This window comes from Pongo abelii, chromosome 15, assembly GCF_028885655.2.
Source record: "Pongo abelii isolate AG06213 chromosome 15, NHGRI_mPonAbe1-v2.0_pri, whole genome shotgun sequence".
Lineage (NCBI taxonomy): Eukaryota > Metazoa > Chordata > Mammalia > Primates > Hominidae > Pongo > Pongo abelii.
Genome location: NC_072000.2, coordinates 108,899,396 through 108,970,877, shown reverse-complemented (window position 1 = coordinate 108,970,877; position 71,482 = coordinate 108,899,396). Strand labels below are relative to the sequence as shown.

At 51.3% G+C, this 71,482-nt stretch overlaps 1 pseudogene; it reads right to left on the bottom strand.

Moving 5' to 3' along the window:
- Positions 1-40,338: 40,338 nt before the first annotated feature.
- LOC129049878 (skin secretory protein xP2-like) lies at positions 40,339-50,088 on the bottom strand (annotated as a pseudogene).
- Between the last annotated feature and the right edge of the window lie 21,394 nt (positions 50,089-71,482).

Genomic DNA, 71,482 nt, shown 5'->3' with positions numbered 1-71,482 from the left:
TCTTTCAACACTGACTATTTCATTCCACTTTCATCTGGCTTCTGTTATTTCTAATGAATATAGTTGTTAATCTTATTGGCATCCCTTTTCATGAATTGCTTTTTTTTTTTCTCTTGCTGTGAGGACTAAATAGGGATCTTTTTTCTCTTGCCCAAATACCTATCTAAGGGGACTGGGGAGTCATGCTCTACAAACCATAAAAATCTCATCAGACAGGTTTTTATTAAATGTGGCTTGCTTTCCACTTGACTTTGGTATAATATCACATGACAGACAGCAGACTCTAAAGGAAATATTAATAAAAATATTTTACCACAAAATATATTTCTTTAACGTACTTTGCAATGGCTGCCACAGTGCCAACAGATTAAAATGGCCCTGCAAAGCCATCTTTTATGGGGACAATTTGCAGCTATAGAGAATCTCCATGAATATAACCAGGTATTTTCCCTTCCAGGAGGTTTTCTCAGATCTAGGAGAGATTAACGGAGAGCCTGACACCTTTAAAGTCTGAAAAGAGTCACTCACCAGCTATTATATCTCTGAGAGCTGCCACCCATGAGGCTTCATCTACATAATAAGAAAGTGGCCTCCAAAACTCCCTAATCTTAACTCAGGCATTCCTTTCTACTGATTTCAAGTCGTTAGACAATAGCTTAACTCTCTCAACCAACTGGCAACTGAAGAATCCCCTAAACCCACCTATGACTTGTAAGCCCCCACTTTGAGATGTCCTGCCTGTTCCAGCCAAACCAATGTACACCCTTCTCATATCGATTTATTATTTTACCTGCAATTCCTGTCTCCTTGAAATGTGTAAAACCAAACTATAACCCAACCACCTCAGGCACACTTTCTCAGGACCTCTTGAGATTGTGTAACCTGGCCATAGTCTCACATATCGGCCCAGAGTAAACCTCTTTAAATATATTTTGACAACATTTGGATTTTTCTGTCATCAACCGCTTTCAAAATTTTCTGTTTGTGTTTGTCTCTAGCATTTTGATTATGATGTGTCTGGGTGTGTTTCTCTTTGTTTTTATCCCACTTGCTGTATTGAGCTTCCTGGATGTGAGGTTAGTACTTTTCATGAGATTTGGAAAGATTTTAGCCATTATTTCTTTGAGTACTTTTCCTGTATCCTTCTATTTCTCCTCTCTTCTGGCACTCCCAATACGTGCAGGTCAGGGTGCTTAGTGGTGTTCCACATTTCACGAAGCTCTGTTAGTTTTTTTCTATCTATTCTCCAAATTGAATACTTTGTATTGATTTGTCATTAAATTAGTTCATTATCTCTTCTGCCAATTCAAATCTACCATCAAACCTCTCTAGTAAATTTTCCACTTTAATCATTACACTTTTAATCTCCAGAATTTCCATTGACACTCCAATCACAATAAGCACACCCAATGCCCACATCTTGGTTTCTAATGTCTGTCTCCAATAAAAGGAATCAGAAATCCTTAGATAAATGGCTGATTCCAGGGCTAAGTAGGGATTATACAAGAGGAGCCTAGAGCATCATGTAGTGCCAGGAGGTAAAGAAGTGTTTAAAAACCCCACAAGAATGAGATTATGCCAGAGGGACACAGGAACCAACTGAAAGAGCTCCCAATAGCCAAAGCTAGAATAATCTGAGCAACAAAATAAAGCACATGCAATGCACAATAGGAGATTGAGACCATCCTGGCCAACATAGTGAAACCTAGTCTCTACTAAAATACAAAAAAAAAAAAAAAAAAAAAAAAATTAGCTGTGTGTGGTGGTGTGCGCCTGTAGTCCCAGCTAATCGGTCAGCTCAGGCAGGAGAATCGCTTGAATCCAGGAGGTGGAGGTTGCAGTGGGCCAAGATCGTGCCACTGCACTCCAACCTGGGCGACAGAGTGAGACTCTGTCTCAAAAATAAATAAATAAATAAAAATAAATGTTCACGAATCCTTACTGATATATATGTGTGTATATATGTACATATATGTATATATATAAAGTGGTATATATACATATGCATATGTATTTCTAATGTAGATTGCCTAGTGATAATGTAGATAAAGTATCACTAGGCAATCTACATATTTATGAGTAAGCCTTGTAAGTCTTCCAAGTTGTTGCCGCTCTCAACCTCTTTCTACTGCCCCCTGTCTGGAGCAGGGAGGACTCAGTCCACCCAGGAGCCAGCATCCATTTCAGAAGAGGTGGGTAGGTTGATCTGAGAAGGGAGGGACACAGCCATGCTTCCAGCATTCCTCTTCCACGATTTAAAGTGGAAAGTCATATCAGACGCCCCAAGTCTCTGCCCTTGACTTGAAAGAAAGAGACCAGTGCCACTAGGAGGGCCAGGTGGCCAAAGCCACCTGCCTCTGAAGCTTTTCAAGGGAAGTTGTGCCTCCAGTTCTGCCAAGGACGATGTGTCTGTAAACATCAGTCAGTTAATATTTTGCGAGTCACAAATTCTGCAACGAAGTGACATAAAGGGATAGCTTTTCTCTCCCACAGCAGTGACCGGTCAGAGACCACTGGAGCAGAGTAATGAGAATGGCTGAAGGAGACACCTGGGGATGCTTGAAGCTGCCCCCTGGAACACGGTCCAGACACCTCCACGGTGAGTCCCAGTGTCAGGAGCAGGCGAGGGGAGGCCCAGGGAATAACCAATGAATCACAACATTGTAAGTCATTTTAAAACCAATTTATCTGCCAGCTCCTCCTTCCTTTCTTCCTTCATCAGCTCACCCTCAGCCCCATGGCAGGCGTGTGAGTGAGTCAGACATGCTCCTGTGGCTTCGGATGCCATCCTCAGCCTCATGACTCCCAAATCGTTTTTATGCGCTGCTGACCCACGGCTGTGTCTGACCACTGCCCCTGTCAATGGTAGCCCTAACTTCGATGTGTGAATTCAACTCGCATCCTCTGCCCTGGAACACACCTTTTCCTTTTGGGGTGGGGGGCATTGAGCAGAGGAAAGAAGTCTAACACAAGAGATGCCAGGAGCCCAGTCACGGCCCTGCCCACCCCACTGCTAGGCTGCACCCATCGTCTGCGACACCCAAGCCATCGGAGGGCAGCAAAGAACGCAGTGGGTGCTGTGCTGGGCTGATGGTGCTGTGGGTGCATTGTCCTAGAGACAGAGCGGATGACAGCCACTCAGAGGAGGCAGGCCCTGTATCCCGGCATTGGGAGAGAATGCACTTGGAGAACCCAAAGAGGCCCTCAGATCCCTAGCCCAACAGTCACCAGATTGCTTATTTGGTGGAACAGATGTGTATGCATCAAAGGTTTTGCTCTGGAGAGAAATATATCCATCTATTCCCTGGGTCGGTTACTACTTTTGATGAAACTACCCCGCTATGGGAGGCTCTTTGGTAATAGATACCTGGATAACGGCTCCAGTCTCTTCCTAGAATTTTTTGTCCATTGAGCTATGTATATATGTGGGGGTGGGGGTCATCAACAAGAGCCAGTGGTCAGCAGAGGGTGGGCACACCGCCAGCCTGGCTGGCCACACCAGGGGTGAGGATGGAGAACTGGCTGCAGAATCAGTTATGACCAAGCAGGCTTTGTCCTGGGAACATAAGCATAAAGTATCGCTAGGCAATCCACTTTTATCATCAGCCTCATCAGCAGGTCTCAGGAGAGAAGCTTATGGTCATCTCAGAGGATGTAACCCGCGTTCATTTCACCCTCCTTCCCAGCAGAGGCTCGTAGATAACAAGAGCTACAAGGACGACCTTCGCCTGATAAAAGGCCACCACAGCCAGCCTGTAGCAAAGTTCAAGCTTCCCGCGAAACTCCAGATGCAGTCCCATTAAAGTGGAAAACAGGGAGTTGACTCTCTCATAGCCATCACTCAGCATGGTCTGATGATCCAGCCAACGTTACAAGACAAGATGGAAAAAGAGGAGTGAGGATTAGAAAGGATGAGACATACATTTTCACATTTTTGGGGTAAGCAATATAACTTTCTGCATAAAATTTTTTTAAGACTTTACAATGAGAGCTAATGAGGTTTAATATAAGAAGATATAAAACTCCACAGCATGGCTATGCAATAGCCAACACTAATTGGAGACTGTAATAGAAAAAACACACCATTCACAGTAGCAATAAAACACTAAGGTATTTAGAAATAAGTATAATAAAGATGTGGGACATCTTAAACGAGAAACTAATACAATTTTATTAAGGGCTATAGACAAAGATTTAACTAATTGGAAGGCTACATCATGAATGCAAAAACTCAGTTTTAAATGTTCAGTTCTTCTGTAAAATAATCAACAAATTAAATGCAATTTCATTAAAATCCTAGCAGCATTTTCTCATGGCACTTGATAAGGTGGATTATTCCTTCACATGGAATAGCAAAGGACCAAAGATGGTGAAGACAGGTTTGAAGAAGAAGCAGAGGGTAGAGATGTTTTCTCTAACAAATAGCCAGCGATTTCCTCTAGAGTTTTGATAAAGACTATTCAAGAATAAACAGATCAGCAGAACAGAACAGAAAGGCAAAAGCAGACCTGCACAGAGTGGGAACCCGGTATGCACCACAGGGATCCACACGTCAACAGGAACGGGGGTTTGTTGGTCAAATGCCACTGATAGAAAGGTAAAATATTCATATTATTATCTAACACTGCACTTGTAATAAAGCTCAGATGGGTTAAAGTCCTACATACGAAATGCAAAACTTTAAAACATTTAGAATGAACTACAGTGAAATAGCTTTATGATGTCAAAATACAGAAAAGTTCCTTTTTTTTTTTTTTTGAGATGGAGTCTTGCTCTGTTGCCCAGGCTGGAGTGCAGTGGCTCACTGCAACCTCCACTTCCCAGGTTCAAGTGATTCTCCTGCCTCAGACTCCTGAGTAGCTGGGATTACAGGCACACGCCACCACACCGGGCTAATTTTTGTATTTTTAGTAGAGACAGGATTTCACCATATTGGCCAGGCTTGTCTTGAACTCCTGACTTCAAGTGATCTATCTGCCTCAGCATCCCAAAGAGCTGGAATTACAGGTGTGAGCCACTGCGCCTGGCCCAGAAAAGTTTCTTAAGTAAGACATACAAACATAAACCCCATAAAACTGAAGTTTCATAAAGTTGACTATGTTATGATTAATAGCTTCTATACAACAAAAGATGCCACAAACAAAGCTGAAAGTCAAAAGACTGGCCACACTCAGGAGGAAATATTTGCTATAAACATAACAGGCAGATGATGATTATCCATCTCATATAAAGAGCTCACACAAATCAATAAGACAAAGAGAAGTGAAACATTTACGAATAAAGTGGAGCCGTGGTATGTCATCTACCAATCCCATTTTCTTCTCTCCTTGACAGTCTTATCAGTCATGTTTGAAATCTTTACTACAATGTATCCTGTTGTTTCAGTAAAGATATATATGTTTACATATGCACGTTTACTGTATAATGAACTAAGTGAAAACCAGGCGAATGATACAAACTCACAATTAACAGAAAAGGAAACGAGACACGCAATGACCATGAAAAGATGCAGCCTCTCCCCAGTTACCAGGAAAATGCAAATTAAAGTAACCTTTTGTTTTATAGTCATCAGATTAACAAAGACTAGGGATCTAAGAGTAACAAAGCTGGCAGTGGGCAAGGGAGTGCTTAGCCCATGCTAAAGGGAAGGTTCACTGGCTCCACCCTTCAAAGAGCCATTTGGCTACTCCTAGTGAAGCTGGAACCAAGCATGTCCCTCCACCTGGCAAAGTCCCTCTCTCCTAGACTAGGGACCTTGTTGCATGTTTGCACCAGAAAGGTTCCCCAGGAATGTGCGCTGCTGCCCTCCTTATGACAGTGATGCATCAAAACAATGACGGCTGGCGAGTGAACACGGGCTCTACATCCATGGCGTATGTGTACAAAGTACTATCCAGTAGTTGGTCTGTTATACACATGACAGACCAGTGTTCATCATCCAGGTGTATAAAGAACTCACAGAAATTAGTAAGACAGAGGCATCTGCAACAGTTGGTCCTGCACAGACGCAGCCCAACATGAAAATGCAACGTTGAGTTAAAAAAGAAACAAGTGACACACATTATAAGCACCACGGGGTACGATTTGTGTAAAGTATTAAAACATATCTTTACTAAAAAACAGGATAGATTGTGGTAAAGATATCAAACATGATTGAGAAGGCTGGGAGGAGAGAGGAAAATGGGATTGCTGAATGATATACCAGGGCTCTATTCATAATGCTTTACTTCTAAAAATGATTACCTAAAGCAAATATGGCAGAATGCTAATATTTGTCATGCCCAGGTGGTGGGCTCAGTTCATGTTATCCTATGTAATTTGTTCTCAATGTTGGAACTATCCCATAATAAAACACTGGAGCAAAGAACACAGATCATGAAGAAAAACAAAACCTAAGAAGAAATACAAGAAAACGAAAGATGCTAGGTAGCAGAATAGGGTGGGAAAGCGAGCCGGTGGAGTCAGGACAGGCGTGAAAGAGAGAAACCGTCTCAGAAGCAAGCAGGGGAGACTGCTGGAGGTGGTGTCAAGGACATTTATTCATTCAACAAATAATCACTGAGCACTGTGAGAGTCAGGCCCTGGGGACTCAAAGAGGTGCATCTGTTGTGGAAAGTCAGGGACCCTGAATGGAGGGACCGGCTGGAGCTGTGGCAAAGGAATATAAATTGTGCAGATTTCATTTTAATATGGACATATATCAGTTCCCAAAATTAATACTTTTATAATTTCTTACGCCTGTCTTTACTGCAATCTCTGAACATAAATTGTAAAGATTTCATTTTAATATGGACATTTATCAGTTCTCAAAATTAATACTTTTATAATTTCTTGTGCCTGTCTTTACTTTAATCTCTTAATCCTGTTATCATAAACTGAGAATGTACGTCACCTCAGGACCACTATTGTGTTAAACTATACAAATTGACTGTAAAACATGTGTGTTTGAACAATATGAAATCAGTGCACCTTGAAAAAGAACAGAATGCCTGCGATTTTAGGGAACAAGGGAAGACAACCATAAAGTCTGACTGCCTGTGGGGTCGGGCAGAATAGAACCATATTTTTCTTCTTGCAGAAAGCCTATAAGAGCCTACAAATGGACGTGCAAGTAGGGAAGATATCACTGAATTCTTTTCCTAGCAAGGAATATTAATAATTAAGACCCTGGGAAAGGAATGCATTCCTGGGGGGAGGTCTATAAACGGCCGCTCTGGGAGTGTCTGTCTTATGCAGTTGAGATAAGGACTGAAATATGCCCTGGTCTCCTGCAGTACCCTCAGGCTTAGTAGGGTGGGGAAAAACCCCCACCCTGGTGAATTTGAGGTCAGACTGGTTCTCTGCTCTCGAACCCTGTTTTCTGTTGTTTAAGATGTTTATCAAGACAATCTGTGCACAGCTGAACAGCGACCCTTATCAGAAGTTTTTGATTTCGCTCTTTGCCTTGTGATCTTTGCTTTGTCCTTTGCCTTGTAATCTTTATTGGCCTCAGAAGCATGTGATCTTTGTTCTCCTTTTTGCCCTTTGATGCATGTGATCTTTGTTACCTACTCCCTGTTCGTACATCCCCTCCCCTTTTAAAATCCTTAATAAAAACCTTTGCAGCTCAGGTGGGCATCATGGTCCTACCGATATGTGATGTCACCCCCAGAGGCCCAGCTGTAAAATTCCTCTCTTTGTACTCTTTCTCTTTATTTCTCAGCCAGCCAAAACTTAGGGAAAATAGAAAGAACCTATGCTGAAATATTGGGGGCAGGTTCCCCCGACAGCCTCCCTGTGGGGAGAGAGGCAAACAGCCAGGAAGAACAAGTCCAGAAGCTTTCAGATTGTGCTGCTGAGGGCTGTGGAGGGCTGTGCCTGGTGGTGTGGTGGGGACTGGATGGGTGGGCTTGCTCTGTAGGGGTGGACCCAGGACCCAGGGCAGCAGGGGTGGTGCTCAGAGCCTGCCCAGCTTGGTGCTGGCAGTGGGAGTGGCCGATGCAGCACTGGCTGCAGGGGGCTTGGCGGGCCTGGAAAGAGAAAGGTGCCCACTTGGCTGGGGGATGAGGGGAGGCTCTGGTCCTCTCCAGCAAGGTGTGGACCTGGAGCTGTCGCTAGAGCTAGAAAAGGTGATCTCCATGGGTGTTGGAGTGAGGACATCAGGGCCACCCAGACATGCGGGGGAGCTGTGGGTAGAGAGTGAGCTTCCTGGGGAGTGGGAAGCCCAGCCAGAAAAGGGAGCCTCAAGCTTTGGGAAACACCGGAATGGCAACCTTATGCCGTGGTGTGGCCTCGGAGCTACAGAGAAAGCAGAGGAGCGTAGAGATACAGGCACTTAGGGAGAAGAGGGATCTTTTTGTTTCTGCCTCCAAAGAAAAGAAAAAGAAAAATGAAAGAAGACCAACAAGAAATAGAACAGAAAAGAATTCAAGCATGGATGGGTTTGAGTGGGGCTGGGAAATGGAGGGCTCCAAGCAGTAGAGCAGAGGGTACAGCACAGGGAGGTGAGGTAGGAAGGGCTGGAAAGAAAGCCAGGATGGTCCCAGCCTGAATCACTGTGGCAGGGGTCCTCAGGGGTTACCCAGGAAACTGCCACAAATCTTGAGTCGCCATCAGTAGTGGTGATGGGGGAGTGGGTGGAAAAGCTGGAGAAGCCTCCAGCTGGTGAAAAGGGCCTGGGTTCCCCCAACCTTCCAATTTTCACCTTGCTCCTCCTGTTGCCAACCTCACTGGAGCCATCCAGGGGACAGGGCCTGGGGGTCTTTCCTGGCTTCTTCCCCTCAATGCAGGAAAGAACTTGAAATTGGGGAAATGTGGAGTGGACATTGGACCGCCCATCCAGCCCAAAAGACACAGGAGAATGAAGACAGTCCCTGAAGCAGAGAAAGCCACCTGCCTGGGGGCCAGCGGGGCACGCTTTGCTCCGGAAACACCTTGACCAACGTCACACCCTGAGAGATGCCAGAATGGGGTCGTGTAAGTCTCCCGAACATGCTGATGGTGCAGTGCTGATTAAAACAATGTTCTCATGTGCAGGAGAAGCAGGCCAAAGGGTGCTGGGTGAAAGGCATGGACCTGGTAACATTTTCATAGACCATGTTTATTTCCTGTAAAAATAAGACCAGATCCCACTGGTGACAAGGGCTGTGACCAGGACTGAGTTCTTTAAGGTTGCAGGACTGAGGTCTCTGTGTTCTTGCTGCTGTCGGCTTAGGGCCATTCCCACTTCTAGAGGCTGTTGTGTTATTTGGTGAGTGGCCTCGCAGCTCCACGTCTCGGCCAGCGCTGGAAGGCTGAGTCCTCTTGCTCTCCAGGGAGCCCTCCCTTTGCTCTTGGCAGGTGTCTGCTCACCCCCTAGAGCAGTGTTTGATGTCAGGCCCTTGAAGTCTTCAGTGTTCTCAGTGCTCTCGGGACCCTGAACAGACGGAGTGACCCTGTGGTGGAAAATCCTTGCTGCCCTGCGTCAGGTGGGTTCCTCAGACTGCAGGCCTGCATGCACCCTGCCCGTGTGCAGTGCCTCCTCATTCCTGTCTGCTGGAGGCGGCTTCTGGGGGCCTCTTCTGTGGCTCAGGCGCTATAAATGGTCAGACAAGAGGAGCTTGCTGAAGGTGGACAGCATTTCAAATTTAAACTGCATGACTCAAGTGCTGTTCCTGGGAGCATCTCGGGGCCTGGTCCAGGTGCCTTGTGACCTCTGCAGGCTCCGTTACTGCTTTTCCAGAAACACTCTCTTTGAGCTGCATCTGTGCATATTAAAGAAAATCCATCAGCACCATTTTCTTTAATTTTCTGTTCCTATTAGCAGTATTGACCAGAGGGTTCCCCAGGGCAGGGGGCAGGTGGGGTGAGGGCAGCTCCCCTGGCTCAGCCCGTCCATCTCTCCTGCCTGACTGGTGTTTAGATTATAGTTCAATTCCATTTTAATCCACTTCCAATTCAATTCCATTCAGTTCAAATCCGAATTCCATTCCATTCCAATCCATTTTCATTCAGTCTAACTCAATTTCATTTCAGTCCAGTTCAAGTCCACCTTTAGTTTCTATTTTGCTTAATACAGGTTCATAGACCTTCCACTGAGGAAGGTGGGAGCTGGCGGGAGCCAGGGCAGAGGGACCCAGTGTGGAGATGTGGGGGAACAGGCCTCACCCAGAAATGGCCACTGGAAGAAGCAGGAGTGTGTGGGGGCCACAGGACAGGAAGTCCATCCCTGTTCCTTAATTGAGCCACCCATGTTGGCATGACCCGTGCTCAGGCTGGTGCTCTTGCCTGGACCTGTCATGGTGGTTTTCCCAAGCACATCCATGGCTGCTGTCCTGTGGGTCAAAGGCATGGCTGGGCCAGTGGGAATCATGGATTAAACACATTGAGAATTTCACTGCAGTCCTTCCCAGAGTCTCCTGGGTACGTGTGGGCATTGGCAACTTCGAAGAAGGGACAAGTGTAGTTTCGGGGCCGCAGAGGGCAGAACCTGGCTGGGAGGCAGCAGGGCCGACGGGCAGAGCAGAATTGCTGTCTCCCGGTGTGGAAGGAGAGTGAGTGTGTCAGGATTGCTTGGCTCTGGGGCACTTCCTGGGTTGGAGTCTCAGCTTTCAGGAGCCCTAAATGAGCCCCTCATTTCAAGGCCGCCAGGGGCATGCTTTCTGCCTCTCAGGACAGAACTGACAAGGAATTCACCAAGTCCTGCCTGTTCAACCATGTGTGAGTGACGAGGGCTTGTGCAGACACACATCTGTTCCCTGGACTGCCGTGATGGAGGCAGAGGAGCGTCTGCATCTGCAGGAGCTCTGCAAGTGGCCCCCAGCACCCCTCGAGCTAGGGGGAAATGGTGTCCAGCTCCACGGCTGCTATCCTGGGATGCGGTGGCCAGGCCTGCCGGGATCCCATGAAGAGGCAAGTGGAGAAGCCAGATCCCCCTGTGTTCTGTCCCCGTGGGGGCTAATGGCCACACTGCCCCAAAGTTGCATCTGGGACTCTTCGGAACAGGAGTGGTTTGCATGAGAAATTTGAGGATGCAAACTCAATTCATCATTATTTATGAGCCAGCACAGAGGAGTTTATTACTCTGATCACTCACTAATCATTCCTTATAAATGTGGGAACTGACAAAATCCCACAGAATCAATAAAGTGGTAAGTTCCCGGTCTAAATCACGGCACCTAGGATTCTTGAGTAAACCTTTTGGTAATTTACAAAGGCTGTTGAATTTTATAGTAAGTGTTTTTCAAACCAAGCTGGATTCTAAACAATAATGACTTTTTAATGTGGCTCTGTGATTACATTGTCATCGTGAAATACGGGGGTCTTTGACTGCATCCGAAACGAGCCTGGTGTGAATTACTTGCAGGCACAGACCAGCGTGGCCCCAGGTAAAGCAATCTTCATAAATTACCCTCCAATCCGGGTGGCCTGGCAGGTGAGGCCTGATGCCAATGTTTGCAACTCAATTTTCAATGGACAATTTGTAAACAAGCTCTTCCTTTTGTTGGGGCAGTGGCCACGGCTGCTGCCTCTGAGTGGAGGGGCTGAGCTCCCCCCAGCCTTTCACACACCGGCTGAGACTTTGTGTGAGTCCAGGACGGTGGCTGCTCGTCCACGGAGCTGCTTAAAGGGAAGTGAATGAAAGGAACTGACGCTGGGTGCACATGGTCCACGTGGTGCCATATGGGGAGGCAAGAAGGAAACTGTTTCCTCCTCCTGGAAAGTCCTGCTGGGTGGCTGCCCTCCAACAACCACACAATCCCCACCCTCCTTCACTCTAATGATTCCAACACCCCTTCCTGGAGGGCTCAGAATCCCCACTGCCCCTGCACCTGGGGGTCCTGCCCACCCTGTTTCTGAACCTCTGAGTGACTCTGTTTGGGTGTCTCAGTGGGCCAGGGCCTGTGCTCCATACAGTGAGAGCAGGTTTCCCTCAGAGAGCTTCAGCCCACCTCAGGGGACTATGAGACATGGCTTGGGGGTAGGGGGAGCCATGGATGCTCTCAAATCCAAAGCCACTGGGCAGATGGGTGAGCTTGGCTCAAATCCATGAACCCAGGTGTGGGCAACAGGGCCTGCAAGGCTGGGTGAAGGCCTGGGGACTCTGAGGTGGCTGGGCTGGGGCTGCAGCCGTGGGTGCTGGTGCTTGCCCATCCCTGCCCTGCAGCTCTCGCTCCACAGGCTGGGGAGCCCGGGACCCTGGCCCAGGGACAGAGTGAGGCTCCTCAGCCCCAGGGGCAGCTTCAGGTCTGGGACGGGGGGGCGATTAGGGCGGTTCCCACCTGGACTTTCACACCAGGGCCCCTCGGCCTGGCCCTCCCTACTGCCCAGCCTGGGAGCTCCAGGACAGGCCCTGCCTCGCCCTGTGCCTGGTCTTGAGGAGAGTTTGCTGAGGGCATCCATGCCGAGTGCCCTTGGGGGCAGGACCGGGATTTGCACCCCCACCCCAGGTGCCTCAGTCCTAAGGGCCCTCCCTGCACATGAGCTCACCCGTCCCTGGGCAGAGGGCCCCACTTCCTGGGGTGCAAAGTCACCTCCTCCTCGTTGCTCCAGATGCTTCCACGGCAATAGATTCTTCCGCAGCAGAGTGGCAGGGGACCCCTTCCCCGACCGTCTGCCTCCCAGCATGCTGGTGGAGGGGCTCGCTCCCGTCCATATGGCTGCCATGGGCTCCCACCTTCCTCTGGGCACCCTGGGTGCACCAAGGCGTTTTAGAAGGAGCTGCACCGGCTCAGAGGCGAGAAGGACAGGAAGAGACTGCACAGGTGCTCAGCAGGAGAGGCTTGTGTCTCAGGCCTTGGGTATTTAGAAATCTGCTTTACACAGGCTCTATTTCTGATTTTATGTAAAGTGGGGTTTCACAGCTACACACATTTATTCCAATTTTCCACTGGGGAGAGCTTCTCCAGGACCGCGGGGCTCCAAGCCCCATGGCTCTTGAGGTGGCTGCAGTGTGCAGTGGATGCTTCCAGGGTGCCCCAGGGTCCCTTGGGGGGCTCTGTGGAGGATTCTGTTTCTGAGAGTGGAGACCTGTGTTTGTTCTCCCTAAAGGCCTTCCTTCTGGTGCCCTCCCCTGCCATTCGTGGCTGTTTCCAGAGGCAAGTTGGAAGTGGGGGTGCAGCTGGGGCTGTGGAAAGCTCTCCCTGCAATGCCCTGGGGGGTCTCTGTGGGACACAGAGGCTGGAGCTGGAGGAGTTGGGAGTCCAGGGGTACCCAAGGTAAAGGCTGCGGGCACCAGGGCCTTCCCCAGCACCTGCCGCTGAGGCTGCTGCAGGAATTGGGCAGGGACGGCCTCCAGACCTGGGGTCCTGATGACTTAGCTTTCACCCTGATCCTGCCATCTGGGGGCTGAGGTTCTGCCTGGACGGCTGCCCCGAGAGGAGACCAGGCAAACCCCTGGCTCCTGGGTTGGTCTCCTGCAGCCTGTCAGCAAGATCCCCTCTGCCCTCGACAGGGACCCTGGGTGCCCTAGGGAGGCCTCAGCAGCCTGTTTCACAGCTGAGGACGCTGAGGCCTGGAGCACAGGGACGCCCACCTGAGGCCCCACAGCTGGTGAGAGGCAGATGTGAGGGTGGGGCCCTCTCGGTCAGATGCTGTCTGCCTTGTGGTACGGCTGTTGGGGTGGGGGGAGCTGGTTTGGGGAGGGGTCCGGGAGCCACTCCACTGGGTTGTTGCAGTGCCCACAATTAAGCTCTTGGTACTGGCTCTGTTCCGTGCCCTGGGCAGGCATCACCTCCTTCCATCCTAAAACCCCCTCTGAGGTACTCAGTATCTTATCCCTGTTCTGTTGATAGGGAAACTGAGTCCCAGAGTCTCCATCAATGGGCTGGCCAGATGAGCTTGGGTCCAGGCCCAGGCGGCTCTGCCTCGCGGGTATGAAAAGCCTGGTCCCCACTGCCAGGCCGGCGCCCACCTACAGGTGGGGACCAGGCCCCGGGCCTTGAAGTGCACACGCAGGAGCTGGGTTCCTAGTGGCCGCTTGACTTCATAGGATTGCTGAGAAAATCAAATGGTTAAGGAATGGCAGATGGCTGGACCCAAGTAAGGAGCTGTTAGTAAGTTCCTTTCCGGTATTTAAGCAAAGAATTTGTTTGCAGCCCTGGGACTGTTTTCAAGAGGAAAAAGGCCCTGCAAAGAAGCAAGCAGAGTCTCTTTAATGTCCCTTCTTTAATTAAAAAAAAAAAAAAAGGTAGAAGTCAGGAGCCAAATTGCCTCCCATCAAGACACCAGAGAGAACCGATTTAATTTCCATAATGTAGGACAACAATGAGCGCGCAGCCTCACGGGAGAATAAATCCAGCCACTTTAAGGGGAGAAGGGAGGCGCTAAGTATATCACGTCAAATATTAACATATGAACTTCAAATCTATGCACCAATTCAAAATCTGATTTAACAAACTGCTCTTATTAAAGTCAATTGGCGAGCATGCCATTATAAAAACAAATGAAATCTTCCCCGTCTATGAGATAAATAATTTTCTCCCCACACCTAAGCGGGAGGCATTAGCTTAACGGGTAATGATCTAAATTATGTATTAAACTCAATTATTTTTTATTACTGCTTTCCAATTAGGGTTCCCTGATTGACTCACACGGCGTGGAGACTCCTCCCGGGCAGTGCCCGATCCTCCTGGCCCCTGGATCTGGCTGTGCAGACGCCATTCGCCCCCAGCTTAATTGAGCATGTCTCTCCCTCGCTCTAAGGAGAGAGTGAGGTGTGGCTTCTGCTGGAGAATGAACACGGACGGCGGCAGGATTACCGACTAAATCACCGTCTAAATCTGCCAGAGCCACTCCTGGCAGCCACTTCTGAGGCTGCAGTATCTCCCCGCTCTCTAGAGAGAGCTCCCGAAATCACCAGTATCGCGAGGGCAGCTCTGCTGAGCCTGCGGCCTCTACAGGTGCAAGCAGCGTGCTGCTGCTCTGATGAGTGTCTCCCTGTCCTCAGAGGCCCCAGTCCCCCAGCTCCTGCCCTGCACTGGCCATGCCTCAGCCGACATTGCACCACCGTGGATTCCCCTGTGTAACCAAGAGTGTTCCTTGTAAGAATCCAGACTCTCTGAGAAGGGCTGTGTTCTTGGGCATATTTCTCAAACATCAGGGTCAAACTCCTTTTAAAATGAAAAAGCGTGTAGACTGCCACGTGCAAAAATGCTACTTGTGAGGGGACACTGTGCAGCGATTGCAGAGGCCAGCTTGCCCTGCAGAGCCGGCCGTGGCCGTCATGGAAGCCGGGGAGCCGTGGGAATGCCCATTCCTCAGAGTCGCTGCTTGCCCACCATGAGCTGCTCTCAGCAACATGGCGGGATCTGGAGGATGGGGCCAGAAGGGGCTCAAGGATGAAAGCACGCCAGGAGGGAGACGTGACCGGGTGGCCTGCTGCAGGTGGCAGATGCCTGGGAACATGGAGCACAGGTGTGTGGGGGGGAACTAGGAGCGCCAGGTCGGGGGTCTGGGTGAGAATGTAGCTCTGAAATGGCGCAGTGAGGGAGGCGAGGGGTCGGTCATTCTGAGAGTAGAGGAAGGGGTCCCAGCAGGGCAAGTCACCAAGACAAAGGCACTAAGCCCCCATCTCAGGGTGGGGATGGCAGCGGGTGGGGTCAGCCACCTTCAGGCTGCTTCAAGAGAGGCCTCAGAGCTGGCACCAGAGGCCCCCTCTGCCCCTTCCTCTGACTGCAGGAAGAATAAAAAGGCTGGAAAGAGGACCTGGCCGAGTTACACAGAGGAGCCTCCTCAGCCAAAAAGAGCCAGGGGAGTGAGAAGCTGGAGAGCTGCTCATGAGTTGGGGGCACTACAGGCAGGGTCCCTGCTTGTTCCTGAGTCTTGGCTTGGATGCGGCTTAGACTCGAACTTCCGTGTCCACCTGGGCCTCTCTGAGTGGCCCTGGCAGGGACCGGCAGCCCACACATTACCCTTGATTGCCACGAGTTGGTGGTGGGAACTCCCAGGGCACCAGGAAAGGGGGCTGGGCTTGAGCTGCCAGGTAGGGGCCCCTTGTGAGGCTCGGGGTGGGTGGGGCCGGGGTGGAGCTGGCTGGGCCTCACAGGCCCGGGAGCCAAGAAGAGAGCTTCGGTGCCTTCACTGGGGATCCCCAGACCGGGCACTCCGGGAAGCTGGTGCTGCACTGTGACAGCCACTGCTACCACCCCACCTGGGTCCCAGAACGAGCCCGGCCAGCCCACCCCAGAGGCCGAGGGACAGGTAGGCAAGTCACGGAGGGATGGAAGGGACCCGAGGGCGCTGAGACAGAGGCTTAAAAGGCCAAGTCTAGCTCTAAGTCCTGGAGTCAAGCAGCCGACCGTCCCAGCACCCGGCCACAGTGGCATCCAGAGAGCAGCCCCCTAGCAGTGTCACTTGGGTGGTAATGCAAGAAAGCCCTGTCCTGTTTGTGTTCAGGGCCTGGAGGCCTCCGTGAGCTGGCTGCACAAGCCTGGGACTGCGGCACTCGCAGAGGACCTGCCTGGCCTCTTCATGAGGACGAGGGTCTCACTTAACCCTCAACATACCCCACAGGGCCAGATAGACCTTCTCACCTCATGGAGAGGAAGAAGAACCAGGGGAGTCTCAGGACTAAGGCACCCCTCCGGGCATCAGGTGTGCAGGGGCCGAGCTGGGATTCCAATTCTGCATCACAGCCGGCCCCAGGTTCCGCAGCAGTTTTAGGGGCGACATTACCGAGGTCCTTGTGGGCGGGAGAGGGAAGTGTGATGGGGTGCAGAGTAGGCCACGGTGGGGTGCGGGGGCGTCAAGAACGATGAGGTGTCAGCTGGGCACTGAAGGATGGTGGGGCTCCATCCAGCAGAGGTGGGGGGTGTGAGTGTGACGGGGGGATGGGTGTGATGAGTGTGTGTGTGGTGCATGGTGCCTGTGTGATGGGCCAGTGTGTGTGGCTGTGTGCAGGTGTATGTGTGATGAGTTTTTGCGTGTGTGTGGTATGTGTGATGAGTGTGTAATGAGCATGTGTGATGAGCATATGTGTGGTGTGTGTGTGTAATGAGTGTGATGAGTGTGTATGATAACTGTGTGTGGTGTGTGATTAGTGTGTGTGATGAGTGTGATGAGAATGTGTGGTGTGTGATGGGTGTGTATAATGAACATGTGTGTGATGAGAATGTGTGGTGTGTGTGATGAGTGTGTGTGATGAACATGTGTGTGATGAGTGTGTGTGTGGTGTGTGTGCGATGGGTGTGTGTGTGATGTGTGTGGGGAGTGCTGATGGGTGCAGGTGGAGGTGTGTGTGATGAGAATGTGTGTGATTCGTGTGTGTGGTGTGTGTGCAATGGGTGTGTGTGATGAGAGTGTGTGTGTGTGTGTGGCATGTGTGGGGAGTGGGGATGGGTGCAGGTGGAGGTGTGGGTGTGATGAGCATGTGTGTGTGTGTGTGGCATGTGTGGGGAGTGGGGATAGGTACAGGTGGAGGTGGATGTGCTCACCAGCCAGGTTCTCAGGCCCCAGTGCTAGTGCTGTACCTGGCACAGGAGGTCGGAAGGACCATTGCTCCTCCCACTAGCCAGAGCGGTGTCTGGCTTCGTCTCTCCCTTTGCCACTGAGTACCCCCAGCCAGGTGATGTCATCTCCGCAGGCCTCACCCGCTTTTCTGCTCCTCCCTGTGGACTGTGGGGTCAGCACAAAGACTCCATCTGGCTACCCCGTGGCCCCTCTGGCCACGCCTGCCTGCTGGAGACTCTTCCTCGCCTCCTCCGAGCCAGGCCAGGCGTGGCCTTGCTGGGCAGCCCTCCTCTTCCTGCATCCACCCACCGCGTTTCAGTAGCTCCATCCTTTATGCCACCAACGATCCCTGGACATCCCTCAGTCCCTCCAGGGACAGTGTGGTTCACAGGGCTGGTGTGCTGAACAAAGGCTGAGCTTGGGCAAGTACTGCAGGGGCTGGGACATAGGGTAGTGGCCAGGAGGCCCAAGGAGTCCTGTCCAAGAGGAGACAGGCCAGGATCTCGGGCTCAAGCCCTTGAGTCCTCTAGAGTGCCTAGCCCTGTGCTGGACTCCAGGGGCCACAGGCAGAGAGAGAACCTGGTCTCAGCCTCTGAGACTGAGGAGCCCTAGTTCAAGTGTGTGGGCCAGGCAGAAGAGAGCCCTGAAGTTGGAGCAGTCAAGGAAAGCTGCCTGGAGGAGGCAGCCTTGGAGTCACAGTTCATTGGCACCTGAGAAGGACAGCCAGGGCCTCTGCCCCGGGGCTTGCATCCCTCTCCATCAGCATACCTTGGGGGAATGGCCTGGAGCTGCAACGCCAATGACAGACAGCAGGAAAGTGCTGTCCCCACAGCAGGCACAGAAAACCACTGGCCCTCACCCCCTCTCGCACAGTCCCTGAAGTTTGCTTTTTGTTTGTTTGATTAATTCCTTCGATATTCAAGAAAGAAATTAATTTTACTTATTCCTCAAGCGCTCATTAGAAAAGCTTTTAATGAACACAGTAAAAACCAACTAATTATCGCAATGGCATTTTACTCTAAATAAAATTGACAGGAACCGAGAAGATGGTGCCTATAATTCTCCTCAGTTTATTTAAACCCATTTATCAAGTTTTATCCTAGAGGAAACTGATCATACCAGTCTGTGATAATTCAAGTAATATTTCCTCCCTGCATCTAACATGTAAGGGGAGTTTACTGATATTAAAGTCATAATGCATTATATGGAGATGAACTCGCATTCTAATTACTGTTCGTGGTGAGGAATGGGGAAGACAATCGTCCTGTACTGCACACTCCAGATAAAGCCAATGCATGCTTAATGTGAAGCCTCTAATTAGAAAAAATTCCCTTCTCAGTTTCAGCAGAGTTGATGGTCATTTTTCCTCGTGAAGTGTGTGCTGGGGGCCTTGGTGTTGGAGCCCTCCCTCTACCCCAAAGGTCGTGTCCGTGCTCCAGAAACTCACCATTGTCCATCCATTCCCTGAATGACCACTGTGAACCCACACAGCCCAGGTGCCTCCAGAAGCCTGGCAGACAATTCTTAAGTGTGAAAGAAAGTGTTTGTTTCTGCTTTTTGTTAAAATTCAGAAGTCATGTTCTTCCAAAAACCATACTTGAAAATTTAGCTTTTTAATATACATCTTGCTCTGAGAGTCGTTTATTGTTCCAGATCATGAAATGTCATGGGGCTCAGAGGATGGGACACTTGATTCACTTCCTAAATACGAGTTGCTTCTGTTGAGTTTTGCCACCAACAGCTCCCACATGCTTGCACACGTATCTACATGTTCATGCGGAGACCCACCCAGCTTCTGCTCACAGACACACATCTCACCTCCCACACCATCTTCCCTGCTTGTGATGGTTAATTTTAGGTGTCAACTTGACTGCACTAAGGGATGCCTAGATAGTTGATAAAACATTTCTGGATGTGTCTTTGAAGGTGTCTCTGGAAGAGATTAACATTTGAGTCAGTGGACTGAGTACAGACCTGCCCTCATCAAAGTGAGCAAGCATCACTTAATCCAAGGAGGGCCTGAGTAGAACAAAAAGCCTGAGGAAGGGTGAACTCACTTTCTTCTTTAGCTGGGACATCCATCTTCTCCTGCCCTCGACCATTGGGGCCTCTGGTTCTCTGGTCTTTGGACTCAGATTGAATAACACCACTGACTTTCCTGGTTCTCCAGCTTGCAGATGGCAGATTGTGGGACTTCTTGGCCTCCGTAACTATATAAGTTGATTCCTATAATATGTATATATGTACATATATAATATGTAATATGTATATATGTATATATATACATATATATGAGTATATATATATATTCATATTCTATTAATTCTGTTTTTTGTAGAACTCTGACTAATATAGATTTTGGTACCAAGAGTGGATCTAGAGGACCAGAATTTTGAGGACGAGTTTTCTGAATTCTTTCTGGAGTTTCTGGAATTGGCTCTTTAATCTGACTATATGTAAAGACACCAATGACTCTATTTCCAGTAGTAAAGAGAGCACTGATCATCCATGGCATAAACTATAGAGATATGCAAAATATCTGCATTGTATCCTTCTAATAAACCACTTATAAGAAGCGAGGAGCTACATGACTCTGTATATGATACTTCTGAACATTTTAGGAAAACTGAGGAATATAATGACATTGGTTGCTTCTAATGTCATTGGACAAAGTGGTAAAAGAAAAAGATGAGCTCAGGGATTCAAATTCCCAGCTCAAGGGTCACATAAATGACCTAAGAGCTTCTATGTGTGCCCCAAGAGCCTTATCTCATACAACCACAGGGCTGAAGTTTCTGAAAATCAAACTCAGGACCTCGTCCTGCAATTGGCCAAATTATTAATACAATGCAAGTTGAGCTCCCAGCCTCCTAGAGTGTCTACTCTTAAGTAGGGAAATTGATTGGGAAAGAATGGGATACTGTAAGTTGCAATGGGGCCATGTGGGAAGACCCTGATGAAGCTGGGGGTATCAAGCCCCTAAATTCTGATGTTTACTATTTGCCAGTGGAAGAGGTCCCCCCATGCTCAACAAAAGTGGCCTTCACATCCCTCATGGCAGCAGCATCCCTGCCAACAGTGGTGTAGCCTTTCCACCTGATTGGAAGGAGTCCTCTGCATTCTGAGTAATATCTTCCTCTGAGGTGGTGGCCAAGCAGGACAATGCTGACTATTTTCAGGACCCCCCCTCACCACCCCTCTTTGCCTCAAGCCCTATAACTAGACCCAAACCCCAGTAGGCCCTGAAGGTGAGGGACAAACTGTGACCCATGAGAAGGTATGCTGCACTCCAAAAGAACAACATGGGTTTTCTAATTTATACGAGCAGAAATCCAGGGAACATGGATGAGAATGAATATTAAGGGTGTGGGATGGTGGTGGAAGGAACATAAAGTTGGATCAGGCCAAATTTATTGATATGGGCTCAGTAAGCAATGATTCTGGATTTAATGTTGTAGGTCAGAGAGTTAGAAAGGGCTCAGTTTGGTTGGATGGCTGAACAGGGGTCAAAAGATAGTCTGCCCTGCCGTGAGCAAACTGTAAAGATCCAAACTCCCCTGGTTTAATGTAGAGGGGGCTTAAAGGGCTCAGGGAAGCTGGTGTGTTAGAGTGGGTTTGTCATTTCAGACCTACTTGCCCACACGCAGGGATCTGGAAGACTGGCCTTTCACCAACACCTCAAGAAAGAACTGTGTAAGGGGGTCCCAGCTTCCTTGAACAGCTCTGCCATAACTCTTCTCTGTAGGTCAGACCTTATGGTGGGAACCACAGCTACTCAACTGGAGACCTAAGTGCAAGGGGAGCAACTGGATCCTGCAGTGGGGGAGCCCACAGGCAAGGTGGGTGCAGGCATAGCAATGGGCAGGAGTGGCACAGCAGCAATCAGAACAGCCTGGCTCATGAGACTCATGGCTCTGGCCCATTGTCATGGGGCTCCTGGAAAGGAATTTGATCAGTAGCCTACTAAATCCTTACATGATCGGTATAAGCAGGAAAGTTTTAGGTCAAGTGAACAAAAGTCTAAGTCGAATCTGGGCATAGCGGCACATGCCTGTGGTCCCAGCTACTCAGGAGGTTGAGGCAGGGGCATCTGTTGAGCCTGGGAGTTTGTGGCTGCAGTGAGCTATGAACACATCACTGCACTCTAGCCTGGGTGACATAATGAGATCCAGTCTCTAAAAACAAAAGTCTAACTCAAATAATAAAATCATGACTCTCAAAGCACAGAGTCATGGCCCCTCAATCAATTCTCAGACCTGAGCCAATCTACAGACTCAGAACCAGTGAACGAAGGGACGACAGTGTCCCCCTAGGAAACAACTCTGTACACTACCCAAAATGTATACTCTTAATCTTTTCCCCAGCCTTCCCCAAAGGGACCTACCTTACCTTTTACCAGGTGATTGTGCACTGGGGAAAAGGAAATACTCAGACCTTTCAGGGACTGCTGAACTCTGGCTCTGCACTGACATTGACTCCAGAAGATTGAAAAGGTCTCTGGCCATCCAGGCAGAGTAGGGGCTTATGGAGCTCAATGATCAATGGAGTCTTAGCTCAGGTTCATTTTACAGTGGGCCCAGTGGGTCCCCAAACCCATCCTGTAGTTATTTCCCCATTCCAGAATGCATAATCAGAAGAGACGTAATTGAGGAGCTGGTAGCATCTACACATTGGGTCCCTGACCTGTGGAGTAAGGACTATTACAGTGAAGAAGGCCAAGTAGAAGCCATTAGAACTGCTTAGGAAAATAATACAGTAGTCCCCCTTTATCTGCAGGCAATATGTCCTAAGACCCCAGTGGATGCCTGACACCATGGGCATATAAACCACCGAACCCTATATATACTATGTTTCTTCCTATACTTACATACAATGATAAAGTTTAATTTATACGTTTGGCACAGTAGGACATTAGCAACAATAGTAAAATCAAACAATTAGAAGAATATGCTGCAATAAAAGCTCTGCAAATGTGATTTCTCTCTCTCAAAATATCTTGTACTGTGCAACAGGTAACTTAAAATGTGGAAAGTTAAACCAGGGATAAGGGGTGACTACTGTAAGTCAAAAACAATCCCACATTCCTGGAAGGACTGTGGAGAGTCAAGCCACCATCGGGAACTTGAAAGGTGCAGGGCTGGCGATTCTCACCACATTCCCATTCGACTCTCCGATTTGGCCTGTAAGGAACGCAGATGGATCTTGGAGAATGACTGAAATACCACAAGCTTAACCAGGTGGTGACTCCAATTGCAGCTGCTGTACCAGATATGGTTTCATTGCTTGAGCAAATTAACACATCCTCTGTTACCTGGTACACGGCTATTGATCCAGCAAATGCCTTTTGTCCATCCCTGTCCAGAAGGCCAACCAGAAGCAGTTTTCTTTCAGCCGGCAAGGCCAGCAATACACATTCACTGTCCCATCTCAGGGACAGTGTCTCATCAGCTCTCTAGCCTTACATTATAATTTAGTCTGCAGGAATCTTGGTTGCTTTTCCCATGGGATGCCATACTGGTGCATTACATTGATGACATTATGCCGATTGGACTTAGTGAGCAAGAAGTAGCAACTACTTTACATTTATTGGTGAGACGTCTGTGTGTCAGAGGGTGTTATCTGACCCACCAAGCCATACGGTTAGGTATGCATAGCAACACTCTGTCATCAAATGGAAGTGGTACGTATGTGATTGGGTCCAACCAGTCCCTGAATGCTCAAGTAGGTTACACGAAGTGGCCAAAGTGCCCACGGTCCCCACCCCTGCTCCACCGCCTTTCTCAGCTGAGATCCTCTCTCCCAGCCTGTGCCTATGGCCTCGTGGGGGAGCTCCCCATGATCATTTGACAGAGTAAGAGATGACTCAGGCCTGGTTTACAGATGGCTCTGTCCCATATGCAGGCACCATCTGAAAGTGGATGCTGCAGAACTACAGCTCCTTTCTGGGACATCCCCGGAGGACAGTGGGGAAGGGAAGTCCTCCTGGGCAGAGCTATGGGCAATGCACCTGGCTGTGCACTTTGCTTGGAAGGAGGAGTGGGCAGTTGTGCAGTGATGGACTAATTCACGGGCCGTGCTCAATGTTTATGCTGGATGGTCAGGAACATGGAAAAAAGGATTGGAAAAATTGGTGGTGAAGATATTTGGGGGAAAAGATATGTGGACAGGCCTCCTAGAATGGGCAAAAATCATGAAGATATGTCTGTCCTATGTGAATGGTCAGCAATGAATGACCATAGCAGAGGAGGGTTTTAGGAATCAAGTGGACAGGATGACTCCTTCTGTGGACATTGGTCAGCCTCTTGCCCAAGCCACCCCTGTCACGGCCCAATGAGCTCATAAAGTAAGCGGGCATGGTGGCAGGGATGGAGGTAGTACATGGGCTCAGAAACATGGACTCCCACTCACCAAGGCCTACCTGGCTCTGGACACTGCTGACTGCCCAATCTGCCAGCAGCGGAGACCAACACCAAGCCCTTGATATGGCACCATTCCCAGGTGATCAGCCAGCTACCTGGGGCAGGTTGATTACATTGAATGGTTTCCAGCATGGAAGGGGCAGAGGTTTGTCCTTACTGGAAAAACCACCATCCATGGACTTACAGAATGCCTTACCCACTGTTACGGTGTTCTACACCACACCGCTTCTCATCAAGGAACTCACTTCACAGCCAAAGAAGTGCAACAATGCTCATGTTGCATCCTGAAGCAGCTGGTGTGATAGAATGATGGGATGGCCTTTTGAAGGTCAATTACCAACTAGATGGCAATACCTTGCAGGGCTGGGACCAGGTGCTCCCTGCAACTTTGTATTCTGCTGGCCTACGGGTCTTAGTTCCAGAGGCAGAAATGCTTCAACCAGGAGGCACAACAGTGATCCCATTGAATTGAAAGTTAGGGCTGGGCATGGTGGCTCATGCCTGTAATCCCAGCACTTTGGGAGGCCAAGGCGGGCGGATCACGAGGTCAGGAGATCGAGACCATCCTGGCTAACATGGTGAAACCCCGTGTCTACTAAAAATACAAAAAATTAGCCGGGTGTGGTGGCAGACGCCTGTCGTCCCAGCTACTCGGGAGGCTGAGCCAGGAGAATGGCGTGAACCTGGGAGGCAGAGCTTGCAGTGAGCGGAGGTCACACCACTGCACTCCAGGCTGGGTGACAGAGTGAGACTCCGTCTCAAAAAAAAAAAAAAAAAAAGAAAGTTAGTATGGGACCCTCAAGCCTCAAGAGTCAGCAGGCTGAGAGGGGAATAAAGGCGCTGGCCAGGGTGATTGATTGGAATACTGAGGGGAAATTGGACTGCACTCCACCATGGAGGGAAGGAACAGTGTGTCTGGGAGACAGGAGATCCTCAGGCATGTCTTGGCACTGCCATGCTCTGTGATTAAAGTCACTGGAAACCACAATAATACAATTCAGGCAGGACCTCTAGTGGCCCAGACTCTTCAAGAATTAAGGTTTTGGGTCACTCCACCAGTAAAGAACCATGGCCAGCTGCGGCACTTGCTAAGGGCAAAGGGATATGGACTGGGTGGTGGAAGAAGGGGGTTATTAATACCAGTGACAACTACGTGGCTGGTGGGAGAAATAAGGACTGTCATTGTCAGAATTTCCTCCTTGTTTTGTAACTTATATGTTTGTGTGAATATATACGTATATTAACCAAATATATTTGTTTTCTCTGTTATCTCCTTATTATGTAGCATAAAATGTAACAACTTTGTATCAGTATTTAAACGCTGTTAATTTACATCTTGGTATTTATGTTACGGGACATCAGGAGAAAAGTGACTATCACTCAAGGACTTGACCTGCTCTTTTGGGGAAGGAATTAGTGTGTTTTTGGTTGTATGTACGATAGTTGTATCAGATTAGGCAGAACTGTGATCGGATTGTATTTATTGGAGATTAAATATAGTTGAAGATTTGTATGGATGCTAAGTTGACAAAGGGTGGACTTGTGGGGTTAATTTCATGCATCAACTTGACTGGGCTAAGGGAAGCCCAGGTAGCTGGTAAACATTCTTTGTCGATGTGAGGATGTCTGCAGAGGAGATTAGCATTTGAACTGGTGAAGATGATCTGCCCTCACCAATATGTGCTAGCATCATCAAATCCACCCAAGGCCTGGGTAGAAAGAAGGGCGGAGTCAGGGCACATCCCCCGTCTCCTCTTGAGCTGGGGCAGCTGCCTTCTCCTGCACCTGGACGTCAGTGATGCTCTTTCTCTAGCTTCAGACTCAGACGGAGTCACACCACTGGCCTTCCTGGTTTTCCAGCTCACAGGCAGCAGCTCTTGGGGCTTCAGACCTCTTGGCCTCTATAATCTTGTGGGTCAATTTCTGTAATAAATCTCTTCACTTATACACACACACACAGCACACACACACACAGTCACATGTTGCTTAATAATGAGGATGTGTTCTGAGAAATGTGGTTAGGTGATTTCGATCTCTGCAAGCATCACAGAGGTCACCAACAAACCCGGAGGGTACGACCTGCCATACACCTGGGCTGCAGGGTGCAGCCTATGGCTCCTAGGCTACTAACCTGTACAGAGTGTGACTTGTACTGAACACGGGAGGCAGCTGTGACACAATGGCAAGTAATGGCGTATCTAAATACAGAGAAGGTACCGTAAAAACAAGGCATTGAAGATTAAAAATGGCACACTGGCGCAGGGCTGTTCCCATGAATGGAGCTTGCAGGACTGAAAGTGGCTCTGGGTGAGTCGTGAGTGAGTGTAGGTGACTATGAAGGCTGAGGACATTAGTGTACACTACTGTAGACTTTATAAACTCTAAATATATTAACACTTTTTTCTATCTTTAATAATAAATTAATCTTATCTTACTGTACCTTTTTATTTTATACACTTTGTAATTTTTTAACGTCTTGACTCTTGTAATAACTTAAAACACAAACAAGTACAGTTCTACAAAAATGTTTTTTAAAGATCTTTATTCTATAAGCTTTTCTCTACTAATTTTTTAAAATTTTTTTACTTTTTAAACTTTTTTGTTAACAAGTAGGGCATGAACACACACATCAGCCTAGGATCAGGACCATCAAGATGTCACTAAGCCATAGAGGCTTTTTGCTGCGTTATAATCTTATGGGATATAGACAGTGTGTGTGAGGTCCGTGCTTGCAGTCACTGAGATGCAGGCGGGACTGTGTGTGTCCTGATGGTTCTGTGTCTCTGGGGAACGCTAAGCCACCTTAAGCCACTGCCCACACGGGTCCTTATGGGCAAAGGCTCCGGCACCCACGCACAGTCGGGGTGGGGGTAGTTCGTGCCGCGGTAACAAAGCATCTGAGCATCTAACCCGCAGAAACCCAGCGCGGTCTGTTGCCCTCCCCTGTCCGGGCTGGAGGGGCTGCTGCGCGGGTCTCATGCTGGGGATGCCGCCCTGGCAGCCTGGGCTAGGGGTGGTCTTGGCGGGAGGGGCGTGGCCGTCCGCACCCCGCGCTCCGCAGCTCGCCCTTCTCTGTATCGGTGGCGCAGGCGCCTGGAGGGCCGTGTTAGCCCCGCGCGACGGCTGCTGAGTCTCCGAGCTCCCGGGGCCTAGGCGTGCGCAGTGACCCCGCCAGGCCGTGCCACGGAGCCCGCTTGCCGCTGTCCTCGCTGCTCAGCCTGCAGGCCGAGGGCCCTGGACTCACTCGCCCGGCGCCGAGGCCCCCGGGTGCACCTGCCGTCTGGGCAGCCGGGAGGGCGCAGGGACCCAGGCCGCGGCTCCCACCCACGCTTGCTCACTGCTCCGGCCCCAGGCGCTGCGGGGCCCCAGACCCCGCAAGGAGAGCACCGCCTCCCTCTGCGCAGCCACGACTTCTCTGCCTCGGCTCCTGAGCACCCAGCCCGGCCTCGCTAACCCCACTCCTGAGGGAGGGACAGCCCTCGCCCTCCCGCCCCGCGCCCCGTCCCCCGCCCATAGCCTTGTCTCTCCCGGCTCTTCCCGCAGCTCCCAGGGCTCCTCTCCGTAGGGTACAAGGCAGCCGCACAGCTTTCCCCTCCCTGTCCCACCGCCTTTCCAGCCACGCCCTGCTCCTCCCCTTCCCTCCGCAGCTCCCCGGTCCTGGGGCTCCCCCGCGCCGCCGAGCCTCTTTTTTTTTTTTTTTTTTTTTTTTTTTTTTTTTATTTCTGAAGTATTTATTGATCATTCTTGGGTGTTTCTCGGAGAGGGGGATATGGCAGGGTCATAGGATAATAGTGGAGAGAAGGTCAGGAGATAAACACATGAACAAAGGTTTCTGGTTTTCCTAGGCAGAGGACCCTGCGGCCTTCTGCAGTGTTTGTGCCCCTGAGTACTTGAGATTAGGGAGTGGTGATGACTCTTAAAGAGCATGCTGCCTTCAAGCATCTGTTTAACAAAGCACATCTTGCACCACCCTTAATCCATTTAACCCTGAGTTGACACAGCACATGTTTCAGAGAGCAGGGGGCTGGGGGAAAGGCCATAGATCAACAGCATCCCAAGGCAGAAGAATCTCTCCTAGTCAGAACAAAATGGAGTCTCCTATGCCCACCCCTTTCTACACAGACACAGCAACAATCTGATCTCTCCTTCCTTTCCCCACACTTCCTCCCCTTCTCTTCAACAAAACCGCCATCGTCCTCATGGCCCGCTCCCGATGGTCGCTGTCTCTTCGGAGCTGTTGGGTACACCTCCCAGACAGGGCAGCCGGGCAGAGGCGCTCCTCACCTCCCAGACAGGGCGGCTGGGCAGAGGCGCCCCTCGCTTCCCAGACGGGGCCGCCAGGGCAGAGGCGCTCCTCTCCTCCCAGACGGGGCGGCCGGGCAGAGGCGCTCCTCACTTCCCCGACGGGGCGGCCGAGCAGAGGCGCTCCTCACTTCCCAGAGGGGGCGGCCGGGCAGAGGCGCTCCTCACTTCCCAGACGGGGCGGCCGGGCAGAGACGCTCCTCACTTCCTCCCAGATGGGGTGGCGGCCAGGCAGAGGCGCTCCTCACCTCCCAGATAGAGCGGCCGGGCAGAGGCGCTCCTCACTTCCCAGACTGGGCGGCCGGGCAGAGGCGCTCCTCACCTCCTAGATGGGGCGACCAGGCAGAGGCGCTCCTCACTTCCCAGACGGTGTGGCGGCTGGGCAGAGGTGCTCCTCCCTTCCCAGATGGGGCAGCCAGGCAGAGGCGCTCCTCACTTCCCAGACGGTGTGGCGGCCGGGCAGAGGTGCTCCTCCCTTCCCAGATGGGGCAGCCAGGCAGAGGCGCTCCTCACTTCCTCCCAGACGGGGTGGCGGCCAGGCAGAGGCGCTCCTCACTTCCCAGAGGGGGCGGCTGGGCAGAGGTGCTCCTCACTTCCTCCCAGACGGGGTGGCAGCCGGGCAGAGGCACTCCTCACCTCCCAGACGGGGCGGCCGGGCAGAGGTGCTCCTCATCTCCCAGACGGGGCGGCCGGGCAGAGGCACTCCTCACCTCCCAGACGGGGCGGCCGGGCAGAGGCACTCCTCACCTCCCAGACGGAGTGGTCAGGCAGAGGCGCTCCTCACTTCCCATATGGGGTGGCGGCCGGGCAGAGGCGCTCCTCACTTCCCAGATGGGGCAGCCGGGCAGAGGTGCTCCTCACTTCCTCCCAGACGGGGTGGCAGCCGGGCAGAGGCGCTCCTCACCTCCCAGACGGGGTGGCCGGGCAGAGGCGCTCCTCCCTTCCCAGACGGAGTGGCCAGGCAGAGGCGCTCCTCACCTCCCAGAGTGGGCGGCCGGGCAGAGGTGCTCCTCACTTCCTCCCAGACGGGGTGGCGGCCAGGCAGAGGCGCTCCTCACCTCCCAGATGGGGCGGCCGGGCAGAGGCACTCCTCACCTCCCAGAGTGGGCGGCCGGGCAGAGGCGCTCCTCACTTCCCAGAGTGGGCGGCCGGGCAGAGGCGCTCCTCACTTCCCAGAGTGGGCGGCCGGGCAGAGGCGCTCCTCACTTCCCCTAGGGGGTGGCCGCCGGGCAGAGGCGCTCCTCACTTCCCAGATGGGGCAGCTGGGCAGAGGTGCTCCTCACTTCCTCCCAGACGGGGTGGCGGCCAGGCAGAGGCGCTCCTCACCTCCCAGACGGGGCGGCCGGGCAGAGGCACTCCTCACCTCCCAGACGGGGCGGCTGGGCAGAGGCGCTCCTCACCTCCCAGAAGGGGCGGCCGGGCAGAGGCCCTCCTCACTTCCCATATGGGGTGGCAGCCGGGCAGAGGCGCTCCTCACTTCCCAGACGGGGTGGCGGCCAGGCAGAGGCGCTCCTCACTTCCCAGATAGGGCAACAGGGCAGAGGCGCTCCTCACTTCCTCCCAGACGGGGCGGCCGGGCAGAGGTGCTCCTCATCTCCCAGACGGGGCAGCCGGGCAGAGGCGCTCCTCACTTCCTCCCAGACGGGGTGGCAGCCGGGCAGAGGCGCTCCTCACATCCCAGATGATGGGCGGCCGGGCAGAGGCGCTCCTCACTTCCCAGATAGGGCGGCCGGGCAGAGGGGCTCCTCACATCCCAGACGATGGGCGGCCAGGCAGAGACGCTCCTCACTTCCTAGACGGGGTGGCGGCGGGGCAGAGGCTGTAATCTTAGCACTTTAAGAGGCCAAGGCAGGAGGCTGGTAGGTGGAGGTTGCAGAGAGCCGAGATCACACCACTGCACTCCAGCCTGAGCACCATTGAGCATTGAGTTAGCGAGACTCCGTCTGCAATCCCAGCACCTCGGGAGGCCGAGGCAGGCAGATCACTGGAGGCCAGGAGCTGGAGACCAGCCCGGTCAACACGGCGAAACCCCGTCTCCACCAAAAATACAAAAACCATTCAGGCGTGGCGGCGCGCGACTGCAATCCCAGGCACTCGGCAGGCCGAGGCAGGAGAGTCACAGGAGCCCGAGGCAGGGAGGTTGCAGCGAGCCGAGATCCCGGCAGTACAGTCCAGCTTCGGCAACAGAGGGAGACCGAAAAAAGGGAGAGGGAGAGGGAGAGGGAGAGGGAGAGGGAGAGGGAGAGGGAGAGGGCCGAGCCTCTTGTCCAAGGCCACGCCGGCCTCCTGCGGCACCCCCGACCCGTCCTCCCCACTGACTCCGCGCCAGGCCCTTCCTAGAAGCCTGGGGCTTCCCTGGCCTTTCCCCCACCCCACACTCTCTTGGGTTTCCCCGTCCTTCTCCCCACTGCTCCCTGTTCACTGGCGACAAGCTCTACGTGGGCCGCTCCCCAGGACCGCCGTGGGCCTCACTCCTCTCCGGTCCCTTAGACACCGCCTGGCCAGGCCATCTCCCTTCTCTCCGCACCGCCCCTTCCTCTTGCACTCCATTCCACATCCAGCTGACTATTCTAATTTCTTTCTGCTGTTAAGGCATTTGTTTAAATTATGGCAGGAGCACATGACCTCGGGCCTGGGGGGCGCCAAGCATGCCAGGGTGTCTAGACACAAAGCAGGGCTGGCTGCATCTCCAACCCCGCCCCACCGTCTGGACTGCTTTCTTTACATGGATCTGCACACGTGTGTACATACGAAATAAAATATACAGTTTTGTCTAGCGATGCTGCTTTTTCACAAATGGAATCATACATATTTCATGCGTTGTCTGCAACTTGCTTTTTACATTTAACACGATGTCCCGGGAGCTTTCTACATCGGCCCACTTAGCTCGACCTCATTTTCTTTGATGGCTGCAGAGGCTTCTGTCCTGTGGGCGATGCTGCTGTGTAACGAGTTCTCCTTTGCCGGCGAAGAATTAAGGTGCTTCTCTTTTCCTCCCCTTCTGATTCTTTTTTTTTTTTTTTCTATTACCAAACTGACTGCAACTAGCATGGATATGGGTGATTCTTCTGTGTTCAGGCGGGCGTCCCCATCTATAGCAGAGGCCTCAGAGAGGCTTTCTCTGCCCCTTCATGGTGGGCATTTCCATATTGTTTTCTGAGAAGGTTGTAAAAAGTATTCACCACCAGCCGCGCAGCCAATTACCTGTTTTTCTTACACTTTTATCATTGTTAGAAAGTTTAATCCTTATCTCCCCCCCCAATTTTATGGGTGAAAAATAATTTCTCATTATTACTCTCATCAACATCTTTGATTTCCAGTGAAATCAAGCATTCTTTGTATTTGTGTTTGTAGATCTTTAGATGTCTTTCTTTAATCCACAGCATTTACCTGTGTTTGAGACTTGGAAATCTGCGTTGATTTTGTCCCCTGGCAGCCTGTTTTCCATTGTCCACCCTGCCCTTCCCCGTGGGATGTGCCTGCCCCAGTGTACCTCACTGCAGGGAGATACATCTGTTTCTTTCTGGGATGTCTAACTTGAACCTTGTCTGCAAGACCAATTTTCATTGTTCCCTCCCCCGCCCCCCCTCGCCCCGCCCCCAGGAAACCATGTTTACTAAGCATGTTCTTTTCCAGGTGAATTTCAGTCAGTGTGTCAAATTCCATAAAAGATGCAACTGCAGTTTGACTGGGATTCCACGGCACATCTGGATCACTTTGGGAGACCGTTGACATCTTTACAATGTTAATTTTCTCATTCAAGAAGAACATGTCTCTCCATTTACTCAGAAAGTTTCTTTTGTGTCTGCCAATAAAGTTTTACTTTTCCTCACACAGGTTTTGGGTGCATTTTTGTCCCTTCCAACCACACTGTCTTTAATTTACACTCCCAAAATGGGAGTGTAAATTAGTTCAGCCATTGTGGAAGACAGTGTGGCGATTCCTCAAGGATCTAGAACCAGAATACCATTTGACCCAGCAATCCCATTACTGGGTATATACCCAAAGGATTATAAATCATTCTACTGTAAAACATGCACACGTATGTTTATTGCGGCACTGTTCACAATAGCAAAGACTTAGAACCTGGCGCGGTGGCTTACACCTGTAATCCCAGCACTTTGGGAGGCTGAGGTGGGCGGATGGAGACCATCCTAACTAACATGGTAAAATCCCATCTCTACTAAAAATACAAAAAATTAGCCGGGCGTGGTGGTAGGCACCTGTAGTCTCAGCTACTCAGGAGACTGAGTCAGGAGAACGGCGTGAACCCGGGAGGCGGAGGTTGCAGTGAGCTGAGATCACGCTACTACACTCCAGCCTGGGTGACAGAGTGAGACTCTGTCTAAAAAAAAAAAAAAAAAAAAAAAAAAAAGCATTCCTATTTCTTCACATCCTCTCCAGCATCTGCTGTTTCCTGACTTTTTAACGTATACTGAATCATAACAAACGACGTTAGTAGATTTCAAACGTCATAAGTCCTTGAATTCCCAGAGTAATCTTCCTCCAGGTTCCAGCTCCTCAAGGCTGGCTCCTGCTTCCCTTAGCTGGTGTTCCCCCGCTGGAGATGGCCTGGCTCCTGTGGATGGATGGACAGATGGACGGATGGAGGGCTCCAGCAGCTCCCCAGCGAGCTCTCAGCTCACTATGGAGGAGGGCTGGTGTCCGTATTTCCCATCCACAAGTTAATACTTTTCTATCACATGCTTGCATCCACCAACAATATTTTATGTGCCTTAAAGTTGACATAAATGGCAAAATAGTGTCAAGATTCTTGCAACTTGCTTTTTTCGCTCACATCAAGTTTTTGAAATTTATCCATATCGATGGACATCACTTCAGTGTGTTTCTGTTAACTGGAGTAGAATGTTCCGTCGTGCCAATGAGGCACAGATTAGTGATCCTTCCCCACTCAGGAACTTGCAAATGAATTCTGCTTTCCCACCACACCATGAGCAGCCTTGCTTGCGTCTGCTGGTGCCGTGGCCAGGCCACTGCAGAAAGAGCCCCTGGCTTGTGGGAATGTGTGTCGTCAGCTTTCCACGCCAGCTTTTAACAGTGCCTGGCACTTTATAAATGTTCAATAAGTATTAACCATTAGCATTATCATTACCATTATTATTAAGTATTGCTGTGTTGCTGCCCAAAGTGGTTATACCAATTTACACTCCTTCCAGCAACAGACGGAGTTTCTATTTCCCCAGATTCATGGTAACACTCAGTAGTATCAGACTTATTAATTTTTTACACTCTAATGGGTGAAAAATGGCATCTAGTTGTTTTAATTTGTGTTTCTCAGTGTTAGCAGTGAAGTTCAGCCTCTTTTCACATATTTATTGCCCATCGTTTTGTCCTGATATTTATTGTTTCTTATCATTTGCTCATTTTTCCATTGGGTCGCTTGCCTTTTTCTTATTGATTTTCAGAGTTATTTATGGATCTGGGTAGTGATACTTTATTGGTTATGTGGATTGCAAATATATCCTCTCAGACTGAGGCTTGTAAATTTTTTTGCTTTATTGATGGTGCCTTTTTCTGAACAGAATTTTACATTTTAATGTGTCTGATACCTCAAACTTTCTCTTATGTTTTGTGATATTGGTATAAACTCATGTTATCTTTTACAGCTTTGTATTCTCACGTTTAGGTGTTGGCCTATCTGTGATTCATTTTTTCTTGATGAATTTGTTTTCTGTTGCTCCAGCACCATGTACCAAGTAGCGAACCCCTTCTCCATTGAGGGGTAATGCCCCCCATCATATATCAAGTTCACATATAATCATGGGTCTTTTTCTAGCTGTAGCCTCAGTTTCATTATTTTGTTTACCCGTCCCTGAACCATGTCATACTCTCTTAAGACTTGCAGCTCTATAAAATAAGTTGTGATATCCGTTATCTCTCTCACCTTTATATTTAGGTATGTCTTGGCTATTTTTGGCTCATTGCTCTTGCATGTTAATTTTGTAAATCAGCATGAAAAACTAATTTTGGAAAAAGATTTTGGAAATACATTTAATCTTTAGATCAGTGTAATGATAGTTTTCATCATGACTGAGTCTCCGCATTCATGAATATGGTATATTTCTCCATTCACTTAGGTCCTCTTTCATACCTTCCAACAAAGTTTCCCCATTTCCTCCTATCAGAAAGGTCTTGCACATCATTACATGTATCTCTGGAAACCTTGTGGGTTTTTTCACTGTTAATGGAATCTTATATTACTTATCTAATTTTTGCTAGTAATTTTTATGCTGAATTTATATCCTGCAATTCATTGAACTCTCTAGTTAATTCTAATAGCTGTCTCTAGCCTATCTTGAATTTCCTCTTCAAAAATGTTCTGCACATAATAGTAGCTTAGTTTTTTTCCTTCCTAGACCCTATAACGATTTTTTTTCTTCTCACAATGTGCTTCTAGACTCTCTAGCCCAATGAGGCATAAAAATGGAGCTGATTTTAGAGCAGTGCTGAATTTTACGATTAAAGGTAATACTTTCTATAGGGTTTAATCATCTTTATCAGGATAAGGAAATTCTTTTGTATTCTTAGGTTAAGAGGTTGTTGTTCCCCTTAAATCATAAGTTAGTGTTTATCTTCTATAAGGTTTTAGTTCAGTAGTATTTTTTACCTGCGTTAGTAGTTATCAGTATTATTATTTTACACACTCAGTACTCCTTTAGATTTGCCGTTTTATCTTGCATTTTCTTTGCTTATCCAAGCTTCATGTATCTTATTCCATCTTCTCAGGTTCAATTTACTTTTGGTCAAAGTATACCTCTTAGTGTGGTGTTGTGTGTAGGTCTTCAGTGGGACAATCTCTCAGGATGTTTTAGTTCTAAAAGTCTTCATTTCATCCATTCTGTCAGTTCTCTTTTCACTCTGTTGATTGTTTCCTTTGGTGTGCAGAAGCTTTTTAGTTTTATATAACCCATTTGTTTATCTTTGCTTTTGTTGCCTATGCTTTGAGGTCTTATTCGTAAAATCTTTCCCGAGACCAATGTTGTAAAGCATTCTCCCTGTGTTTTCTTCTAGTAGTTTTTATAGTTTCAGGTTTTACGTTTAAGTCTTTGATCCATTTTGAGTTAACTTTTGCATAGGGTGAGAGATATTTGCAAACTATTCATCCAAGAAGGGATTCATATCTAGAATATGCAAAGAATTCAAACATCTCAACAGCAAAAGAGAAAACAATTAAAAATGGGCAAATGATTTGAACAGATATTTCTCAAAAGGACATGCAAATGGCTAACAAATATATGGAAAAAGTTCAATACCACTAATCATCAGATAAACGCAAATGAAAACCACAGTGAGGTATCATCTCACCCCAGTTGGAATGGCTACCATCAAAATACAAAAAATAACAACTGGTGAGGAGGTGGAGAAAAGGAAATTCTTACACACTATTATTGGTGGGTACAGTCACGATAGAGAACAGTATAGAATTTCCTCAAAAAACCAAAAATAGAACTAGCATATGATCTAGCAGTCCCACTACTGGTTAAATAGCCAAAGGAAAGGAAATCAGTACATCCAAGAGTTGTCCGCACTTCCTGTTTGTTGCAGCACTATTCACAATAGCCAAGCTATGGAGTCAACCCAAGTGTCCCTCAACAGATGAATGGCTAAAGAAAATGTGATTTCACACACACACACACACACACACACACACACACAGAGAGTGAAATACTATTCAGCGGTAAAAAATGAAGTCTTGTCCTCCATGGCAACATGGATGAGCCTAGAGGACATGGTGTTAAATGAAATGAGCCAGGAACAGAAAGTTAAACATGTTCTCACTCATATGTAGAAGCTAAAAAGTTGATCTCATAGAAGTAAAGAGTAATATTTTTTACCTGCATTAGTAGTTATCGGTATTATTATTTTACACACTCAGTGCTCTTTTAGATTTACCTGTATTATCTTGCATTTTCTTTGCTCATCCAAGCTTCATGTATCTTATTCCATCTTCCCAGGTTCAATTATTAGAGACTGGAAAGGGAAGGGAGATACAGGGGGATTCGTTAAAGGACACAAAATTGACAGTTAGGAGGAATAAGTTCTAATATTTTGTAGTACTGTGGGATGACTATAGTCAGCAATATATATTTTCAAATAGCTAAAAGAGAGGATGGTGAATGTTCCCAACACAAAAAAGATCAGTATTTTAGATGATAGATACACTAATTACCCTGATCTGATGACTATACATTGTATGTATAGAAACATCACTACATACCCCATAAATATATACAGTATTATGTGTGAATTGTTTAAAGTAAGTAATTTTTAAATGCAGTCATTTTATACTATCTCTTGAACACTGTTCAGCAGGATATAGATTCCATATTGATGATTATTTTCATCACACTTAGAATATATTGTTCCATTGTGTGTGGTCGTGATTGTTGCAATCGTGAAGTTTGCTCTCAATCTAATCCGAGTGTCTTTATAGTTATACATTTTTAAAAAGTGCTTTTAGTGTTTATCTTTTTCTTTGATAATTGACAATTTAATTTTAATATTTCTTTTTAAAACAGTGTTATGAGGGATGATTGACATACAATAAACCGCACATATTGAAAGTGCAAAATTTGATGCATTTGATGTGTGTTTATGCTTGTGAAATCATCACTACAGTTAAGATAATAAACATATCCACCACCCCAGTCTCTCCTTGTGCCCTTTGTAATCCTTCCTTGCAATTCTCCACCCTCAGCCTGTCCCCAGGCAACCACTGACATACTTTCAGTTATCATACGTTAGTTTGCATTTTCTATAATTTTATATACCTGGAAGCATCATGTCCTCATACTTTTGTGGGGTCTGGCTTCTTTCCTTCAGCAAAATTATTTTAAGATTCATCTATGTTTCTGGCAGTATCAACAACCCATGTCTTTCTATGGCTGAAGAGTCTTCAATTTTATGAATACACACAATTTGTTAATGCATTCACGAGTTGATGAACATTTGGATTGGTTCCAGCTTTTGGTTATTACAAATAAAGCTGTTATAAACATTTGCATACAAACCTTTATATAGACATATGCTTTTATTTCTCTAGAAGTAGAATGGCTGGATCATATGGTAGGTGTATTTAGCTGTTTAGTAAACTGCCAAACTGTTTTGCAAAGTGGTTGTGCCATTTTTACCTTCCCACCAGCAGTGTAGGAGGTTTCTAATTTCTCTACATCCTTGCCATCACTTGGTTTGTCAGTCTGTTTAATTTTACACATTCTGGCAGGTGTGTAGTGGTGTCACCTTGTGGTTTCAATTTGCATCTCTTTATTGAATAATGATATGAAGCATCTTTTCATGATCTAACTTGCCATCAATATTTCAGTTGGTGAAGTGTCTTTTCAAATCTTTTGTTCCTCTTTTTATTGGGTGTTTGAATTTTATTATTGAGGTTTGAGAGTTTTATATGTTCTGCATAGAAGTCCTTTACAGATATGTGATTTAAAAATACATTCTCTTGATCTATGTCTTTTCATTCTCTTAGCAGTGTATTTTGAAGAGTGGAAGTTTTTAATTTTGATGAAACGCATATTATCAATTTGTTCTTTTGTGAATTATGCTTTTGATGTTGTATCAGAGGTCACAAAGATTTCTGCTCTCTTTTAAAAAATTTATAGTTTAAAGTCTATGATTCATTTGAATTAAAGTTTGTACATGCTGTGAGGTATGAATCAAAGTTCACTTTTTTGGGGATTCAGCATCATTTGTTGAAAAGACTATACTTTCTCCATCGAATTGTCTTTGTACTTTTGTCAAAAATCCATTGGCCTTATATATGTGAGTCTATTTCTGGAAACTCTATTGTGTTTCATTGATCTATTTGTCTATATTGTTTTAATATAGCTTTATATTTAGCCTTCAAATCAGATAAATAAGTCCTCCAACTTTGTTCTTCTTTTGCAAAGTTATTTTCTAGGTCCTTCATTTATTTTCCATATAAAATGTGAAGTTCAATAATTGATTTTCATTTTAAAAATCCTTCTGCAATTTTGATTGAGATTCCATTGATCTATAACTCAACTTGGGAGAATTGATAGCTTAACAACTTCAAGTCTTCCTATCCATGAGCATGGTACATTTTCCATTTAGTTAGGTCTTCTTTAATTTCTCTCAGCGATGTTTTGTAGTTTAAAATGTACAAGTCTTACACATGTTTTATTGGTTTATGGCTAACAATTTTATATTTGTTAGTGGTATTGGAAATGATAACATTTTTAAAATTTCAATTTCTGATTGCTTGTTATATGTAAAAATACCATTAGTTTATGTATATTAATCTAGAATTCTGCCACTTTGCTAACTCACTTACTAGTTCTAGTAGCTTTTATTTCATGAGTTCCATGGGCTGGTCTACACAGATGATAAGGAAAGTGTTACTCTTTCCAATATAGATGATTTATTTCTTTTCCTTGCCTTATTTTATGAGATAGAACCTCCAGTACAACGTTTAATAAAAGTGGTGACAGTAGATATCTTTACCTTGTTCTCAATTTTAGGAAGATATAGATTTTTGTTGTTGTTGTTGTTGTTTGTGTAGATGGGCTTTATTCTATGAGGACTTTTCATTTTTATCCCTGGTTTTCTAAGGGTTTTTAATCATGACTCAATGTTGGGTTTTATTAAGTGCTTTTTCTATTGAGATGATCATGTGCATTTTTCTTTTTAGTCCACTAATATGATAAAGTTCATTTATTGATTTTTGAATGTTAAGTCAACTTTGTCTTCCTGAGGTAAACTACACTTCGTCATGATATAGATAAACTAGATTTGATAAAATTTTGGTAAGAATATTTTCATCATTTTTCATGAGGGATATTGGTCTCTGTTGTTGTTTTTTATATCTGTTCGATTTAGTAGGAAAGTAACATTCTCTTCATCAAATAAAAAAAGTACCTCTTCATTTTCTACTGTCTGGAAGGATTTGTGTAGAATTGTTATTTTTTCCTTAAATATTGTTAGACTTCACCATGAAAACCGCCTGGGCCTATAGTTTTCTTTGCCATTGGGATTTTAATTAAAAACTTGATTTAGTTAATAGATACTCATGTTATCTATTTCTTCTTGAGTGAACTTTGATAGTTTATGGCTTCTAAGGAATTAGTTTATTTCATCTAAGTTATCAAATTTATTAGAAAAAAGTGGCTCACAATAGTCCATTGTTTCCTTATAATGACTGCAGAATATTTGGTGACACCCACCCTTTCATTCCTGATATTGGTAATTTGTGCCTTTTTACCTTTTTCTTTATCAACTGACTAGAAGTTTAACAATTTAATTGATTGTTTAAAATGATTAGCTTTTACTTTCTTGCATTTTTCTTATAATTTTTAGTTTTCTCTTTCATTGATTTCTGTTCTTTTTATTATTTTCTTTTTCAGCTTACATTGTGTTTAATTTGCTCTTCTCTTTTCAGTTTCTTAAGTGAAAACGTAGGTCACTGATTTGAGACCTTTCTTTTTTGTTATAACATAGGTTCTTAGTGCTTAAATTTGCCTCCAAGCATACATTAGCTGCATCTCCCTGATTTTGATATGTTGTGTTTTCATTTTCAGCTCAAAGAACTTTCCAATTTCTCTTTTGATTTCTTATTTGAGTGATATGGTTTGGCTCTGTGTCCCCACACAAATCTCACCTTGAATTGCAATCCCCATAATCTCCAGGTGTCAAGGGTGGGACCAGGTGGAGGTAATTTAATTACGGGGGTGGTTCCCCCATGCTGTTCTTGTGATAATAAGTGAGTCTCATGCAACTGATGTTTTCTGTGTGTGTTTTATTTTTTCAACAATTAATGTCTGCCCTTTAATCTCCCCACGAGGGCTAGGCCCAGGCCGAACCCATCGCAGCACCCCCACCTACACTCAGAGACCAGCCCTGGGGGCCCAGGATCACCCAGCCGTTGGAGGGCCACACACAGGGTCCATTCCTTTCTTGCAGTCCCCCAGCTAGACCTTCTCCCCCAGTCCGCGCTGTGGACCCCGGAGCCTGGGTTCCTTCTGCCCCGGAGGTTGGGGAAGTCCTGGATCAGCAAGGGTGGGCTCGGGTGTCTTCTCCACTGTGTGCGTGTGTTGGTGGCATATGTAGATGTGTAATGAATGTGCGTGTGTACACGTAGATAAGGGTGAATTCTGCATGCACTGGCTTCCTGAGATCTGCACAGGAAGTGGCTCTGTGCCCCTCGCCTGGCCCGCAGGTATTATTTTCTCTGGGCCAGGAAGGCCCCACCGAGAATCAGGGCTGTGGCTGCCACAGCCACATCTCCAGCCACCAGCAGGGGGTTCAAGTTCTCGCAGGACCAGGGACCTCGACCCCTAGGCCTTCGCTGGCAGCCTCGTCTTCCTCTGCCCCGTCCCCAGGACCCTTGGGCTCCGGGGTTGCATCAGCACTGCTGGGCACCATAGGGGCTGTGGGGGCCGGCTTCAGGTTGCTGTGGTTGTTGAGAAGGACGGGATTTGCCTTGGCTGGGGTCTTCTTGGCAGGCGCCATGGTGGGGGCTGCCAGCGGCTGCTGCTTCTCAGCCAGGGCTTCCTTCTTCCAGGGCTTGGTCAAGGGGGATTTCCCATCGGCTGCCGGGGGTACCTTGGCCTCGGTGGTGGCCTGGGGCACCTTGGTGTCGGGCTTGGGGCTGCTGGCCGATTTCCCTCTGGACTCCGTGGTGGGCAGGGTGTATGGGACAGGCAGGTGGCTGCGCCTGAGGGGCTCAGGACAGCTCGTCGCCCCTGGGCATTCTACGGACACGTCCTCCGGCCTCCCCTGGGCTGCGCGCTCCTCTGCGGGACGACGGCGGCTGCAGACGCAGAGGAGAGCTCGGAGGTTTCCGCAATCTGATGGTTTTACAAGGATCTGGCATTTCTCCTGCTGGCACTCATTCTCTCTCCTGCCGTCCTGTGAAGAGGTGCCTTCCACCATGATTGTAAGTTTCCTGAGGCCTCCCCAGCCATACAAAACTGTGAGTCAATTAACCCTCATCTCTTTATAAATTACCCAGTCACGGGTATTTCTTCATAGCAGCGTGAGAAAGGACTCATACATCAAGTCATGGGTTATTTAGAGGTGTGTGCTGTTCAGTTGCCAAATATTTTGAATTTCTAGGTATCTTTCTGTTGTTGCTTTCTAATTTAATTCCATTTTGGCTGAGAATTTGATTTGAATCTAGTCCATTTATTGAGACTTGTTTTATAGCCTAGAATATGGTCAATCTTGGTAAATGTTCTGCATGTCCTTGAAACGATTGTGTATTCTGCTGTTGTTGGGTGGAGGACTCTACAAATGTCTGTTAGGTCAAGGGGATTGATGGTGTTGTTCAAGCCTCTTTTTTTTGCCCATTTTCTATCTACATTTTTCTAATAATTACTGATAATAGGGAGTTGACACCTCTGTCCATAATTGTCAATTTATTTGTTTCTACTTGCAGTTTGATCAGTTTTTGCTCCACGTATTTTGAATATATGTTATTATGTGGATACAATTTAGGACTATTATGCCCTCTTGACACATTGAGCCTCTGTTATGAAATTACCTATCACTGATATTATTTGCCAGGAAATTTACTTATATTGTGATTAATATAGTCATTCCAGCCTTCTTTTGATCAGTATTAGCATGGTGCATTTTTTCCTAGCCTTTTACACTTAATCTGTTTATAGTTTTACAGTTAAAGTGGGTTTCTTGTAGTTAGCATAGAGTTGCTCTTGCCTTTTTGTCCCAATAAGACAATCTTTGCCTTTCAAGTATAGTATTTAGTTTTAATGTGATTATCGATGTGATGGGTTTAAATCTTCCACTTTGTTGTTTTCTATTTGCTTTTTTCCCTCATCTGCTTTTTTTCTTTCCTCTTTTTCCAACTTCTTTTGGATTAACTGAGTCTTTATTGTGATTTAGTTTTATCTTCTTTGTGGGCTCATTGGCTATGCATTATTTTTGTGTGGGGGTGTTTTAGGTTTTATAGGATACATCTTTAGCTTATGTTCTACCTATAAGTAATATTATACCACTTCATGTGCAGCATAAAATTCCTATAACAGTAATATTCTAGTTCCCTTGTCCCAGGGTCTGTGTTCTTGAATTACACATTTTCTTTCTATACATGTGATAAGCCCTACAACGTTGTTATCACATTTCCTTTAGTCAATTATTTATATGTTAAAGAACTTGACTATATTTTACGTGTATTCATGATTAAACCCACAAGTTTGCCGCTCCTAGTGCTCTTTATTCATTTGAATAAATCTAGATTTCCATTTGCTATTATTGTTCTTCTGCATAAAGGACTTTATTTAACATTTCTTATAAGTCGGGTCTGACAGCAGTGAATTCTCTTACCTCTCATATCTCAAAAAGTCTTCATTTTGCTGTAGTTTTTAAGTTTTTTTTTCTGGGTGTAGAATTCTGGACTGACAATTTGCTTTTCCCCTTTGTATTTTAAAGGTGTTTCTCCATTATCTTCTGGATTTTATTGTTTCTGATAAGAAATTGGTATCATTCTTACATTTGTTCTGTGTATATGTTTTTTTTTCTTTGCTTTTAAGGTTTTCCTTTGATTACTGGTTTTGACTAACTTGATTGTGGTGTGCCTTGCTGGAGTTTCTTCATGTTTTACTTCTACCTGGGGTTTATTTAGCATCTTGAAAAAATTTCAGCCATTACTTTTCCAAATATTTTACATCCCCTACTTCTCCTTCAGGACTCCAATTATACATATATTAATCCATTTGTGGTTCTCCTGCAGGTCACTTTTTCTGTCTGTGTTTTATCGTGGAAAGTTTCTATTGCCATGTTTTTAAGTTCATAAATCTTTTCTGCTAGTGTCAAATATCCTGTTAATCCCACTCAGTGCTTTTCCCATCACAACAATTGCAGTTCTTTTCAGCTGAAGTTTGGTATCAATCTTTTTTTACGTGCTCCATGTTTCTCCTGAACCTGCTCATGCCTTCCTCTGTCTTCTTTAACACATGGAACATATTTAAAATAGTTGTTTTAATTTCTTTCTCTACTAATTTGATCACGTGTTGTTTCTCAGTCTGTTTCTATGGATGGAATTTTTCTTCTCATTGGATTTGTATTTTCCTCTTTCTTTGCATGCATGTTTAGTGACCTTGACAGGATGCCAGACATTGTGATTTTTATGTTGTTGGTTGCTGGGTATTTTTTTTTTTTTACTCCTGTAAACATGCTTGGACTTTGTTATGGGGCACTTAGTTTTACTATTTTGACTGTTCTTTTTTGAAGCTTGTACGTCAGTTTTGATAGTTGGGGCCACAGCAGCCTTTAGAGGAGAGCTAATTATGCCCCATCTGAGACATGCCCTGCCAAGTACTCTAACCGTATTTTGTGTACTATGAGATTTTGCCATTCTGGCTGGTGGAAACATGAACTACTCCTAGCCCTGTGTCAACTGCAGAGATTTTCCTCCCTGTTCCTTTCTGGTGGGTCTTTCCCTGGTCTTGATGCCTTCTCCATATACATGTACTGACCAGGACTCTGTGGAAGGCTGTCAGGGAAGTTGGTGCAGAATCAGGAGCTCTTTCTCTGTGCAGCTCTCTCCTTTCCATGCATTTTCTCCACCCAGATCCTCTGCTCCAGGATTCTAGATGCCTTACGCTCTGAACACTCAACTCTGCTTCCTCAACTCAGGGAACCACTGGCTCTGGGCTGAGCCCTAAATACTCTCCAGGCAATAAGCTGATCATCACAGGCGTCGTCTCTTTCACTTCCTCTCTCAGGAGTCACTCTCCTGCACTGCCCAATTTTCAACGTATCAACATCATTATTTTATACGTTTTACTTGGTGTCTTAGTTGTTTCAAATGGGAGGGTAAATCCAGTCTCTGCTACTCTAGCATGGCCAGAAGCAGAAGTCTGCCCTGTATAATATTTACATTTTAGTGGAATGCTATTTATTTGTTTTCCATTTTAAAACTCAGCAAAGAGACAAAGCATGAAAGACTTCATTGTAACTACGAAACAGAACTGAGCACCATAAACCTCGTTCGTGTAGAGCAGAAGGACCACTCATGGGCCTCAGGAGCTGAGCGGTCAGTAGGTGCTGGGGGTATTCATCTTTTTCAACTTCCATAGTGACATTTTTTTCTGTCTAAAACTAAGAAATTGGGAAATGGAGGCTTGTGTTGTTTATTTAGAGTTTCTTAGGACTATTAACAGAAAGCTTAATAGCCAAAGGCGGTGCTGCCATAATCTGGGGTTGGCTCCTGAAGGCAAGTCTGTGTGTTCCTCGCCTCCTTCATGCCTGGTGCCTAGCACCTGAATGAGTGAATGAAAGAATGGATGGATAAGTGGGCGGGTGGTAGGTTTGAGGGAGCACAGAGGGAATGGCCTCTTTTGTCACTTACAGCCCTCTAAGTCCTGCTCCCAGAGGTCATCCTGCACAGTTCTGCTCCTTCCACTGTGTCATCTGAACTGCTTTTAAAAGTAACACTTATCACTCAACTGTTATCCACAGAACCTGATGCTGAAGCCCAAGATAAACCAGCAGTCCCAGGCTCCTGGCAGGTTTGACCTGGAAGATATGGAAGAAGTCATTGAGTCCAAGTCCTCCATTTTTCATCTGGGAAAAATGAAGCCCAGGTTGGGAGGGCTCAGCCAAGCTCACACATAAGAACTTGCAAAGCTCTTGCTCCCCAAAACCTTATTCAAGATTTCCTCCAAAGTTTTACCCCAAAAGGAAGGGAACCGGACTGACCCGGAGAGGACCATCTGGTGACCCAGTCAGCCAGAGTTGGTGTGAGCACATGCATGCATGTGCATGTAGGCACGTGAGTCTGCGCATGTGTACGTACATGTGTGCACATGCAGCATTCTACTCAGATCCATGTCCTGGCCTTGCTTTGGGAGCCCTGGCAGGATTGCAAGGGCCTCTGCTGTAGACAGGGGCAGGTGTGGTGGAGACAAGGTGGAGGGAAGTGAGAATAGGCCAAGGCTCTCAGAACAGACACGGAACAGAGGTGAGGGATGATGGTCAGCGTGTCTGGCCATTGTTAGTCTCTTACAGGAGCAAGAGGGGCCGGGCCTCCCTCACTACCTGCCCATGGGAGCTGCAGAATTAACAACTTGACAGAGTGGGTGTGAACTCATTGTATTCCAATCCCACTGTGCCTGTTGAATAGACCAGACCCTGTAGCATTCCAAGGCAATCTCAGCTAGATGCGGCAGATCAAACAAACAAACAAACCAAAGTCCTGCAAAGGACTCCAGAAGTCAGTCAAATCCAAATCACGAGGGGAGTCCAGGCTGAGTTTAGGGAGTGGAGGCAGGAGTGGATGGACAATGGACAGATGGCTGGGAGGTGCCAGCAAGCCTCCCAAGCTGTGACTGCCCTGAGCCCCCACGCACTGCACAGTGGTGGCAGGGCAGGTACTGCCTACTTCCTGGGTTACTGAAAGTCCATGTCACTGAGTGAGAAGGAGGCATCATCCCTGGAAGCAGCTTTGGGAGGCCCTGTGGCATCAGTGAGGGTGTCAAAAAGGCCAGAGGGGTAGGAAGGGAAGGGGCCCCAAGCACAGCAGGGCATCCAGGGACATACAGGCCTGTGATAGGTTCAGACCTTCAAGAGGGAGCAGAGTGACATGCAGAACCAGGAACATGGAGGGAGCTCAGGAGCCGGACAGGAGGCTGGACCTGCAGGGACCCAGAGCCAGCATCCCAGGGACAGCCGAAGAGAGCCAGAGCTGCTCCTGGAGGCCAGGGCTCCTGAATGAAGGAGTCTCATTAGCCTCTGCAGGAAAGCCAAGGTCATGCAGGACCATTGGTCCATTCGTTCATTCGTTCATTTATTCACATGCTCATCCACTCCTCACCCACTCATTCGTTACTCACCCACTCATTTATTATCCCTCCCTCTCTCCACACACAGCTGGGAAAGATGCTGCTTCTTGACCAGTCATCTGCCAGGCACTGTGCTAGCCACACATGGCTTTATTTCATCCTGGTCACAATTTTAAGGGAAGCTACAATAATCCTGCCATTTACAAATGTGGAAACCTAGGCTCGTGGTGCCAGCTGTTCTCCACTCCCCCCATCCCACCGTCCCCCAGGACACAGATCCCAAGTGCTGGAACCCAATTGGAAGGGGCCTCCATGGGTCTTAGCTTGCTCAGCAAGGCAGGATTATAACATTTAAAAGTCAGGATGGAAGCTCTTGGTGGTCCCAGAGGTGAGCTCTTTCCCAGAAGCCTTGGTGCCAAGGCCTGGCGGAGGAGTGGTTAGATTCTGTGTCTGCAGAGATCAACTGCCCTGGCCTGGGCCAGGGGATGGGGGTGCTGGCATCCTTGCATCTCCAATCCAGCAGAAAAGGGAGCAGGCAGTGCCCAGTGTGGAGAGAGGCAGAGTGGACCTGGAAGACCTTCAAGGCCATGGCAGAGAAGAGATGCTGGACGCTTCCAGCCCCAAGTCTCGGGGGCTGCCCTGAGCCCACAGGGACCTCCTGCCAGCATTGTGGGGAATCCGAACAGGTGTCAAGGTGCCTAGGCAGGAAAGGGTTAAAGAAGGGCTGAAAAAATGTAATTTACACGCAAAAGTCTCTCTATCCTTCCCTCCAGACAACCCAAGGCTTGTGCAAACCAATCAATATTTAATGAAGACATTTCCCTCTGATGTGGAGGGAGGCAGGTGGTGGCCCGGCTTTCCTCTGCACAGGGAACAGACAGGAGCTCCAGTCTGCAAGGCCTTGGTACACCTTTGGGATTGATTCCTCTGGGCCAATGCCCATCCCACTGTCTTGAAGGATGCCCCATCTCCTCTGATCCTGGGTTCATTCTTCCCCCTTTCTCCCAGACCCAGCTGCCTTGGAAATGGGAAGCTTCCTCCTTGTGCACTTGAACAGCCCAGGCACCCGCACCATGCCATGAGCACTCAGTGCATATCTGCTGCGGGAATGTCGGAATGCGTGAGTGGGTAAGTAAGCAAGTGGGTGAATGTGCAAAGAATTGAGTGAGTGAATGGGTGAGTGAGGGAATGGGTGAGTGGGTGAATGAGTGGGTGAATGAGTGGGTGAGTGAGTGAGTGGGTGAGTGAGTGAGTGGGTGAATATGTGAATGAGTGAGTGGGTGAGTGGGTGAGTGAGTGAGTGGGTGGGTGAATGAGTGAGTGGGTGAGTGGGTGAATATGTGAATGAGTGGGTGAGTGGGTCAGTGAGTGAGTGGGTGCATGAGTGAGTGGGCGGGTGGGTTAGTGAGTGGGCGGGTGGGTTAGTGAGTGGGTGAGTAAGTGAGTGGGTGAATGCTTGCTCAACTCCCACAGGTGCATGGTTCCAGCTGCCTGAGGACTCTCCCTGTGTGGACGCACCTTGCTAAGAGTTCAGTGTGAAATGCACTGAGGTACTCATCAGCCACCAGAGGCCCAGACGTCAGCCAGGTGTCCTGGCTGGTCAGCCACAGCCCCTCCTCCCCCAGGGCCCAGGCAAACCTGGTAAGGCCACACCTACTCCAGGCCCCTGGGCTCTTCTCGAGGTCCTTGGGGGGATGAGACACCTCCCTGGCTCCTCTCCCTGCCCCCACTGCCACTTTGACCCACTGTGGAGGCTGCTTAGCTCCATGAAGCTCTGGGATCAGCCTCATCCCCCAAAAGTGAGTGATCTTGAGCCCCAGCCCCGAGCCCAGGGTTCCCTGCTTTGGAGACTGGAATTCTCAGGCCTTTCTTCCTCAAACAGGGGACTTGCTGGAGCCACATGTGGGAGACTGGACAGGTGATCCTTGGCCTGGATCCCCACAGCGGTGCCCGAGCTGGATGGGAAGTACACACAGCACGTACACCACACACCACACACCACACACCACACATCCAGCAGCAGACGCCGCTGCAGAGGGAAGCAGAGGGCTCGAGGAGCAAAAGGGGAATGGGGGCATCAGTAGCGCCCCTCCAGGAGGTGCATTCAGCTGCAGCCTTGAGCGGGGCCGGGCTTGAAGGGGTGGCACAGTGGAGTGTGGCGTGGAGTAAGGGAAGCCTGAGGCAGGGGGAGGCCTGCAGAGCCCTGCTGGGTGGGGAGGAGGAGGCTTCTGGAAGGACCAGATCTGCTCTGGAGGAGAGCAGCCTTCCAGCAGGTGAGGGGCAGGGGCTTCCAGCCCAGCCTGAGCCTGCCCTGCTCTGCATCTGCCACTGGGCCCCAGAAAGCAAGGGGCCTGCTGCCTGGGAAAGCCTCGTTTGCAGGGAGGTGACCCTCAGGGCCCAGAATGGGGATGGCCGGAATGGCTGCCCTGAGCTGTCCCCTGAGGACTCTCGTCGGGGACAGTGCTGTTGCGGCTGGCCTGGAATCAGGGTCAGAACTCCTGGGTTCCCTGTAATGTGCTGAGACAGAGCCGCGGCCGGGCCTCTGACTCTGGGGTGGGTGGGGCCCTCTGGGGCACCCCCTCGTTAAAAGTTAGTGCTGAGGCAGGGTCTTAAGTCGGAGCAGGCAGGGCTCCCCTGCAGACAAGCAAATCACAGCAAATCACAGCCTCAGCCCAGTGATCAGGCACCACCTCCGTGGAAGGGTCCCAGAGCTGCCTGTGATCCCTCACCCTGCAGTCTGAGTAATTCCTGAATGACAACGATCCGCACTCCCTCACCTGTGCGGATACTGCCGGAAAAGCCCTTGCCAGGCCCCTACAGCTGGGTCTTCCCAAATCCACCTTCCACGGTTAGTTCCATCCTGTCCTGGGGGCAGTGGGGGAGGGGCAGGCCAGGCTCTCATCCCTCACCATGGCTGCTCCCCGTCATTCACTCATTTGCTCTTTCATTCCCTCATCCCACTGCTGTTTTCAGAAGCTTCTGGAGTGTAGAGCTGGCCATGTAGCTGTCTGGGAGCGGCAGATAAACCCATGCATGTTTTATGGAGGAGAGAACAGTGGTTCTGAGAGATCATTTGCCCAAAGCCACATGGTTGGAAGGCTTGTGTTCATCCCTGCTCCCAAGACTCGCCCGACTCCACAACATTCCACAGCCCTGGCCTGAAACTCTGGTCACCTTGTGCCCGGTGTAAGGGTGGGGGCACTCCCACGAGGGCTCGGAGGAGGCTTGGCTGGCCGTGTTCTGGGCCCTGCGTGATCCCAGGTTCTCCAATGGACCCCGGGGTGGCCGGGAGAAGCCATATGTGCTGTGGACAGAGGTGTCTGCCCCCCAGCCCTGCCCAGGCCCAGGTCCTGCTCCTGTGCGTGGCGAGGGCGGGTTGCTGCCCAGTGCAGGCCTCACCTAGCAGTTCCTGGGCACTGGCTGAGGTCTGCTCCTGCTCCAAGTCCAGGGTGTCAGCCAGGCCCAGCCGGTGAGGGAGGCTGTGTGGCCCCCAGGGGTTGGGGGAGTAGCTTCGAAGTGGTCAGCTGCTGCCTGCTGGGGCGGCTGGGGCTGGAGTCCTGCTCCTGGCTTTCCAGGATGCATAGGCTGGGCTTGGAGGAGCAAGGGAAGGCAGATGGAGGGTGGAAAGGAGCCCGGGGCCATGGCTCCCAACTCCTCTGAAAAGCCCGTGAGCTCGATAGCGTCCACTTTGCATTTTATCAAATCGCCATTTCTCACAGAAGAAGCTGTCAGCCGCCAAAATTGCTGGCTGAAAGGAGCAGGAATGAAAAGATTCACCTTGAGGACATTCCTCTTTGTCAAGAGCAGAAAAGATTCCATTTGCCAGCCGGGAGAGGATTCCGGGTTCATTGATAGCAGTGTGCTGAGCTTCATGGGGAAGGGCTTCAGCAGATGGTCCCGCTTTTTCATGTGAAGCAAATTGTGGATAATGCACCCTGCATTCTGTAATCATGAACATGAATAAAAGGGCCTTGGGCATTCACCGCGGAGTGGGAGCCTGTGTACCACCCAGGCATCCAGTAGACAGTGGGCCACGTGCTGTGGCCGCTGCTGTCCTGTTGTCCTGCTGTTCTCCTGGCTTACCGTCCTGCTGGCTGTTCCTCTCCAGCTGGGGCATCCTGGTGCCAGTGAGCCCTAAGCCCTCCATCTCCAGCTGCTGCCCCCATGCCCAGTGCCTACCTGCTCAGCTCCCAACTCACCCGTGTCCTTCCTATCTCTGCCCCAGCGAGGTTTGCTAAACCATGTCCATCCTCCAGCCCCTTGGAGCACCCTCCCCCAGGAACTCTTCCTGGCCCACCATCCACTGGGCTGTCTCCCATGCTGTCTGGAGCCTCACTTGTGCCCGTTGTCCAGGGTCTCCACCCCCAGCAGGGGTCCAACTCCGTCTCCCTCTGTGCAGGCACCAGGTGACTCTGGGACTCAACCCCTCCATCCGTAAGGTGGAAACGACATTTGTGTTGCAGCTGGAAGGAAGGACAGGGCCCAGAGTAGGGAATGGGCAGAGGTAGGGGAGCTAGGGACTCTGGCTCAGCCCCACCATGGATTTGTGGGTGTGTGGGTGAATCTCTTCCAATCTCAATGCCTCAATTTCCCCATCTGTCACTGAAGCCTTGTGTAATCAGAAAGGGTTGGTGGTACAAATCCCAGAAAACACTACTCGAAACCCCACCATTCAGTTCCCACGTCTGTGGCATTAGTATCCTAGGCTGCCGTAACCAGGTATAGGCACACCTTGTTTTATTCCTCTTCACTTTAGGGCACATTGCAGACACTGTATTTTTTTGTTTGTTTGTTTTAACAAATTGAGGGTTTGTGGCAGCCCTGTGTTGAACAAGTCAATCAGAGCTGTTGTTCTAACAGCACGTTGCTCACATCACATCTCTGTGTCACACTTTGGCAATTCTCACAACATTGCACACTTTTTCATCATTACTGTATGTTATGGTGATCTGTGGTCAGTGATCTTCGATGTTACTAGTGTAACTGGGGAAACCATGAACCATGCCACATCTCTCACTTTACATCAAAAGCTAGAAGTGATTCACCTCCGTAAGGAAGGCATGTGGAGACCCCATGCAGGTCGAAACCTGGGAGCTGGGCATCTGGTGCCAGTTGGCCAACTTGTGAATGCCAAGGAAAGGTTCTATAAGGAAATTTAAAAAATGCTGCTCCGGTGAACACACCGCTGATAAGAAAGCACAACTGTCTTATTGCTGATGTGCAGACAGCTCGAGTGGTCTGGATAGATCAAAGCAGCCATCACACTCCCTTAAGCCAAAGCCTCACGCACAACAAGGCCCTGATTCTCAGTTCTGTGAAGGCCGACAGAGATGAGGAAGCTGCAGAAGAAAAGCTGGAAGCTAGCAGAGGTTGGTTCATGAGGTTTAACATGTGTCCCCAGAACATAAAAGTGCAAGGTGAAGCAGCAAATGCTGATGGAGAAGCTGCAGCGAGTTCTGCAGAAGATCCAGCTCAGATCATCGATGAAGGTGGCTGCACTAAACAACAGATTTTCAACATAGATGAAACAGCCTTCCACTGGAAGAAAATGCCATCTAGGACTTTCATAGCTAGAGAGGAGAAGTCGATGCCTAGCCTCAAAGTTTCAAAGGACAGGCTGCCTCTGTTGTTAGGAGTGAAGGCAGCTGGTGACTTTAAGTTGAAGCCAATGCTCATTTACCATTCCCGAAATCCTAGGGCCCTTAAGAATTATGCAAAATCGACTGTCTGTGTTCTGAAAATGGAACAACAAAGCCTGGACAACAGCACATCTGTTTACAGCACGATTGGCTGAATATTTTGAGCTCACCGTTGATACCTACTGCTCAGAAAAAAAAAGGTTCCTTTCAAAATATGACTGCTCATTGACATAACCTGGTCACCCAAGAGCTCTGCTGGAGACTCGCAGGAGACGAATGTTGTTTTCATGGCTGCTCACACGACATCCATTAGGCAGCCCATGCATCAAGGAGTCATTTCAACTTTCAAGTCTTACTATTTATGAAATACGTGTTGTAAGGCTGTAACTGCCATAGACAGTGATTCCTCTGATGGACCTGGGCAAAGTCAATGGAAAATCTTCAGAAAGGATTCTCCATTCTAGAAGCTGTGAAGAATGGGAGGAGGTCGAGATATCAACATCGACAGGAATTTAGAAGAAATGGATTCCAACCCGCATGGATGACTTTGAGGGTTCAAGACTTCAGGGAAGCAGGAACTGCACATGTGGTGGAAATAGCAAGAGAACTAGAATTAGAAGTGGAGTCTGAGGATGTGACTGAACTGCTGCAGTCTCATGAAGAAACTAGAATGGATGAAGAGTTGTTTTTATGGATGAGCAAAGAAAGTGAACACTGTTGAAATGACAACAAAGGATTTAGAATATTCCATCAAAACTTAGTTGATGAAGCAGTGGCAAGGATTGGGAAGATTGACTCCCTTGTTGAAAGAAGTACTACTGTGGATAAAACGCTGTCAACAGAATCGCACACTACAGCAAAATCTTTCAGGAAAGGAAAAGTCTATTGATGAGGCCGGCTTCGCTGTTGTCCTAAGAAATTCCCACAGCCACTCCAGCCTTCAGCACCCACCACTTCCATCAGACAGCAGCCATCAACATGGAGGCAAGACCCTCACCAGCAAAAGATGATTCACTGAAGGCTCAGATGGTCATTAGCATTGTTTGGCAATGAAGTGTATTTTAATTAAGGTAAGTACACTGTTTTTTAGACGATGCTATTGCACACTGAATAGACTACAGTACAGTGAGAATGTCACTTCTATATGTTCCGGGAAACCAAAAAATTCATGTGACTCACCATATTGTGAAACTCACTTCATTGCCATGGTCTAGAATGGAACCCACAATACCTCTGAGGTTTGCCTGTACCAGAGCATGGGTGGCTTAAACAACAGAGATTTATTCTCTCAATGTTTTGAAGGCAGAAAGTCCAGGATCCAGGCATTGGCAGGGCTGGGTCCTTCCGGGGCTATGAGGGAGAACTTGTTCCACAGCTCTTGCCTCGTTTCTGGAGGTTGCTGGCCATCTCTGGGGTCCACGGCTTGTGGAAACATCACCCCAACCCTTGCTCTCACCCCCTCGGTGTTCGCCCTGTACACGTGTTTGTATACAAATTCTTTCTTTTTATAAGGACACCTGTCACATCCGATGAGGGGCCTGCCCTGCCCCAGGGTGACCTCATTTTTCTAATCACATCTGCAACGACCCTATTTCTAAATAAGGTCATGTTCTGTGTACTGGGGATTCAGGCTTCGACATCCAAACTCCACCTGTAGCATCTGGAGCTGGTGGCTTGGGCTGCTCAGCCCCTGTGCTGGCGTGTACCCCCGACACAGGCCACAGGAACACCTCCTCCCTGCAACCCCTTTTGGCCCATGCCAGGGGGACGGCTACCTGACGGGGGGACGCAAACAAGATGGGGGCTGGTCTGAGACCAGAGTCTGCATCTGGGTGCCCCACCAAGGCTGTGTTCACACCTCTGAGAGCTGACCCACAAACTCACCCAGGACCCGGGGGCCTGCAGCCCTCAGGACCTGCCCCTGCCCTCCTCTCGCCTCTTTCTTTCCTTTGCTTTGTTTTCTTAGAGGATACAGAATGGATGTGGCTGGTGGGGCCCTCACAAGGGGCTTTTAGACACTGCCTAGTAAAAGAGCTTGGCGCTGGAGGGGGCTGGGCCAAGTCTTCATCCCCCACCTGTGGGGCACCCAACTGCCCTGGATCCCCTGCGTCCCTTCACTGTGACCTTGGGCCTGGAGGGAGCAGACAGGCAGGCCTCACCTCCTGGGCTGGGTGCAAATTAAGTGCTGTGATGCCAGCGGAGCTGGCCCCCGGGGCTGGCCTGGGTGGTCAGCTCCGCCTTCCTTCCTCCTTCACTCCCTCCCTCCCTCCTGCCCTTGGAAGAACAGCCTGGGCTCTCACCCACCAGGGAAGACTTCTTTCTGTCTCGCTCTTTCTCTCTGCTGTGATCTGGAGGCTTCCAGTGGTGGTCTCCTCACTTTGTGCTTAGCGTCTCCTCCCCCACTCCCAGGCACTTTCTGTTGTGTTCCCATGGCATGGGGCGGGGTGGGGGCGCCGACGGGCCGGGTGGCCTTCCCAGTCAGCACTGAATAATTAAGAGCTAGGTAATGAAAGGCTCACTGGGTATTGATTGTGCCCTGGGGCCAGTGTGGGGAGGACTCATGTGTCCCAGCCCAGTGTCACCACCCACAGGCAGGCGGGAGGGCACCAGCTCAGAGGAACCTAAAGCCAGTGAAGGGCCCACAGGTGCCCACTGAGCAGCTGGCCAGGGCCCAGGAACCCGCCTTTGCGATCCCTGCCCCAGGAGTGCCCAGTCAGAGGGGAGAGGCCCAGGAGAGTGGGCACTTACAGGAGATCCCCCTGCCTGACGGTCCTGGAAGGCTTCCAGGGCAGGTGGGGCTGAGCCTCCTGCAGCTGGGTGGGGCCGGCAGAGGTGGGCAGTGTGCCTTCAGGGCTCTGCAGCAGCTGGAGCCACCACCTCATCCAGAGCCCCGCTGTTCAGAGCAGGGCTGCCTTCCCTCCATAATTAATTCATTGGGCCTCTGGCCCCTGTCTGGCTGCGTCTCCACAAGGGAAGAAAGAGACCAGCCACCTCCGTCTCTGACAGTGGCTTACACAGCAAGGCCCATCAGACTGAGCCACGACCTGGGACCCTCACCCTGCCCCCGCGCTGTGCTGGCCTGGCCCTTGGGTTCACCCACCGCTGGCTGCCTAACACCCTGTCCTCCAGGGACTGGAGTCCGGCCCCTTTCTGGGAGCCCCCATTCCAGCCCCATAGGCAGTGTGATAGCCAGAGCAGAATCTGCACACAGCAGTCAGCTGGCTCTCCCCGGCCCTGGCTGGACGACTCCTTGGGGTGTGGGGTGAGGACCACGCAGCTCCTGTACCAGAGGCAGCTCCAAATTCCTTACCTGGTGCTTCACCAGCCCCCAGCTTCTCCAGGTCTGATTGACTCATTATCTGCTCCATCGCCCTCCTTCCCACACCTGAGCTCTGATCCTGGGTGGGGGTCCAGCCTTGCTGTGTCTGAGGCCAGTGGAGACGGGCCTGGCACTGCCCACCAGAGCATGCACGGCCATGCTGGAGCTCACCCCACAGGATGGAGAATGACACCAGCACAGCTGCAATAAGGACCAGGGTGTGCCCAGGAGGCCGGAGGCTAAGTAGGGCCCGCTGGTCCTGTGGTGGGAATGGGAACAGGGTCCTGGTGGGAGGGAAGTCCTGGGACAGAGCCTGGCCAGCCGGACACAGGCACGCAGTGGGAGGAGCTTGTGTCAGCAGTTCCTGGGGAAGCTTATGGTCAGCCCCGGGCACTTCTCCTGGCATGGCTGTGGGGAAAACAGGCCACTGCGGGGAGGAAGCCACTGGGCTAGGGGCTTGGCAGAGTGACCAGGCCCAGCTGTACACCCTTGCTGCTGCCCTGCTTCTCCATAACATCCTGTGTGGTTTCCTGCCCTGGCAGTCCTGGAGCCTTGACCCTCACTGCCCCAGGCCTGCCTCCCTCAGCTCCGCCCATCTGTAGGAGGCTCAGCTCCACCTCCCCCTGGAAGCCTGCCAGGACTGCCGGGCTGGGCCAGAGGGCCTCCTGCAAGCACCCACTCTCCTGGGCCTCCTCCCTCCTAGTGGGCGCTCCCCAGTGGACACGGATTCACCGTGCGTCCCTGGACATCTCTGTAATGTCAGCTGTCCCAGCGCATTGTCCCAATTCGTGGGATGGAGTGCACTGTTGTTGGGAGGATTAGAATAGGGCCCATCATGGCCTGGGACCATCTGCACCGGCTGGGATCATAGCTTGGGGCAGATTTTCCTAGTTCTGGCAAGACTTGCTTGAGCATAGGGAGGTCAAGGAGGCCGCATGTCTTGGGGGTAGAGTGCAAAGGGCAGGGGCTGACCCTCCCCAGTTAGCGGGGTGTCCTGGGGAGGAGCAGATGCTGGGCCATGGTTCCGTGGAAACAGGACTTTAGGGGAGCCAGGGCCCCGGGACTCCCCACCCTTCTCATTGCTGGTGGCTCAGCTTGTGGATGGGCGGGGACACACTGGCTACAAGGGTGCGATGCCTGGCGCCTACCTTGGGCCTGCCCTGCTCTCCTATGACTGCCAGTGGCCCCAGCACAGGTGATGGAGGGAGTGGGACAGGGTCCTTCCCCAGCACCTGCCCTCAGGGTGGCTGGACTGCCTGATGACAGCCTGTACTGACCCTGTGGTGCTGGCAACCCCACAGGAGCCCTAGGCCCTGGCCAGCCCGGCCTTCTTGGGGCACAATGGGGCCAGGGCTGGCTCCAGGGAGCCACTCAGCTGTGGGACGTGGACCTCATTTTAGGGTTTCTCCTCCTGCCACTCCAAGGCACTGTGCCCACTAGTCACCCATTGCTGGGCCTCCGGGGGCCACAGTGAGGCTGGGCCAGGTCCCTTGCCTGGAGCCCACCTCCCTGAGCATCCTGACTGCCCCACAGGAACCATGGTGGGACTTGCTTGCCGGTAGCCATCAAGTCAGCCCCGCAAAGTCTGCTGTTTGGAGGTGCCACTCGCAGGCCGCCTGCTGCTCCTGGAGGCCCTGTTACCAGGAAGGCCTTTCCCATTCTGCAGGTCTGGGCGCGTCGTGAGTGGGCCAGCACTCACACTGCCTCGCAGTGAAGGGCACACAGCTGGGGACCCTGGAGTCCTCTGCTCTGGGAGGGGGTCCAAGGCCCTGAGACTTACCCTCTTCCGGGTAGTTTCTAGCCCTACAGCGTGTTCCTGGCCAAGACTCCCACCTCCTGCCCTGCCCCTGGTCCTCCCTTGCACCCTGGGGGCCTCCTCACGCTGCAACCCCTGGTCTCTATCTTCCCTCAGTCCACCCCACACCTGCTGTCAGCATCAACTTCAAACACATTCCAGAGCCTACTCCTCTGCTCAAGGACCCGCCATGGCTCCCCATTGCTGTGGAGTCAGAATGCCTGTGTTCAGTCCCCAGCCCTCTGTTTGGTTCCAAATGAGTGCCTGTGTGGGACTGCTCAGCCCCTCCCTGCACAGCCCATGGAACTTATACCTTCCTTTTGGAGCCCTTGGTGGCTGGGATCAGGGCACCCCTGAGCAGGTGGCCCTGGGGATGGAATAGGGTTGGCCGGAGGCAACACAGCAGCTAACACGGCCGGAGCTCCAACCTCCCACCCACCCTTTTCTGTTGTGTTGAAGGATGGGGGTTGGTGAGATCCGCCTGGCTCCAATCCAACCCCTGCCACTGGCCAGCAGCCCCTCCAAAGCAGGGGCCCCCCACACCAGTCCGGAGGGCCATCCATGCTGGTCTCCACCTGCTCCAAAGGTGTGGGGAGGCCAGTGGTGGGTGGCGACAAGCAGGGGCACAGGGCACTAAAGCCCTGACCTTACATTAGCAGCCATGAGACTTCTGTCAGCATCCCAGGCCCCTCGGGGACAGTGTGGGGCAGGAAAGCTCAGGCTGGGAGACTCCAGGGGAAGGGATGTGCCCTGTGAACTCCTAGCAGCCCCAACCACACTCCCTGAGGCCCAGGAAACTTTGTTTCAGAAATCAGGTTCTGGACTGGGGGACAGAAAGAATGCAGGACCCGGGCCTCCTGAGGTCACTGGTTACAGAGAAGACCCCTCCAGCTCCGGGGCACCTGAGCCAGCTCTGTCTGCAGAGGGCAGCCACTCACTGCAGGCCCAGGCCCATCTGAGCCCTAGGCCCGAGGCTCTGTGGCTGGCTCCCACTCTGGAGGGCAGGAAGGCCGGGGCCTGAGCTCAGGTGGGGTGGCCCTGCACAGGGTCCCTCTAGACACCCTCAGGCCTTGCTTGAAGCTCATCCTCCAGGGAGGTAGCAGGGGCCACCTAAGGTGCCACAGGTGCTCTTGACAGAGACTGTCACTCTGGTCTCTCCGTGATCCTCAAAGGCTGGGGCCACTTCTGTGACAGGCAGCCCAGGGTGTGGTGATCGTGCCTAGCCCACCATGAGCATCCGGGAGCTGGGGACTGGCGGGGCCCAGGGTGGCTGCCAGCATGTGAGGGAGGGGTTGGGCTGAGACCTGGCCCACAGGACATCACCGAGGAAGAGATGCCACTGAAAACAAAACCCATTAGCCCCGTGGGTCCAGAGTGGACCAGGGAAGTCTCGGGGAACCCGGGCTGTGCTCCTCAGAGCGGCTGTGGGTGGAGGTCACCTCAGAGTGGAGCAGGCACAGGGTGCCCCCAGGGCTGGCCCAACTGGCTGGAGGGGCTCCAAGAGCCCTGTGGATGCCATGATTGGAGAGGGTGGGCACTGCCCTCCCTAGAGGGGCCAGGGTGGCAGGGACACTTTGCCGCCACAGCAAGCTCAGTTTCTGACCATCTGTCCTCAGCAACTCCACAAGATGGAGGAGGTGCTTCTGGTCCCAATTGTGATTCCTTCTGTGTGGGCTAAGAGCTCCTTCTGCAGGCTCCAAGTCCAGGCTTTGCTCCAAACTGGGCACCACTGCTGTGCCCCACCTTCCTGAAGGCCGTCTCACAGGTGTGGGCAGGTGGGCCAGGCTCGGGGCCCTCAAACAATGGGGCCGGGGCAACCACAGAAACCAGAGCATCAGCGCCTGTCCGCAGTGCGGGGCCCGTCTGGAGCAGCCAGCTCCCTGCCACCCCCATGGGAAGGGCATCCGGGGCCTGCCAGCACAGAGCCACCCTGAAGACGGCTGCTGCTGTGAACAAGCTCAGGGAGCCGCCAGGTGCTGCTGGGAAGGCTGGGACAGCCAGGTGCGCCTCGGGCCGCAGCTTACAGATTAGGGGAGGTGAGGTGAGGTGAGGGGGATGAGGAGGTGTGGGTAGTGCTTGAGCACCAGCCTCAGAGACGCTCCCGGCGGCCACGTCCTAGGCTGGGAAAGGGGTCTGTGCAGCGTTGTTTGCGTCCGTGTGTTCCGCGGGCTCCGGCCCCTTCAGGCTCGGCCTCACCACTGCTGGGCCAGGAGCGGGTTGGGCATCTCCAAGGATGTCCCCAGGGCTGACCCTTGGTGCTTCACAGGCTACGAGGCTCCTTGGTTGTGTCCCCAGCTCTGGGTCTCTCTGGTCCCTGGTCCCAGACCCTGGTGGGCTGGCGGCTGCGGGTCCCAGGCAGGCCCTACTCTCCACCAGCCTGGGCACAGAGTGCGGGTAAAACGGGGACGGTGGGTGTGGGGAGGCCCAGCCAGCCTGGCCAGATGCAGAGGCCCAGGCAAGTGGTTGCTCTCAGTGGCATGGGGACCCATTTCTCTTGGCTCCTGTCTGGCTTGGTGTGGCCCAGACCCTTCCTCAGGCCTCACCCCACTCTGGCCCAATCTCAAGCTGGGGCCTGCCCCAGGGACCACCCTCCACATCGCTGGAGCGTGCAAGGACCATGCCCAGACTGAGCCCCTACCCCAGGATGGGCTACAAGGCCCTCTGGAGACATAGGGTGGCCAGAAGGGACCCCTGCCCGTCCCTGAGCCCAGGTCAAGGCTGTGCCCTGTGGGGGCAGCTCCAGAGCTGTGCCGGCTCCTCCCACAGACAGCAGGGAGAGGGCCTGGGCAGCTCTAAGTTTAGTGTGCAAACTGGAAGGCCAGAGCCCTTCTGGGGACTGGATGCTCACCTGAGCCCCTCCTTGGAGGAGGAAGCTCCTCGAGGAGCTGAGGTCTGGCTGACCCGGCCCCTCCAATGTTGCTGCGAGCCAAGGTTGGGCAGGCAGATCCCACCGCCATGGGGCAGGCAGAGCTGGGTGACCATTCCAGGACGCTGTCTCTGGAAATTTCCCCAAGACACTTGTGAGGGTGATGTGTGCTCTTCCACCGCCACTTCAGGAGCTTCAGCCCGGCAGGCAGCCCCACCCCTGCCCAAGCCCTCCTGCTCCTGGAGCTGTGGGAGGAGCCGTCTCAAACTCCTGAGGCTGTCAGAGCTCTGCCACTGCCCCTTCCCTTGGCCCAGGCAGAAGCTGGCACGGAGCACGCCCCATGTCTCTCATCCTAGGCACCTCTGCTGTGGGGTCCTTGGGACTTCTCTCCACCTGGAGCCGGCTGGTCCACTTGCAGCAGACGCAGCCTGAGGCGGGTACTGGGCCCATCCTGGGGTGGAGGTGGGGCACCTACGGATGCGCTCAGGGCACTGAGCTTCCGGCTCCTGCTCTCCAGAGCGGCCATGGCAGGGCCGCTTTAGGACAGAGAAGGCAGTGGCCCACACATACGGTGAGAGGAGCTGGAAATCCACAGAGCAGCTTTGGAAAATTGGATCTACTGAAGCAGGACCGTGGCTCCACGAAGACCCAGATGAGCCCGCAGTGGGACGGATGAATGGATATGGTGCTGCGCCCGCAGTGGGACGGTTGAATGGATATGGTGCTGCCTCCGCAGTGAGATGAATGAACGGATATGGTGCTGCGCCCGCAGTGGGACGGATGAATGGATATGGTGCTGCCTCCGTAGTGGGATTAATGAATGGATATGGTGCTGCCTCCGCAGTGGGACAGATGACTGGCTATGGTGCTGCGCCCGCAGTGGGACGGATGAATGGATATGGGGCTGCGCCCACAGCGGGACGGATGAATGGATAGGGTGCTGCCTCCGCATCGGGACGGATGAATGGATAGGGTGCTGCCTCCGCATCGGGATGGATGAATGGATAGGGTGCTGCCTCCGCATCGGGACGGATGAATGGATATGGTGCTGCGCCCGCAGTGGGACGGATGAATGGATAGGGTGCTGCCTAAACGCACGGCAACCTGCGCAGCAACACAGACAGTCATACACAGAGCAAAGGCCGCTGGACCAGCACGCGTGCCGAGAAGTTACAGCGGCTGGAGCCGGGCAAGGATGCGGCCAGGGAGCACCCACGGGGGCTGTAGCAGCTCCAGGGGCTTGGGAGGAGCCTCAGGGCGGTGATGTCTTGGCTGTCCGGGCGCCGTCACCCCAATGTGCTTTCCATGAAGATTTACTGTCAGTCAAGTTTCCTGAAACATGAGGAGGGTGGAGTCAGCGCCAGCAGCGGGGTGGTGTTGACAGTGTGCGCCCTGGAGAGGGTGTGAGCAGATGGCCCTTCCTCCCCACGGCCACAACCCCAGGCTGCTCGTGAGAAGACACCAGCCGCATCCCCGTGGGGGCATCCTGCAAAGTGCCGGCCCAGGGCACCTGACCACTGTCAAGGTCATCAAAACAAGGAAAGTGGGAAACTGTCCCAGCCAGGAGGTGTCCAAGGAGGCACAACGACCAAACGCCATGTGGTCAGCACCGTAGGAACGGGGGAAAAACAAAAACACAAAAACAAAACAGACGTCACCTGGGATCCTGGATGGGGTCTTGGGACAGGAAAAGACATCAGGGAAAAACCAAGGAAATCTGAATAAAGTGATGTTGTCGTGAATCGTGTCAATATTGCTCCTTAGTTGTCAGACGCTTACACTGACGCAGGTTGGTGGCAACAGGGAAACCAGCTGTGGGGACGTGGCAACTCTGTGCTGTCTGCAAAAATCCAAAACTGTTCCAGACAGCAGCATGTTAACAAATGCTTCAGGGGTGTGGGTGCAGATGACAGGAAGGGCTGCGGAGGGTCGTTGTTCAGCTAGTGCTGAGTGCGCAGGTGCATTGTGTGTCCTTATTGCTTTCGTGGGGGTTTGAAATTTCCATAATCAACATGGGCTTGCTGTGCAAGGCAGTGCTTGGGAACCCCTAGGCACACCCGACGGCAGTGTTGAACACGGAGCCTGGGTCGTGCTACTCGTCTCACCCTGACATCCACCTGCTGACCCTGGAGCCCTTCCCATTTTATAGAGAGGAGAGGTCGGCAAGCGGGCGGGAGCGGCAGCTGCAGGGGCGGGCCTCGGGCCTGGCTGGGTGGGTGGTGAGACCCCATGGGTGACCTGTGTGATGGCCGCAGGACATTTGATACCCAGGTGCCCTGTCCAGCCGCCTCCTGGGGGGTTTCTAAAGGAACACTTAGGACACAGCTAATGGGGTAGGTGGTGCAGGGTCACTGCTCTTAAGGGAAGGTTCTGAGAGTCCCAGCTGGGAGATGAGCTCAGCCCTCACTTGTTCTCCCATTGGCCCACCCCTGCCTCTGCCCTCAAGGAGCCCCCAGGCCAGGGTGGGGGTGCAGAGACTCAGAGAGGTGAGAAGGGGCTGCAGGAATGAAGCCCCCAGGTCTCAGGAGCCCCTCTCACGGGCTGGCTTCTCTAATTCCCCACATATGACCTGGCATCAGTCAGGCACCCCACCTTACAGATGAGAAAACTGAGACTGCAGGAAGTCACATAGCTGGAGAATGTGGGAGCTGGGGTCCCCCCATGGCAGTCAGAGACCCTATCTTCTACACCCAAGTCCCCAGCTACACAAACGGCCTGAGTGTGGGTCCCCACCCTCTGGCTGGCTCAGCCAATGACATGTCTGGGAAGAACAGAACAGGTCAGTGGCATCAGGGAAGGCTCCCCGTAAGAGAAGGAAATTGGGGCCAGGTGTGAGAGAAGGCCAGGCCCTGGGGTGCAGGGGGAGTGAGGAAGATGCCCTGGGTTCGTGGTCATTTGGGGGCACAACCTGAGAAAACCACCAGGCGACCTCCAGGGAGACGATGGCCTCGGCTGCCTGGCCGGGGGTGATGCTTCGCTAGTCAGCTACTTGGGCAGTGGTGCAGCAGCCAGCGGCGCAGCCCAGGTGGGTTGTGTGGGAGGTGGGTGCTGCATGGACGGGGCAGCCCCATCTTCCAGAGCCCGTGTGTGCTGCTGGCCTCTGCCCAAGATGGGAGGGTGCACTGGAGGAAGGCTGTAGACCAACTCCCAACCTCCCAACGCTCAGGGCCTTACTCTCCATTGTGCAGCTGGGGAAAGTGAGGCCCAGGAGGCCGACTCAGGGAGGGAGGGTGCTGCAGTGATTGGAGTCCCCGGCCAGGCTCGTGGCCTGACTCATCTTGGGAGGTCACAGCAATCGGTGAGGTGGGTTCCTCCTCACTTCAGCGAGGGTCCACCGTGCTGTGCAAGGAGCTTGTCCCAGCCAGAGCTCCGTCTCCAAGCCACAGGCTCCTCTTTCCCCTCCATGGCCTCCCAGGAGCACAGGCTGTGTCTGGGGCTGCTCCCTCAACAGCGAGGATGGGCTGAGGAATAAACGTCCTTTGGACCATGCCCAGGAACAACGGGATTCGGTGACTGCATGGGCTGAGGATGCCAGAGGCCAGAGGCAGCAGGGAGGAGGGGGGTGGGTGGGGAGGAGAGGGGTAGGTGCTGCTGCTATGCCTGGCACAGTCACCGGCAGGTGCAGCAGACACCTGACAGAGATGGGGCTCAGATGGGTGCACCCAGGCAAAGCTTAGCAGTTACCGCCCAAGATTCCTGCCGCCTAGCTTTTTTTTTTTGAGATGGAGTCTCACTGTGTCTCCCAGGCTGGAGTGCAGTGGCACAATCTCAGCTCACTGCAACCTCTGCCTCCCAGGTCCAAACTATTCTCCTGCCTCAGCCTCCCAAGTAGCTGGGATTATAGGCATGCACCACCACACCTGGCTAACTTTTATATTTTTAGTAGGGATGGGGGTTCATTATGTTGGCCTAGCTTTTTAAACAGGAATCCACTTTCTGCTGCGAGGGGACTCTCCAGATGGAGTCACAGTCCCAGGTCAGGCCCCCTTATGATGTGGAGGTCATGGGTTTAGCCTGGCCCAGCCAGGTGAGCCCATTACAAGCTGAGAGCAGAAAAGGAGGCAGAGCGAGTTGGAGAGTGACGGGTGTGCATGAGGCATCCTGAGAGGCCCAGGGCTCTAGAGGGGCCCCAACAGCCAGGAAACAGGGCCTCAGTCCCAACCCAGAGGCACCCAGTTCTGCCGCCAACTCAGATGCTCTTGGAATAATGCAGCAGCCAGCACCCGGGTGTGAGACACGGGGCAGCGAGTCCAGCTAAGCAAAGCTTGTCCCCAGCCCAGGGAAACTGAGTTGACCAATGTGGTGCTGTCCAAGGCCTTGCCTTGTGGTGAGCTGTTACCCAGTAGCAGGAGACAAGAGCATTTGCCTTTGTCCTTTCTCCCACACAGGCAAGGGCATGCAAGTGACACACGTGCAGGTGCACACACACAAACGTGTGTACTTGTGTGTACAAGCAACATACACAGATGCACACATGCCATGCACGCCTGTGCATACACAAACATGTACTCACACACACATGCACACACATGTGTACAAACCCACATGCACATACAGAAGTCCCCCACCCAAACTCTGAGCTGAAACACATGTGCAAACACACAGAGCCCCCATGCAGAGACCTCACACACAAACCCACTCAGAAATAAACGCTCAGGAACATCCTCGCTGCCAGGTGAGAACACCGAGGCCCAGGGCAGATGACACTGGGGCAGAGTCATGAAGGTTGGGGCAGTGGGGGCAGGGCCAGGCCCGGCACCTGCGTGAGGTCCTCTGCTCCGCCCCTTCCCAGGTCGTGTCCCTGATTCACCCTGGCCCAGAGTAGAGCTCAGCAACTGTAAATTGGTTCCTGGGGAAGGCCGGGGGTGTCCGGGGGGGCTTCATCTCCTATCATCCCCGCAGGTCCTAGTCACTTACTTGTCCGTGGGTCTGTGGCTGCAGGACGAGTGCCCTGACCACAGCCCCTGGGCACAGGAGAGGTCATGGGCCCCATATGTGCCCTCTTCCCCACTAGGCCAAAGAGGCCCCGCTCACAGTCCTGGAAACACAGACCAAGACCCTCCCGGCGCTGCAGGGTGTCCTGCCCGGGCAGGGTGAACTTCGGCCTCCGCCATCCCCTGCACCAAGAGGCTTTTGTTCCGAAGGTGTCTGTGCTTTGGACGTGTGGCTCAGGGGCCTTGGGTGGTCCCCCCATGGTATGTTCTCAACGGTAGAGTCTTATCTGGGAAATGGGTGTGGGAGGCGGCGCTAGGGAGGGCTCCTAGGGGATGCCCAGGGAGTGGGGGGCTCCAGCCTGCAGCTGGGAAAGACTGGGCGGGGAGCACTGTTGGGTGGGGGGGTGGGGTTCAGGCAGGGGCAGACAGCAGGGCAGGGTCCGGCAAGGGGTATTGGAGCAGGTGGGCTGGACCCAAGCTAAGGTGCCCCAAGGGCAGAGCCAGTGGGGAACAGGCAGCGTGCCGCCCCCACCCTCGGAGTGGCCTTCCAGCGCCTTGCTCCAGTGAGGAGGAAAATGAGAGTCGGCACCTCCCTCTGCTCCACATGCCCTGGGCGCTTCTCGTGGGGGAGGGTCACATCCAGCTGTGGCGCCCCAAGCTCCTCCCCTCCCTCCACCAACTGTGGGTCGGAGAGTCAACCCATGTGCTCTGTAAACGCCTGCCCAGAGCTCTTCAATCTTTAAACAGCACTTTCTGGAGCTGAGCTCCATCAGCAAATGCTCTCCAAGTGGGGGCTGTGACTGTGACAGACAGAAGCCAAGTGCGACCCTGCAGTCCGGGCGGCACAGCCCCACCTGGCCCTTTGCCCATACTGTGCATCTGTGTGCCCAGCCTCCTCTCACCCAGCTGCCCTTCCAGGCTGGGCTCCAGGCTACAGCCCAGGGGGCTTCATGTATGCCAGCTGCCCGTCCCTCCCCTGCCAAGAGCTTTCAGTGGCTCCCATGCCTGCCGCTGCAGACGCCTCCCCCACCACCCATGCAGCCTCCCGTCTGTGGCCTCAGATGCCCCTCAGCTCCTGAGATGCTCCTGGAAGCACTAGGTCCTAGAGGAAGAGCCCTCCATCCGCCCGTTCCCCTCCTGCCCCCGCTGCCCGCCAGCATCTCTGCTCAGCCAGGACTTCCTTGAACCTCTCCTTCGGGTTGTCCTTTGGACCCCCCCCAGCAGGATTCTTCCCCGAACCCCTCCTTCCGTCCCACTGCCCTGGGCTTCTCTGCGCATGGCTTGGGGGGCCGGACTATCTCCCTAGTGGGGATACATCCTGAACCGCCCTGCCAAGCCTAAGTCACCCCTGGTTTTCTGGGGCTGAGGGCTTCTGGGGCTAGAACTGGGACAGTCCTGGGCAGCTAGGACAGCCTGTCAGGAATGGGCAGGTCCAGGCTGCCCACCCCAAACCCTCTCCTGGATGGGAGCCTAAGATGGGCAGTCCAAGCCTGTGCTTGGGTATAGTACCTGGTGATAGTACCTGGTGATAGTACCAGGCCACGCCTGGGGAGCAGGTGTGGTCCCCAGCCAGCAGGACTGGCAGGAGAGCCACTGGGCCCAGCTGGAGGGCAGCCTGGGGCCCAAGGAGCCTCCTGAGGGAGGTGACAGGTGACCCAGCCCATGAGTAGTGGGGTAACAGGGGCCTGGGGTTGGCAGTGTCGGGGAGGGACAAAGATAGGCCAGAGCAGTTTCTCTAAGGAGTAGGAGTTGGGGTCCTGGGGACTTTCTGGCAGACTTCGTGTTAACAGACTGGAAAGCAGAGGCCCTCCAAGGAGGCCCTTCACCTGCCATGGGGAGAACAGGCAGCGGGAGGGGCCTGTCTCCATATTTCCACATGGGAGGATTCCCGCTTTATGGGCTGAGGAAGGAACTTGCTGGAGGAGGAAACCCGCTTTCACCATCCGGGCGCTGGGGAGGCGTCCCCCCAGCCGAGTGAGCTCCCAGCCGCATCCTGACACACCTGGGCACCCTTCACCTGGCCCCACCACCAGCCCGTGCTCAGGTCCCACCAGCCTCCTCCCCAAACCTGCCGTAATTCCCGGCACCCACCCCAGGGAGTGACGCCGTCCCCTCGCTGGGCCAGACCCTGGGGAGGGGCTCTGCGCAGGAGGGTCTGGCAGAGCCCTCAGCCTGCCCCTCCCAGGCCTCTGAGAACGTGGAGACAGAGACCAGCCACGAGATCTAAACGGGGGCACCTCCCGGGACTCCTCTCGGCCTCTGCACTGGTTAACATCTCTGGGCCTTCGCTGCAGGAACGGCTGGAGGGCTAGGGTCAGAGGGGCAGGGTTCCAGCCTAGAGGCCAGAGCATTTCCCGGGGGTCTGGAAAGCTATAAACCAGGGTCAAAGCAGTCCTAGGTTTCTGCAGGTCCAGCTGGGGACTGAATGTGGAGAAAAATTCAGCCCCACTCTGAGACCCTCCCCCTTGTTCCCCCTCAGGGAGCTGTGCAGGCCCCAGCTTAGGACCCGCCTCCTTGGCTGCTTGTGGGAGGGCAGGGCTGATGGGGGAGCTGCTGGATCCATTCAGGGCCCTGCATCCCTTCAGGCAGAGGGACACACGTCCAGACAGACACACACCCACCATACCCCACACTGTCCAGCGCAGAGCCTATTGACTCCATGACACCCCAAATTCCGTATTTTGTGGGGTGAGATGATATGGCTTTGCCAGTGAGATGCATATAACTCAGTCCCACGACCGCTGAACAGCCCCCATCACAGTCACTGAACTGTGTCCCGGGCTCAGATACTGCACACCCCACACCACAGAACGGGGCGCTGGGTGCGCAGTCTGGCTCCGCTGCCCGGGAAGTGCAGCAAGCCCGCTGCTGGTCCCCACACCTCAGCCCGCACCACACAAGGCAAGTTTGTCACAGAATAGAGGTGGATCTGCCCATCTGCCTTTTAACAGACCTTCAGAGCTGGCAAGCCTGTCAGTTGCTGAAGCCAAACGTGGTGAGTTCATTCACTCCATAAAATTTTATGGAGTTCCTCACACGGTCCTTGAGCAGGGACTCAGAGGACACAGTCTCCAGCCCTCCCGCCCTGGCCCTCCTGGAAGCGAAGCCCTTCCTGCCTCCTCCTCGCACATGGGCCTTTCTGCTCCATCAGAGGCACTGGCTTCCCGCTCCCACCAGCTATTAGCAGTTGGGTGATCTTACTAGGCTCTGATGAGCGTCTTGACAGCACTATACCCTTATTGCACCAAAGAGCTGGAGGTTTCTCGACGCTTTCCTAAGCATGATTCTCTCCAAGAGGCCTGTTTCAATTCAAAATGGCAATGACACGGTCCCTCTGTCTGCAGAACAGCAGAGTGCCCCTGGCAGTCCTGTGCTGGGCTCCCTGAGCTAATTAATCTTTTAATTTAGAGGCCACGGAGCTGAGAGACATCACATAGAGTCAGAAGCCGACTCAGTCGCCGCGTCAGCGAGATGGAGAGGGAGAGCAAGCAGGGTGGCTGCGGTGGCTGGGACGGCCTGGGTGGTGCCAGGAGGGCAGGCTGGAATCCAGTGGGGAAACACCAGGTCCCACAGGAGCAAGGGGGAATGGGGAGGTGATGCTTACGAATTCCTGCAGCACACAAATGAGATGCATTCATTTCTGCTTTTAACAAATAATCTTTATGGAATGGAGTAAAATGTCTCAAAACCAGGACAGCTGCAGAGGCCAGAGCCACAAGCCTGCTCTATGAAAGGACCCCCCAATGCCCTAGAGTCTGGCAGGAGTGTGGGGAGGGGGATGCTCAGCCTAACCTGGGCTTAGGCAGCTCAGGACGAGGAGGGGCAGAAAGTGAGCTGGGATCCATGTGGGCCTGGCTCTCGGCAGCTCCTGGGCACCTGGGCCTGGCTTCCCTGGGGTGGTGTGGTACGGCACTTAAGGGGACATCTGGGAGGGCAGCAGTCGGTCTTCACATCAGCAGGAACCCGTCATGCTGTGGTGGACCCAGGGAGACAGGCCAGTCTCTGGGACCTGGTCACAGCCACGAGCTACCCTGGCCAAGCGCTGCCTCCCCCAGGCCCTTGGTCCTCCTGGGCATCTCTGAGGTGGAGAGATACATACTTTCCTCCATTCCACAGATGAGGAAAGAGCCATGGAGCGGGGGACACGCCCCAGGGCCCCCTTCCATCCTGTGCACAGAGGCCCACCCACTACTCTCTTTCCATCTGGGGCCCCAGGGATGCTCTTCAGTATTTTCAGTGGCCCTCCCCACCTCCACTCCCAGGGAGCCTGGGGTAGCCCAGCATCCAGCACCTTGAGAACAGGCACCTCACCTCCCTTCACCCGTGGGCACCAGGTCCGGATTCAGGGACCACAGGTTGCTTAGAGAAGCATTGGCTACGGAGTTGCCCTTTGGCCAGGCAGATGCCCACGGGTGCCCAGAGTGCACCAGGTGCTCGGAGACCGGGGGCTGGCAGAGTCCGACTCTTCACCAACACCCCTCCCCGCCAGGCTGCGTCTGGGGCTCCAGCCCCACGGGTGCTCCATGGCAGCCTGTGAAAAATGCACACCTGTGTCCGGCAGCGCATTCACTCCCATGAAGCAGTTACAATGCTGTTTATGCAACACACTCCAACAATGCCCACTGGGGACCCCAGGGTGGGCTTAGTGACAAGTGCTCCGGAGACCCTTCAGTCCAGACCTCCCTGTCCCGGCTGCTCGGCCACCTCTGGCCAGGCTGACACTGCAGCCCGAAGAACCTGTGTATGGGTGGCTCTGATTCTCCCTGCCAGGCTCTTCCTCAGGTGGCCTCGCCAGTTTCACCCAAGGCCCAGTGGGAGGGAGTGGCCCTGTCAGCGCTTAGACTCTGTCCTCACCTGCCAAGGGAGAGTTCCCACTTTCCTGCTCTGGTACACACTTTCCTGATGTCAGGGCCACCGTCCTGGCTGCCATCCACCCAATGCTGGGGTTCAAGACACAGTGCTGAGGCCAGGCTGTGATGGCCAGCCCCTCAGGCTGCTGTGTGCACCCTCCCAGCAGAGCCTCCCAGAGTTGTGCAGTGTACAACTTGTACACTACACCCAGCACATCTGCCTATGATCTGAGGCCACTGGGAAGGGCACAGCACATGGGCAGGCCCAGCCTGGCTTCATGACCCAGCCTTTCTTTAGCTCAGAAATCCCTTTAAAGAAGTAAAAAACAGAGTATCAACTTGTTCTCTGTGTTTCTCGTTTAATGCTCTTGCTCCCTCAAAGGAAGGAATGCTTCTGGTTGAGCCCGGGGAAGGTGACACACAGAGAAGCTGCCTGGAGAGCCTCATTCGGTTCCAGAAACTGCAGTTCCCTATTACCTAAGGTTCTGTCTGGCTCAGCAGCCTGTCCTCTGAGTCAAGGCCCCTGCAGGCCAGCGAATGAAAGGGCACCATAGTCAGGCACATTCCACACCTTCTCTTTCCACCACGCTGGACAGGTCTCACCTGTGACAGGTGGGGAGGGAGGGCCTCCTGTGTGGAAGAACCCCCCATGCTCGCCCACCCTCATCCCTTGTTCTGGACACATAGCTGGGAGTCCTGGGTTCGGGGGATGCTGGGTCCAGATTCTGAACTTGTGGGCAGTGGAGAGAAGAGGAAAAAGCAGAGCCCAGGGAAGGGTGGGCAGCTCCCACCTGGACCCTGTGGCTGGCATCAGCAGGCAGGGAGGCACAGAGGCAGGGGCCGGATCCCAGGTGTTGGGAGGCTGTTGGGTTCACGGCATTGGGAGGCTGCTGGGCCAGGGTGTGGGTGGGCTCTGGCCTTCCCAAGGCAGGTCAGATCAGAGTCCTTCCAAGTCACTGAATGCATCTTAAATCCAAATCCCTGCCTTGGTGCGTCTTAAATCAGAATGCCAGCCTCCCAAGTGATGGTCTCTGAGTATGGCCTGGTAATGGGTATTTCAGAGTCTCCCACCCACCCCCCCCGGCCCCCCAGTCTCTTGATGTCCTGGAAGCTGTGGGAACTCCTGGGGCACAGAAAGGAGGGGAGGTGTGTTTCCATGCCCACCATCTCCTCTAGTCTGCAGGGAAACCCAAGAGGTAGGCACAGGACTCACCTCCATTTCACAGATGAGATGCCTGTCCTTTCTGGCACCTTCCCTTCAACCACATTCCCTCCCACCAGCTGAGCTAACTGGTGAAATGCCACACAAGAACCAAGGGCCAGGCCTGGGGAACAATGTTCTCTTCTTGATCTGATTTATATTTACTCTTGAATTCCACATTACTACCTGTTTTTTTGGTCTGATTAGAAAAGCATTACATGTTAGTGAAGAAAATTTGGAAATTTTGGGTCAAGAATAATTTTGGGTCAAGAAGAAATTTGGGGTCAGAATTAAGAAGGAAATTCAAATTCCCTATAACGTGTCACTCAGAAAGGCCAGAGTTTGATATATTTTCTTCTGCCTTTAAGTTTGTTTTTGTGACTTTCTAACTACATAATTATTTCTGCATTTATTAGTTGGCCTTCTGTTATAAGGAATCATTTATTCATTTAAGAAATATGTATTTATATAGACTCATAAATTCTTATTTTATTCAATTCCTGCCTATCACTGTCATTGTTTATCTGGATGCTTGAATTGTCCTTGATTTGGCCAGTAGAAGCCCCTTTGAGCTCACTCAAATGCCCTTTCTGACAAGCTCCCCTTGCTGTTGGAGCACTTCCTTATGTTCTGGCACAATGAGATACTTCTGATTGATTCTACTTTCCCTGACCTAGGAGTAGCCACATGAGGAGGCCTGCTTTCTTTGAGTGGCGAATGGTACTTAGAAGCCAAGATCCAGGCACCAGGTGTGCTTAGTGCTGCTGGAGAGTCATTGCTTCCAGGCTCCCTCTGTAGACAGGGACATATATACCCATATGTTTTCCTGTGTTTGTGTCAATATATAAACACAGCCCTAAATCTACACACCTTGTAATGAACTCAAAGCTGGTAATTGTGTTCCAAGACAACACTTTGGGCAGCAATCTCTACTTTCCATAATTGTAACTCAAACT